This window comes from Hordeum vulgare, chromosome 5H (genome assembly GCF_904849725.1).
Source record: "Hordeum vulgare subsp. vulgare chromosome 5H, MorexV3_pseudomolecules_assembly, whole genome shotgun sequence".
Classification (NCBI taxonomy): domain Eukaryota; kingdom Viridiplantae; phylum Streptophyta; class Magnoliopsida; order Poales; family Poaceae; genus Hordeum; species Hordeum vulgare.
In genome coordinates this window covers 357556418-357628056 of record NC_058522.1, presented here as the reverse complement: position 1 = coordinate 357628056, position 71639 = coordinate 357556418, and the positions used below count along the sequence as shown (strand labels likewise).

General features: G+C 47.0%; 2 protein-coding genes across 5 annotated transcripts; one reads left to right on the top strand and one right to left on the bottom strand.

Annotated features, from left to right (window-relative positions):
* The first annotated feature begins 24855 nt into the window (after positions 1–24855).
* Positions 24856–54955, top strand: LOC123398083 (histone-lysine N-methyltransferase TRX1-like). 4 transcript variants are annotated; one of them, XR_006610068.1, is made up of 26 exons: positions 24856–25667; positions 25783–25834; positions 25929–26003; positions 26205–26418; positions 26983–27106; positions 27187–27291; positions 27437–27633; positions 28855–28947; positions 29044–29141; positions 29883–30041; positions 30971–31096; positions 31182–31229; positions 31314–31431; positions 31501–31566; positions 31658–31719; positions 31805–31861; positions 31938–32006; positions 32086–32275; positions 32627–32890; positions 33375–33436; positions 33990–34067; positions 35238–35333; positions 36023–36126; positions 36216–36356; positions 54211–54467; positions 54587–54955. XR_006610068.1 is itself a non-coding variant. In XM_045092591.1 (25 exons), exons 1-24 carry the CDS (start codon positions 24865–24867, stop codon positions 36352–36354), a joined length of 3399 nt encoding a protein of 1132 aa, XP_044948526.1. In that variant the 5' UTR covers positions 24856–24864; the 3' UTR covers positions 36355–36356; positions 54587–54955. The 4 variants fall into 4 exon arrangements, 2 of the variants coding, with proteins under 2 accessions (XP_044948526.1, XP_044948527.1); XR_006610067.1 differs by having other exon boundaries at positions 54211–54493; XM_045092591.1 differs by lacking the exon at positions 54211–54467.
* An 834-nt stretch (positions 54956–55789) lies between these two features.
* Positions 55790–58231, bottom strand: LOC123398085 (PRA1 family protein H). The gene is made up of 4 exons (XM_045092593.1): positions 57735–58231; positions 57460–57599; positions 56408–56479; positions 55790–56329 (listed from the first exon to the last, which is right to left on the bottom strand). The coding sequence occupies exons 1-4, from the start codon at positions 58160–58162 to the stop codon at positions 56235–56237; spliced, it is 735 nt and encodes a 244-aa protein (XP_044948528.1). The 5' UTR covers positions 58163–58231; the 3' UTR covers positions 55790–56234.
* Between the last annotated feature and the right edge of the window lie 13408 nt (positions 58232–71639).

Genomic DNA, 71639 nt, shown 5'->3' with positions numbered 1-71639 from the left:
GATGCATGTGCCGGCTCAGGAATTACGAATGATTCCAATTACATGGCCTTTTGTGGTCTGGGGGCTGGACATGGTTGGCCCCTTCAAGATGTCGTCCAATAAAAAGACTCACCTATTGGTGGCAGTTGACAAGTTTACCAAGTGGGTCGAAGCAGAGCCGGTTAGCAGCTGAGATGCAGACACGACTGTCAGTTCCTCAAGAAGTTGATTTTTTGCTTCGGGTATCCTCATAGTATTATTACTGATAATGGTACTAATTTATCCAAAGGCGCCATGCAAGAGTTTTGCACAAAGGAGCACATCCGGCTTGATGTTTCTGTAGTTGCACACCCTCAGTCTAATGGACACGCAGAAAGGGCGAATCAAGAAATGTTGCGAGGAATCAAGCCCCGACTTATGGTACCTCTGGAACGTACTCTGGGATGCTGGGTTGAAGAGTTGCCTTCAGTTTTATGGAGCATCAGAACCACCCCTAATCGGTCTACCGGTTACACGCCCTTTTTCCTGTTCTATGGAGCAGAGGCAATATTACCAAGTGGCATCACACATGACTCACCACGGGTCGCCGCCTATGTGGAACAAGACAACGAGCTAGCACGTCAAGATTTGCTGGACGCCCTGGAGGAAGAGCGTGATTTGGCCGCGTCACGATCGGCAATTTATCAAGAGGACTTACGCCGCTATCATAGCCGCCGAGTCAAGAGCCAAGCTTTTCAAGAGGGCGACTTAGTGCTCCGGTTGATTCAGGATCGTACTGGTATGCATAAGTTATCTCCCCCATGGGAATGACCTTTTGTCGTCAGCAAAACTCTTCACAACGGTTCATACTACCTGGTGGATCTTCGCCCAGATAGGCCAACAACAGAGGTTGAGACAACCCACCCATGGAACATCGCCCACTTGCGGCCATACTATACTTATAGCCACTCGCTCCTTATCTATGTCTACAATTTCGACTTTGTAATCTCTTCTTTTATATATAAAGCAATAAAGTCGGCGCCCACGAACTTTGTTTTTTTTGTCGTTTCAGCTTCTTGAAAGCATGAGTCTTTATTGTTCCATAAGTCATCCAAGCATGGACGCTATCAGCATCAAAGAGCATAAGTCGCCACGTTGCGCTTATTTCAAAACTGGATGTTGATAGGCCAAAGAGGACCAAAGTTGCCACGTTGCATGGTTCAAACATGGGCACCCTATATGGTTTTGAGAATTAAGCCGACTTACTTGGGGGCTACTAGCTCCCAAGTCGTTTTGCAGTAAGAGTGTATACGATTCTGCAATCCTATGTGTGGCTCTTCCCTAATCATAGGTCACTTGGGGCTTCCACTCACTGAGTTTAGCCTGAATACCCTCTTGGCTAGCGAAAAAATAACGCATTACTATGGTTATACTGGACTGTGTGTTTGGCGACTCGCCCTATGGTCCCGTGTACTCTTGGCGAGTCAATCCACTTTTTGGACCCTGAACTTGCCTTGGTTAAAACATGAAAGGAACTAGCAAGAGCCGGCACATGGAAAATAGACAAACCATGGGTTCACTGAACCTGCTTCATTGAAGCTTGACTCGCGCCTGATCAGCCGGTCTAAACAACTCGGGCTGTTGCAAAAGCCTTCTTGGGGTAGCACTAGAGTTTTGCAAACTCGTCCTATCCTGTCGCAACTCATTGAGCCGACGAACTTTATGACTATCTTTGTGGCACGACCCAAAGGTTTCATAAAAATTTATAACCCGCCACGACTCATTGAGCTGGCCTATTGTTTTTCTCTAATAAAAAAGGGAAAGATCTTTTTTTTCAAACATGACAAAGCATTGGGAAAAGCGATTCATATTATTGAAGGCTGAAACTTCCAAACACCATCGCAAGGTACGGTTATCATACCGTTTCCAAAAACCTAGACTATTACATGGCTCAGCAGGCCATACCAGGAATCATAGCCCGACCATGAAGGATCAGAATATACTTTGAGGATAAACTTCATGTCAGTTTGGTTCAAGCCGCCTCCGGGCTATCCTGCCTCGAGCTTTCGCCATCTTCAATCTGTAAGTCACCCAATTTCCAATTGCAATTGGTCAAGGCGAGGAACTCGTCTTCTTCAATCAAGACGGTGGACAGATCGACGTCAAAACCAAAAGGATTCTTACGGCGTCGCGGGGTCAGACTGGTGATTTCATACGAAGGAGGAGTCACCCTTTTGATGTGTTCATCATAAGCCGCTTGGTATTTGCCTAAATCGAGGTCGGCTGCTAGATGAGTCGCTGCAAAGCGAGACTCCTTGACGCAATGATGGTAGTCTTCCTCAGTGAAATCTGATGCATCATCCTTCAGCTCTGGAAATCCACGAGCTACCTCTTCCGGCTTAAGTTCTGGGGCATAGGCCAAACACCGGCTTAGGGTGGTTAGCGCTCCTTTACGGGCGGCTGACCTTTTTAGCTCCTCTATCTGGGGTGGTAGTGTTGACAAGCAACCCAACATATGCTTGATGGATTTTATGGGTTCCCTGTTGCCCATAACAGCCTTCATAGTCATCATCCCGCCAGTATATAGCTGCTTTGTCAAAGTATAGATTGCTTTCAGCTTCAGAACGCAGTCATTCTGCAGGGTGGCGGCTCGGGGACCTATAGGTGGCAAAACAAGATAATTAATGGTTGCAATATTGTACACAACACTTTCCAGAAGAAGGTAGTTGACCCTTACCAAATATGGCTTGGGTCATGTTGGAGATGTGACGCTTGAAGCCAAAAAGTTCTTGAATGGCGGCCTTCAGCTTTTCTTCGGCCTGTTCCGCCCGTTTCAAAATGGTGGCTTGCTCGGCATGGGCCTTATCTTCAAACCTTTTGTGCTCTGCTTTCATTTTTTCCATGTCAATAAGGGTAAGAAGAAACTTTTCTTCACACTTAGCTCGAGCGTACTACTGCTCAGCTAAGCTTTCCTTCAAACCGACCACGGTTGCGTCGACCCGAGTCAAGGATTCCTGCAACAAACATTGGGGAAGCAGGTTTCAGGACCTTTGCAAGCAACATCCTTGACACCTGGGGGCTAATGTAAGACTCAATTCTTCTAAGTTCATACCTTCAAACAAGACCCGACTCATCTTTCAAAAGATGACCCGACCCTTGGGGGATACAGGTTGAAGAAATTTTGTATTCAATTGCAAGTTCAAGACCCGATTCATCTTTCAAAAGATGACCCGACCCTTGGGGGCTACAGGTTGAAGAAATTTTGTATTCAATTACAAGTTCAAGACCCGGCTCATCTTTCAAAAGATGACCCGACCCTTGGGGGCTACAGGTTGAAGAAATTTTGTATTCAATTACAAGTTCAAGACCCGGCTCATCTTTCAAAAGATGACCCGGCCCTTTGGGGCTACATGTTGAAGATTTTTTTTATTCAATTACAAGTTAAAGACCTGGCTCATCTTTCAAAAGATGACCCGACCCTTGGGGGCTATAGGTTGAATCTGTCTTTCCAACTATAAGTTCAAGACCCGACTCATCTTTACAAAGATAACCCGACCCTTGGGGACTACAGGTTCAAGCTGTTTTTCCAACTATAAGTTCAAGACCCTGCTCATCTTTACAAATATGACCCGACCCTTGGGGGCTACAGGTTGAAGAATGATACAAATGCACGATTCGTCATGGATGACCCGTCCTTTGGAGGGCTAGTGGGAGGATATATCAATAGTAATAAAAGATGGCATACCTCATGTTTCATCTGCATCAGGTTGCCCAGGCATTTTTCCATCTCGTGGCTTGTCTCTAGGCGGCTCACAAAACCAGAATATAGTTCCTCAAACTCCAATTTTTCATAATGAGGAAGCTTGAGCTTGGTGATATCCTTCTCTGTAAATACTTGGGCATCTTTTTGCATGTGCTTGGTTAACACCGCGGTTGCAGGTTTAGAATAACCAGTACCGGTAACGATGACTGCGTCTGGATCTTCACGCGCCTTAGAAGGACTCGGTGGGTTGATGTTTTCAGTCACCTCCTTTTGAGGGCTTGAAGGGTTGACCCGGATATCAAGAACATCATCAAAAGTATCGTCGCGAACTTCAACTGGTTCTTCTGGAGCCTCTGGGACGAAGTTACCCATACCAGATGCTTCAACCGCTTTGGGAGCCGAGGATGAGTCACTAGTTTTCCTTTTCTTTGCTTGTGCTCTGAGAAATAACGACACCAATTTTGGGACGAATACATTGGTGTTTGAAAAGAACATGTTAGTAGGAACTTACCCCTGAAGATGAATCATTGGGGGGAGAGTTGACATTGCTGAATCGCCAGATGAAGGAGGTGAAACCTAATGGACAAGGATTCAAAGATTGGGTAAATCACGAGAATATCTTACACAAGAAGGAAAAGATGCTTGCGGTAAACATACCTCAGACTGCCATTTGCGACCAGTTGTTCTCTCGGGCAAGCCAGACACTAGGTCTCCGGAATGGCTTCGAGTGTGATGTTTAGGTGTATAACTCACCTTCTTCAAAAGGAAATTGGGATCCAGATGAGCATCCGGGTGAGACATGGGAACTTTTCTACAAATTCGCCTAGCCGACTTGGGGAGAGAAGAAGTTGAGTCGGAAGAAATGGAAATTACCTCGACATCTTCATCTTGGCTCTCAAAATCATCATCCTATAAACAAAGGCACTAAAGCATAAGTGCAAGTCAGAATGAAGCAATAACGACAAGATAAATTTTACCTCCGACTGTTCTTCGGCGGCCCGAGACTCGCCAAAAACGGATGACTCTTTTGCTGCAGCTTTGCCTTTGCCCTTCTTCTTCGTCTTGGGGGCGGGTTTGGTTGTTTTCTTGGCGGCTGTCTTGGGTCTTCGGGTCCAAAACACCGAATCCCTCTGATTAAAACATGATGAAATTAAGGCTCAAGATCAGAAACATGAGTGAGTATATGGAAAGGTTAAAAGGGCGACCCAGTTTGTTTACTTGTGGAGCTGGGTTGGTGATGCAAAAAGGTTTAAGCCCAATTTTGGAGCAATTTTCAATAGGCTCGCCACATAGCTTCTTTATAATATTAACAATGTCTTCTTCCAAAAGCCTCACATTGTAAAAGCATTGGGGGTGGTCCAAGTCACCATTATATTCACACGTCAAACCATCTCGGCGACTTAAGGGTAGAATTCTCCACTCTACCCAGTAGCGGATCAGATCAATCCCGGTAAGACCATTCGTGGTAAGGGCCCTCAGCTTTGCAAAGATAGGGACAAATGTGGCCTCCACTTCTTGAGTTATCTTTTCCGGCAGCTTGAAGTCCATGGGTAGGTGATGGGGTTATAGTCCCAGGGTAGGGTCATAGGCCTTCCCTATAGGTCCTACCCAAGGACTACCCTTCATAAGGGACAAGGCCCTTAGACAGTTCCGACTGAACTAAAGGACTTCCCATCATCCAGTCGATGACGATTCCCCCATCATCCAGTCGGGGACGAGCATTCGGAGCGTATTAAACTTACCCACTGGACTCCACTCTGTATATCGTAACCTCCCTGGAGGGCAACGGTCATACGTTTTCATGCACCATTATTAGCATTTAAGGCATACGTTACCTGGCATTTATTCGCCACTACTCCACCCCTGTGCACCGGACCGTTGTGAAGGGCAGCGCACTCTATATAAGCCACCCTTCCCCACTGGTGCAGGGGTTAGCATTTTACTGTACTCCATATTTCACTTGACATTAAGCTCCCAAGAGCACTGAGACATAGGGCTTTTACCTCCACCGTAGAGGGGCCTGAACTCATACAACCTTGCCGTAGCTAAGGCTCTGCCCATCCTTTCGTACCCTACACATCTACTGTCAGACTTATACCCACGACAGTTGGCGCCCACCGTGGGGCAGGCGTCTAAGCGACTTCCGGCAAGTTTGCGACTACATCTTTTCATCATGTCGTCCGGTGGAGATTTGTGCATGGGTCATGAGATCCTCTTCGGCACACTCTCCTTCATCGTCGACGATTCGGCATGGCTTCGGGATGCGCCTCTCAACGTCGAGGCGCTCCCCGGTCGCGGGGCTACGCACTTCCGTGCCGGCGCCCGCGGCGTCCTTCTTCTCCAGCGGTCAGCTCCGGTGTCGATCTTCGCCCCCGTCACGCGCCGCAACAAGCGGTCTCGCCGTCCGCGGCTCCAACATTGGGTGCGAGACGCCCAGGCGCGCCAGAACGCGTCCTCTCAAGTGGCGGTCCTCGAGTCGGTTGTGGTCGCGCCGCCGTCCCAGCGCTTGGACTCAGTTCCGACTGAGTTGCCTTCCGAGTACTTGGGTCGCGGGCGTGCAGCCGAAGTTCTCATGGCCAATTCCCATGAAAGTCCCCGCCAAACTGGTCGGAACGAGCACGAGGTCGGCGAGTCATCCGGTGCTCGCCGTCAGCCCCGCCGTTCTGCCAGTCGACGCACTCGTCAGAGCAACGTGGAGGTGTTCCGCACACCCGTCCTCAACCTAGCTGCCGCTGCCAAGATAGTCGATTCCCTCCAACCGACTGATTCAGAGGCTGGCAGAGGGATCGAGCAGATCTGTGCCCTGTTGCACACGGCGCAGCAGCAGAATTCGGCGGTCTCCCAGTCGCACAACAGGATCCACAACAGTTTTGTTCACGCGAACACGCATCGGTCGGTTTTAGCCCTGATTCTCATCAGCGACACAGAGGAGGCAGCCGTTCCATGAATCCCGAAGATCGTCGCCGTTCACGCACCCCTCCGCGGGGTGGGCCTTACGGGCCCCAACATCATGATGATCGGCGTTCAGTCGGTGACATATATGATCCAAGGCCCGACGCAAGAGGATACATCACCCAGAGGAAGGTCGACAGGAGTCGAGCCCACCGTGATGGTCACGATAGAGACCGTCTGAGTGGAAGCAGGACCATCGTCTCTGGCCTCGAGTGTTTCAGTCGGGCCATCCGTTCGGCTGACATCCCTCCCAACTTCCGATTGGCGACGGGGATCAACAAGTTTACAGGAGAATCCAAGCCAGAAACGTGGTTGGACGACTACGAGTGGCGGTCCAGATCGGTGGTGGAGATGACCAGGTCGCCATGAAACATCTCCCCCTGATGCTCGACGGCTCGGCACGAGCGTGGCTGAACCAGTTGGCTCCTTCAAGCATCTACAGCTGGGCAGATCTGGCCCGAGTCTTCATCAGGACCTTCGAGGGCACGTGCAAACGCCGTGCTGGTCTCGTGGAGCTCCAGCACTGTGTCCAGAAGCAGAATGAGCCCCTGCGCGATTTCATACAGCGTTGGACAACCCTCTACCACACGGTGGAGAACGTCACAGAGCACCAAGCAGTCTGCGCCTTCAAGGCAGGCGTGCGGTATAGAGATCTGTACCTGAAGTTCGGTCGGACAGGCGACATCTCCATGAGCAAGATGATGGAGATAGCGGCACGCTATGCAAATGGCGAAGAAGAGGACCGCATACGTAGCGGCAAGCATAAAGCAGTCGTCGATGGAGATGGGAACAACACTCGGAAGCAGAAGCAGAAAGCTCCGTCCACTCCGCAAGCAGAGGCCGCAGCCGTTACCAATGCCAAGTTCAAGGGCAAGGGGAAGGCACAGTTCACCCCCAAGAAGAAGCAGTTCGGAAACTCCATGCTGGATCAACCATGTCCAATCCACACGAAGATGGACGAAGAAGGCAACGCCATATTCCCGAAGCACACCACTCGGCAATGTCGCCTCCTGATCCAAGGGTTCGGCGAAGGGCAGCCGAGTGAAAAGGACAATGAACAAGATGATGAGGACAAGGAGGATCCGTTCCCCCAAGTCCATGCAACACTGATGATTTTTGCTGACGTGGAAAGCAAGAGTCGATTGAAGCTGGTGAACAGGGAGGTGAACATGGCCACCCCAACCAACCCCACGTTCCTCAAATGGTCTCAGACTGCGATCACCTTTGACCAGTCGGATCATCCAGCACACGTGCCCACCCCAGGGAGGCAGGCTCTGGTCGTTGACCCGGTGGTGGAAGGAGTCCGACTACGCAAAGTCCTCATGGACGGCGGCAGCAGCTTGAACATCATGTACGCCGACACTCTCAAGGGGATGGGCATTCCGATGCCCAAACTTAGCGAGAGCAGCATGTAGTTCCACGGAGTCGTCCCTGGACGAAAGGCCAAGTCACTCGACCAGATCGCATTGGACGTCGTTTTCGGCTCCGACAAGAACTTCCGCAAGGAAAAGCTGACATTCGAGGTGGTAGACTTCCACAGTGCATACCATGCGATTCTGGGCTGTCCGGCGTATGCGCGTTTCATGGCCCGTCCATGTTACGTGTATCTGAAGCTGAAGATGCCGGGTCCCAAAGGTGTGATTATTGTCACGGGCAATCGGCAGCGGGCCGAGGAGTGTTTGCAGCAGGGGTCGAGGATCGCCGATCAGCAGATGGCTATCCTCGAGCTGGACGAGTAAAAGAAGACAGCCGACCCCGCTGACTTGATGCGTTCGAAGAAGCCAGCTTCGGAGTCCGCATTCCGGTCGGTGGGAGACACGAAGAAGGTCAGCATCCACCCGACGGACGACACTGCTGCCCCGACGAACATCTCCACCACCCTCGATCCAAAATAGGAAGCCGAGCTCATCCAATTCCTCCGTGAGAACTGGGACATTTTCGCATGGAAGCCCGCTGACATGCCAGGTGTACCCAGGGAGTTGGCTGAGCACAGACTGCATGTGGATCCTGCTGCTCGGCCCGTCCGAGAACGCCTGCGTCGGTCCGCCGCGCACAAGAGGAAAGCAATCGGACAGGAGGTGGCTAAACTTTTGGCAGCCAACTTCATTCGCGAGGTACACCACTCCGAGTGGCTCGCCAATGTTGTCATGGTGCCCAAGAAGGACAAGTCTCTCCGAATGTGCATCGACTTCAAGCATCTCAATAAGGTATGCCCGAAAGACCATTTCCCGCTCCCCCGCATTGATCAAATTGTCGATTCGACTGCGGGTTGCGAGCGTTTGTCATTCCTTGATGCCTACTCGGGCTATCATCAGATCCGTGTGTATGGCCCCGATGAATTAAAAACAGCCTTCATCACCCCATTCGGGTGCTTCTGCTACATCACTATGCCATTTGGTTTGAAGAATGCAGGAGCAAATTTTATGCGCATGATCTAAAAATGCCTCCTTAACCAGATCGGTCGGAATGTGGAGGCGTATATGGATGATATCGTAGTCAAGTCACGCAAAGGTTCCGACCTGCTGACTGTCTTGGCAGAAACATTCGCCAACCTTCGTAGGTACGATATCAAGCTCAACCCTGCCAAGTGTTCATTCGGTGTTCCCAGCGGTAAGTTACTCGGTTTCTTCGTTTCCGAACGAGGGATCGATGTCAACCCCGAAAAGATCGGGACCATCGTCCGAATGGAGCGGTCGGTCAGAATACATGATGTTCAAAGGCTCACAGGTTGCCTAGCGGCTTTGAGCAGGTTTATCAGTCGACTCGGCGAGAAGGTGCTACCTCTGTACCGACTCATGAAGAAATCAGATACTTTCGGGTGGACAGACGAAGCCCAAATTGCATTCACGACCTCAAAGCCCTGCTTTCCACCCAGCCGGTTCTTACTGCCCCGCTCAGTAAAGAACCCCTTCTTCTGTACATCGCGGCTACAAATCAAGTCGTCAGCACTGTTCTCACGGTCGAACGCGAAGAAGAAGGCAAAGCATACAAGGTTCAGCGGCCAGTGTATTATGTCTCCGAAGTCCTGACTCCTTCCAAGCAGAGGTATCCCCATTCAAAAGCTTATTTATGGGATCTACATGACTGCGAAGAAGGTGGCTCATTATTTCCAAGACCACTCGGTGTCTGTTGTTTTTGATGCTCCGTTGTCGGAAATCCTCCACAATCGGGACACATCAGGTCGAGTGGCGAAGTGGGCAATGGAGATGTTATACTGCGACATCAAGTTCGAAGCCAAGAAGGCTATAAAGTCTCAAGCTCTCGCTGACTTCATAGCAGAATGGGTAGAACAACAGCAACCGACTCACATCTACTCGGCTCATTGGACAATGTTCTTCGATGGGTCCAAGATGTTGAATGGCTCCAGCGCTGGCGTAGTGATCATATCGCCAAAAGGTGATAAACTCAAGTATGTGTTGCAAATACATTTCGATTCCTCCAACAACGAGGCAGAGTATGAAGCTCTCCTTTATGGATTGCGCATGGCCATCACACTCGGCGTCCGTCGCCTGATGGTTTATGGCGATTCAGATTTGGTGGTTAATCAAGTGATGAAGGAGTGGGATGTAAGGAACCCCACCATGACTACATACTCTAACGTAGTGAGGAAGCTCGAGAAGAAGTTTGAAGGTCTGGAACTTCACCATGTTCCGCGACTGAAAAACCAAGCTGCTGATGAATTGGCAAAACTTGGATCCACTCGGAGACCAGTCCCGAGTGATGTGTGCCTCGAGCACCTACATCTCCCTTCGGTGAAAGAAGATCCCTTTACAGAGGAACCAGTACAACCGAAGAGCTCAACAGATTCGACTGAAGTTGAGGTCCCTGTTGTGGTTGATTTGATCATGGAGATTCTTGCTATCATCCCCGATTGGACTGTGTCGTTCATTGCGTACATCCTGAGGCAAGAATTACCAGAAGACGAAGTCCAAGCTAGGCAGATCATCCGCAGGTCGAAGTCCTTCACCGTCATTGATGGCCAGTTGTACAAGGAAAGTGTTTCAGGCGTCCTTCAGCGATGCATCTCCCCAGAGGAGGGACAGTTAATCCTGGAAGAAATTCACTCGGGAACCTGCGGCCATCATGCCTCCTCAAGAGCAATCGTCGCCAAAGCATTCAGAGTTGGTTTCTTCTGGTTGCAGGCGAATGAAATGGCGAAGGACATGGTCGACCGATGCGAAGGCTGTCAATTCTACTCGAACAAGTCCCACAAGCCAACATCTGCGCTGAAGACAATCCCTCTTGTTTGGTCGTTTGCAGTGTGGGGATTAGATACAGTCGGTCCATTCAGAACAGGCCAAGGGGGATTCACACATCTGTTGGTGGCAGTCGACAAGTTCACCAAGTGGATTGAAGCCAAGCCCATCAAGAAGCTCGACGCCCTTATGGAAATCAAGTTTGTCAGAGACATCATCTCCAGATTCGGGGTACCGCACAGCATAATCACTGACAATGGCACAAACTTTGACTCGGACAGATTTAAAGGTTTTTGCACAGGCCAAGGTATCCGAGTGGATTTTGCATCTGTGGCGCATCCCCAAACAAACGGGCAAGCAGAGCGGGCGAATGGACTTATTCTTCAAGGGTTAAAGCCTCGACTCCTGCGAGAAGTTGGACATGCTGCCGGCGCATGGGTCACCGAGTTGCCTTCGGTGTTGTGGGGCCTCCGCACAACTCCAAATAGATCTATAGGGCGATCCCCGTTCTTCCTCGTTTATGGAGCAGAGGCAGTCCTTCCGAGTGACTTGCTTCACAACTCTCCACGAGTCGAACTCTTCTCCGAAGCCGAAGCAGAGCAAGCCAGGCAAGACGGAGTGGATCTTCTAGAAGAGGAGCGCGAGATGGCACTCACTCGCTCAACCATTTATCAACAAGACCTGCGGCGTTTTCACGTGCGGCACGTCAGGAGTCGTACATTCCAAGCAGGCGACCTGGTGCTCCGAGTGGATCAGCAGAGACCTCACAAGTTGGCTCCCGCCTGGGAAGGACCCTTCATCATCTCCAAGGTGCTGAACAACGGAGCATATCGACTCTACAACCTCGATAGGGAAACGGACGAGCCGCGAGCATGGAACGGAGATCTCCTGAAGCGCTTCTACACGTGACCGCCGACTGAGGCAATGTAAAGAACAAGTATCATTGAAGTAATACAAAGCAGATTGATTTTTTGCAAATTCAAAATTCTTCCGCGTTGGCAGACTCCGGTCTAAAAAATAAAAAAATCGCTCCGAGTGCGCTCTAAACGTCACACTCGGGGACTTAGCTACGATCCAGAATCGCCTAAGTACAAACTTTCTCCGAGTGTGCACTAAACGTCACACTCGGGGACTTAGCTGCGATCCAGAATCACCTAAGTACAAACTCTCTTCGAGTGTGCACTAAACGTCGCACTCGGGGACTTAGCTGCGATCCAGAATCGCCTAAGTACAAACTCTCTCCGAGTGTGCGCTAAACTTCGCACTCGGGGACTTAGCTGCGATCCACAATCGCCTAAGTACAAACTCTCTCCGAGTGTGCCCTAAACGTCGCACTCGGGGACTTAGCTAGGGACTTAGCTGCGATCCAGAATCGCCTAAGTACAAACTCTCTCCGAGTGTGAGCTAAACGTCGCACTCGGGGACTTAGCTGCGATCCAGAATCGCCTAAGTACAAACTCTGTCCGAGTGTGCGCTAAACGTCGCACTCGGGGACTTAGCTGCGATCCAGAATCGCCTAAGTATAAACTCTCTCCAAGTGTGCACTAAACGTCGCACTCGAGTTCTGATCCGATCAAGTCACGGAAAATGTATATAAAGACAACTACCGGTGCAAGCACTCGACAGAAGTCTCGGGGACTACACCCACTGGGTTCACTCGGAGTGAACCCACTGCAAAATAATCCTACTGTATCCCAGTATATCACTTAAACCCCCAGTGGGTTACAAGAGGAAAGTAAATACTTACTAGCGCACTTACTCGGATATCGTCTCGGAGCTCCAAGCTTCTCTTGTACAAAGATGCAATGGAGTCGTACGCCCCCTTGGCATCACCCGCCATCAACTCCACCTGCACCATGGCCTCCTTGGCGGCTCCCACTTGGTCTTCCGGGAGGTGTCGGGCGTCGTACTGGACGGTCGACGGACCCGGCACGACAGGAGACTCCTTGGGCATCCCACGTCCCGCTCGAGTCGGTTCAGCCGCGAGGGGCACCGTCTCAGTCGACGGCATTGTCTCGGTCGGCGGCGCGTCCATGGTGGGAGCAGCAACAGATGGAACAGCCTCAAGGACAGGCGCCAAAGTTTGCCTTGACCTCTTCTGGTCGTCCTCCTCCAGATGAATCACCTCTGAAGGAAGCCCGACTGAACAACATGAGATTACAGAAAAAGGGCAAGATTAAAGATAGAACTCGCGGAACAATAATGCAAACTCTCGGAGTCAACGTACCTTGCTGGGATGTGGCAACGTTATCCGTATCCATGGGATCGTCTTCCTGGCGTGGCACAGAGGTGGCGGAGGTAGCAGCTGTGTCGAGTAAAATCCACTCGACCAATAAGCATGAGTTCAGTCAAATACTGAAAGAAGATAGGAGAACGAGACACTTACGCTGAGGCAATGGGAACAGCGATCCTCATCCGAGGCAAAGCTTTCCAAGGCTTGGACCCACTCGGTTTGGACACCTTGGAAGGTTGGTCCGTGGGCTCGGTAGCAGCGTCCCTGGTCCTCTTCACACTCCGAGCACTCGGAGCCACGGGAGGAGCTGGTGAGTCACTCGGGGCCGCTGGAGGAGCCGACGGAGTCGCATGTTCGTGACGGTGCTTGGTGCGAGGCTCTGATGGTGGAGGTGGCGAGCTCTGCTCCCCAACTTCCCCCTCCTCCTCTTCGATCTCCTCCTCCGTCTCCCCACTGCCGGAGACGTACTCGACGTTGTCCACGCTGCCCTCCTGGCTGCCCTCCTCTTCCTCAGCCGGATTCCCGTTCGAGACGGGAGAATACCAGTTGGTCCACGCCTGCACAAAATACAATCAATAACATCGGACGTCAAGCGGTGATGCAAGAAAAAACGATAAACCTAAGAGGATTGAAAGCACTCGACAAGATATGCTCACCTCATTCGGAGGAGGATTGTCAGCGCGGAAGGGCTTCACTCGTCGGGCTCCTCTGGGGTTATCGCAGGCGCCTGTGATGTTGCGGACCCACGCCGTCACAACCTCCCCGGTCACACATTCGGGATGAGTCCGAGTGGAGTCCCCAGGCCCCACGTAGTGCCACATGGCGTGGTGTCGAGCTTGCAGCGGCTGGATGTGCCGACCCAGAAAAGTCTCCAGCAAATCCGTGCCGGTTACTCCCTTGCGGACGACATCTATCAGCGCTTCGACTAGAGGTTGGATCTGGATCTTTTCCACCTTCGAGAGTGCAAGCTGCCTGGGAGGAGCTGGTCGGTCTAGGCTAAAAGGTGGCAGCCTAGTTGCAGCATTTGGACAAGCGACGTCCTGGCAATAGAACCAAGTCGACTGCCAGTTCCTAACGGACTCGGACAACTGAAGAGGGGGGTAGCTACTTTTGTTTTTCTTCTGGAAGCCTAAGCCTCCGCAGAGCTGGAGGATATGAGTTTTGTCGTCCGACTGGCTAAGTTTTTTGACAGTTTGGGATCTAGCGGAGAAGATGTACTTAAAGAGCGCCCAATGGGGAGGACAACCGATAAAGCACTCGCAAAGCACGACGAATGCAGCAAGATGAGCTATCGCGTTGGGGAGGAAAATGATGGAGCTGCGCCCTGAAGTGGTTCATGATACCTCTGAAGAAGGGGTGAGGAGGCAGAGAGAAGCCCCGGTACACGTGACTGAGCAGCAAGACGCGCTCTCCCTCCTGCGGCGCCGGCTCCGTCTCGCCCTCCGCCGGCAGCCTCCACGACTTGTTGGCAATCATGCCTTGCTCCACCAGCTCCATCAGGTCGTCCATCGTCACCGTGGAGGGGAGGAAATCCCCCTGGATCCAACCCGCCGGCAGTGCCCACTGTCGCCGCTGAGCAGGAGCCGCTGCCTTCTTCTTCTTCTTCTTCTTCTTCTTCTGCGACTCGAGCTTGCTCGTCTGCCCCTTCGTCATGGTGGAGGCAGCAGATCCGCAGAGGAGGAGAGGAAGGAGGAGGCTTGGAGTGCGCAGGAAGCTACGGGAGAAGCGGGGCGAGTGCGAGCAATCAGGGGAGCGCAACGAGAAACCCTTGCCGGGGAGGTTTAAATAAGCTTCCGACTGGGTCACTAACAGGTGGCCCCGAAATCTTATCCTCCGACCGGCTGCTGCGATATTAGTGGAGGAGATAAAGGCGTGGTAATCGAGGCGGCAGAAACTACTCGATGACGATGTCGTCATCCCTGCTGAGCGCGCGGCAACCGAAATTTGAGGATCCCAGAAAATCCGCCGCTGTCAGTTGACCGGTCACGTCGAAAGATTCCGCGGGAGCACTCAGTCTCTGACGGTTCATTTCACGGATATATTCACTCGGATCACTAGTCAAGAGGATAAAATGGATCGAGGCAAACAACGCCAAAGTCGCATCCATACCAGTCAGATCCGTACTCCAAGCATCACTTCGTGGTTCCAACCCCGATCCATTCGGGGACTAATGATGGGGTTATAGTCCCAGGGTAGGGTCATAGGCCTGCCCTATAGGTCCTACCCAAGGACTACCCTTCATAAGGGACAAGGCCCTTAGTCAGTTCCGACTGAACTAAAGGACTTCCCATCATCCAGTCGGTGATGATTCCCCCATCATCCAGTCGGGGACGAGCATTCGGAGCGTATTAAACTTACCGACTGGATTCCACTCTGTATATCATAACCTCCCTGGAGGGCAACGGTCATGCGTTTTCATGCACCATTATTAGCATTTATGGCATACGTTACCTGTAACGTAGGCATTTATTCGCCACTACTCCACCCCTGTGCACCGGACCGTTGTGAAGGGCAGTGCACTCTATATAAGCCGCCCTTCCCCACTGGTGCAGGGGTTAGCATTTTACTGTACTTCATATTTCACTCGACATTAAGCTCCCAAGAGCACTGAGACGTAGGGCTTTTACCCCCACCGTAGAGGGGCCTGAACTCATACAACCTCGCCGTAGCTAAGGCTCTGCCCATCCTTTCGTACCCTACACATCTACTGTCAGACTTATACCCACGACAGTAGGCGTTCTTCCCTGAAGCCTGGCAAAGGGTTCTCATTGGATGGAGAGGTGTCGTGGCAGTAGAACCAAGTCTTCGCCCAGCCTTTGGGATGACTAGGCAATGTAACGGCTGGAAACCCGCATTCATGACGGCGTTGAATATTGACTCCACCAAGCTCTAAGCTAGGCGTTGGCAAACTCCGTCTGACGGTTCAGATAGAAAAATTTCCATAACAACAATACAGTGGTCTCTATTTGCAGATAAGCCTGACAAAATACTTGGAACTGACAAAGGTTACTGATGGAATTTGGCCCCAAGTCTTGGGGATGAAGGTTGAAGAAGTGCAAGGCGTCTCTAAAAAACTTCGAGCCGGGCGGCTTGAAGCCTCGCTCTAGGTGATCAGCAAAGACGTCTACTTCCCCTTCGGCGGATTGAGGAATTATTTCCCCGAAGGCGGTCCGCCACCCAATGATTTCCTTGGGATCAAGGTTACCCGTTTTCACAAATTTATCAAGATAAGCATCGTTGACCTCTGTTGGCAGCCAGTTACATTTCGAGATGGTGCCCATAACTACAAAAATAAAGAGATGGACGGGTTGTCAGGATCTACGGGATGGTAACTCACCGGCTAACGATCGGGAACGTATTTGCAAGAATGTTGTAACTCGCCGTAGCAAAAGTAGGCGGGTTGTGGCTCTAAAAAGTTTCCTTAAGAATATTCTTAATTGGGGACAAACATGCTTCCAACAACGCGAGATAATTTACGGATCTACGGGTAGTTCCGATTGAGAAAATAATGCTGACCAAAAATTCAGGTGCTAAGAACACAAGAACACTACGAAAAACAGTGTGTGAATCTATGAGCAATGGAGGAGGAATACTACTTGCTCGGGAACACAATGGAACTACCGTGGTTATCACTACGTGGAAGGATCTACAATGCCGTACCCGGACGGATTAAAAGGTAAGGGGATATGACATTCATGGAGTACCGGTGCTGCCCTAAGAAATACAGGGGTTCGAGATCTATCCCTAATAGAGGAGGAGAACTTACCTGAAGAAGGAAGAAGATGCCGGAAGAAGGTTGCGGAGGTTCCGCAACGGCGACCGCACCCCCAATTGGCCTGGGAAATGGCTGGACCACGATGACCTACGACAGAGCTTCGGCGATGGCGAGGTGGTCGAGACGCGAGCTCGAGGAAGACGATGCGGCCGAAGAGATGGAATGGGGGTAGGTGGTGGTGCCCTCCCATTCCCGTGCATCTATTTAAAGGCCTAGGGCGAGGTCGAAACGGCAGGCGCGGGAATCGAGGAGACAAATTGAAAACCGAAAATGATGATGACTAGATTTTCGGGATGACAAGATAAAGACGAAAAAGATCCGTTGGAAAGTGATGTCACCAGAATCCCGGGGATAGTGGAGAGGGTGATGTCACCAAAAAATGACCTGGCGACTCAAGCAAATTGAGAATGTTGGCGGCTTGTCACTTGTTAAAGGAAGGACGAAGGTAATATGAGTCACCGAAGATAACTATAAAGGTTTGTTGGCGTGAATAAATTCAAGTCAAACCGGGCCTAATGTTGGGGATATTACCTGCGGTATGACCCGCCCTGCTGGGCCGGGTCAGGAAAGCGGCGACTCATATATACATGATTAGTAGAAGCCTTGGTTCGGGCCTGAGACGTGCACGGAGATCTTCATCGGTGGGCTGCCAGGGCCCATGAGCCAGATGAGGGTTAAAGATTAATGGAGAAGATGAGTCGCCGAGGAGGTTTCCTGGCTTGGCCAACACGACGACTTAGAGTTATGGAAGGCCACGATTTGTAAGTAAGTCCAGGACTTTGTAACCTCTAGGGCCTCAACCTGTATATAAAGGCGAGTCTCTAGGGCAGATAGGTTAAGTTAGAATCTATCGAGAGCTAGGTCACGCGAGTTACGCCCTCCTTATAACCGAATCCACCATCAATATACACAAAGCAGGACGTAGGCTTTTACCTCCACAGGAGGGGCCGAACCAGGGTAAACCTGAGTCTCACTTCCGCTCACCCCCTTTGAGTCGTTGCTACTTCTCAAACAACAGCGCCAGAAATTGACACGTTGACGGAGATTGGGCTTGCGTTGGTTTTTCCCTTGAAGAGGAAAGGGTGATGCAGCACAGGAGCAGTAAGTATTTCCCTCAGTTTGAGAACCAAGGTACCGATCCAGAAGGAGGGTCTCGTCAAGTCCAGAGTACCTGCGCAAACACAAACAAGCTTGCACCCAACGCTTCAAAGGGGTTGTCAATCCCTTCAAGATTGTTTGCAAAGTGAGATCTGAAGGCGGAAAGTGCAATGAAGTAAAAAGTGTAAGGCTGAAAATATGGTGTGGAGTAGACCCTGGGGGCCATAATGTTCACTAGAGGCTTCTCTCAAAATAGCAAGTATTACGGTGGGTGAACAAATTACTCTCGAGCAATTGATAGAACCGCGCAAAGTCAGGACGATATCTAAGGCAATGATCTAGCATATAGGAATCACGTCCGAGACAAGTAGACCGATACTTTCTGCATCTACTACTATTACTCCACACATCGACCGCTATCCAGCATGCATCTAGTATATTGAGTTCATGACAAACAGAGGAACGCTTTAAGCAAGATGATATGATGTAGAGGGATAATCTCAAACCAATGATGAAAACCCCATCTTTTTACCCTTGATGGCAACAACACGATGCGTGCCTCGCTACCCCTTCTGTCACTGGGTGAGGTCACCGCACGGTATGAACCCAAAACCAAGCACTTCTCCCATTGCAAGAATCATAGATCTAGTTGGCCAGACAAAACCCACAACTCGAAGAGAATTACAAGGATATGAAATCATGCATAAGAGAGATCAGAAGAAACTCAAATAAGATTCATAGATAATCTGATCATAAATCCATAATTCATCGGATATCAACAAACACACCGCAAAAGAAGATTACATCGGATAGATCTCCATGAAGATCATGGATAACTTTGTATTGAAGATCCAAGAGAGAGAATAAGCCATCTAGTTACTAGCTATGGACCCGTAGGTCTATGGTGAACTACTCACGCAACATCGGAGAGGTCATGGTGTTGATGGAGAAGCCTTTCGTGTCCGAATCCCCCCTCCGTCAGGGCACTAGGACGTGCCCCAGATGGGATCTTGCGGAGACAGAAGCTTGCGGCGGCGAAAAAGCGATTGCGATGATCTCTTGATTTTTTTGGGAATATTTGGGAATATAGGCGCAAGATCTAGGTCAGGGGACCTCCAGGGGCCCCACAAGCCTGGATGGCGCCCCCTGGCCGCGGGGTGGGGGCTTGTGGGGCCCCTGGGGATCTTCTGGCTTGGCTCCCAAGTTCTCCGATCTTCTTCCATTCCAGAAAAAATCTTTTCGGGAATTTTCTTCCGTTTGGACTCCGTTTCAAAATCTCCTTTGAAAGGGGTCAAAAACATGGAAAAAACAGGAACTGGCACTTGGCACTGAGTTAATAAGTTAGTCCCAAAAAATAAATAAAAGGCATGCAAAACATCCAAAGTTTGAGAAGATAATAGCATGAAACCATCAAAATTTATAGATACGTTGGAGACGTATCAGTCGCCACCAAGGTGTGATGGCTCCATCACTAAGTCCTTTCACAATGACATCTGCCGTGGCAAAACCACGACACGTACCGATAGACAAAGGGAACAATATACGACATTAACTGAATCCTTGACATAGAGGTTCAATCAATAAAGATCTTCGTAGAATATGTAGGAACCAATATGGGCATCCAGGTCCCGTTATTGGTTATTGACCGGGGAGTGTCTCGACCATGTCTACATAGTTCTGGAACCCACGGGGTGTGCACAATTAAGGTTCGGTGACCCTTTCGGTATTATTGAGTTATGTATGTTGGTGATCGAAGGTTGTTCAGAGTCTAGTATGAGATCCCAGACGCCACGAGGAGCTCCGGATTGGTCAGGAGGTAAAGATGTATATATAGGAAAGTGGTATTCGGGTTCCGGAATGGTTTTGGGGATTTCCAGTATTGTACCGGGAGTGCCAAAAGGGTTTCGTGGGTCCACCTGGAGGGGCCCACCCACCCTCGGGGGCACATGTGCCTAGGAGGTGGTGTACTAGCCCCTAGTGGCCTTGGGCAGTCGACCCCAAGAGGCCCATGCGCCAAACTTACGTGGAGGAGGTGGAGAGGAGTCCTCCCAAGGGTTTCCACCTCCCTTGTGGGAGGTAGCCTCAGCCCCCACTTCGTCCGAACTTCTTATCCTTGGAGGAGGGGCCAAGGTAGCCCACATACCCTTCCTCCTATATATAGTGGAGGTTTTGAGGGCAGCCAACACCTGAAAAGCCACGTCCTTCCCTATATATCCTCCATAGATCGCCTCCTTCATCTAAATTAGTTCGGTAGAGCTCAAGAAGCTCTGCCGGATTAGCTCACCACCACCGCCACCACATCGTTGTGCTGCCGGAGAACTCATCTACCTCTCCGCCCCTCTTGCTGAATCAAGAAGGCAGAGATCGACATCGAGCTATATGTGTGTTGAACGCGAAGGTGTCATCCGTTCGGCGCTAGATCATGATTGGATCACGGGGCGACTTGTGATTTGGATCGCGAAGACGTTTGACTACATCAACTGCGTATCTTAACGCTTCCCGCTTAGCGATCTACAAGGGTACGTGGATCCGATCTCTCCTCTCGTAGATGGTCATCACTATGGATAGATCTTATATGTTCATAGGGATTTTTTTGTTTCCCATGCAATGTTCCCCAACAAGAACACTTTACGGTGTACATTTCCTTGAAGGGAAGGCGTACCCGACAATGTGGACCAATGGTGGAGGAGGTTTGCTCACCGACAGGTGGGACCCACCTGTCGGGTTTGTCTCCTACCTCACGCGCGCATGGATGTGAACATAGAAAGGCTCCAACGGCAATACCAGGTGGCACACACCACCATTTGAGGTGCCACAACCACCGAAATGTTAAGGGAGGCACATCACTTATAGGGATGCCACTCACGCCCGCCGAAGAGCTCGAAGATGAGCAAGGCATCAACCATGGTGACGAACATTATGGTTTAAAGGGGGCTTCGCACTCAGTGGTTCTCGAGCAAAAATGGAAGCGGGGATGGGTTTTTGGGGTCAGAAAGAAGCTAATGGTGGCTCTAATGGGGAGGGGGATGCTCTGGTGTGGTCGGGATCGTTTGGATGACGACTACGGATGTCTCGGCCGGAGGCGAGGGAGACGAGCTCCCCTGGTGGTCTGGTTGCTTCGGAGGTTCACAGGGAAGTGCAGGGTGGCGGCTCTGGTGGAAAAAGGCTTGAGGGGGTCCTTTTATAGGCGGGGAGAGTCGGTTCCGAGACGGTCTTGGATAAGCACGGTGGCTCGCTGCTTCTGTTGCCGGAGGAGTGATGTGGCGGGGTTTGGGATGGCGGCACGAGCTAGCAGACGAGATGGGGCTGTTTCGGGGGCAGCTGGCGAGCGGAGGGAGCACTCACAGTGCCGACCATGGCAGTGACGATCGCAGACACCGGCGTGCCGCCAAGAAGCTACAACGGCGGGGCTGCAAGGTGTGGGGAGGCATTCGGGGCGACGCTAACGCTACAGATGGGACGCGATTCTGGCTCTGCGAGCGGGGAAGGGCTAGGGACGCGGGGTAGATGGACGCGGCGACTCGTCGCGTGCAATACACATGCTCTAGCCACGCCCACAGCACGCACATCAGGTGTTCGACGAAAAGCCAGGACACGCCAAGGGGCTCAGATGCAATTGAGGCTTGTCTGGGATAGGTTTATATGCAAGGGGAAGGTTGTTGGACATGCTGGTTAGGCGAGGGAAACAAGTCTCTAATGCAAGTTTAGGAGCATGCCAATTCTCGCCATGCACTCCAGCTGTTTGACAAAATGCCAGGGGCATCTAGAAAACTTTTCTTGCAACCAAGTTCTCCAAAGCGAGGTCTCTTCAGATGCTAATGATGATGGTCTAGTTGGTTTGGCAAAATAGAAAACTCTATAATGCAAGTTTTGTGAAAATCATTTATGGAAAAAAAACCGCACTCGATAATTACATGGGCTTAAATATTCCAATGGGGCTAAACTCCTAGACTTAAGGGTTTGATAGGGTGTACTACAAGCATGAAAAATCTCATGGTCATTAGAGCAAAATAAAATAGGGTTGCAATTCAAACTACTAAATTGGATCATAATAGAAATGAGGATGGTTTGCTCAAAATTTTCAAAATACCAAGTTGTGTTTTTGCATAAAAGTGATCCATAGGCATCACATGACATCCCCAAAAATTCGTGGAATTTTTAAATGAATATTTAAAATGTTTTCAGTGCAATAGAGGTCCTTTAAATAATGAAAAAGGCCATTAAAAAAATTAAATTTGGCAAGCTTTATTATAAAAATGTTTCTCGCTGAATTATGAAATGAGAATAAATGCTTTTTAACCAAACATTCAAGTCCCACAATATTTTTCAAAAGTTTCTACTTGGAGAAAAAAAATAGAATCTAAAGAAAAAAAATGGTTTTGAAACCAACACAGGATCTAGAAAATAAAAATTAATATTCCTGGAAAAAAATAATTAGTAAAAATATGGAATTTTTTGGGGTGTTACACTGCTCCAGTGCCAAACCTGAAGGGATAGCCCCTCGGGCGGTAGTTGGCCCGGTACATGGGCCGACAATACCGCACCATGGAAGGTAGTGGTATAACCGCCCATGTGCCCGATACAATCGCATGACATATCCTATCATGTCCACAAGAAAGCGTACAACCGCTATCCACCGCGGTACAACCATTCGAGTGTTTTTTCCTGACTCGTTAGAAATTTGTTCTCTCCTCGTAATGGAAGGAAGATCTGGGTGTTGTATGTATGTGCGCGTTATAGATTACATCCAAACCTTCCGATGCAGAGTCCCTCTTAATAGTACGGAATTCCTAAGGCGAAAGAAAAACATGTAGGAAATGTCTTCTCCACCCTTTTCCTTTAGATGAGTGCCCAACCGTGTTGTGCCATACAAATATGCACATGTAGCTTAAGCACACGTTTAGTCTGCAAATTATGTTTTCATCAACTCCAAAACACTTAAGGCAGGAAATGCCTTTTCAATCACACGACGTCATTTATGAATGCACTTTCACGGAGGTACATGACCCCGAAGACCTAAGCCATACAAAGGGACTTGCCGCTAAGGGGTTAGGGGCTCCAGGTTCCTAGAGGTCCGCGAGTTTGGGGACCCGTGGTGTCCAAAAGTAGAATGGCAAGGACTCCACTGACCCGACCCGTGGTCCCCGGGGACATAGGGGCCCCATCACAACTTATATTTGCTTGTGGGTTTTACCCATTGAATGATTTGGCATAGTAGAGAGAATGTATGTGTATGGTAGGTATGTCTCCCAACTTCCTTAAACACCTTGGCCCCTCTTAATAGTGTGGTTGTCCTATGACTCAAATAGAACAGAAAAACCAATGCCCTTTTTCTGTTTGAGATACGAGGTCAATAATCTGTGTGGACAATCACTGAGTCCAGACACCTTGTTATCATCAATCCTCACTAACCGTGTTATCATCAACACCAAAGTAACATCACGAGTCCACACACCTTAAGGGCTGGATGAGTTTGTAATCGTAATTGATCACACATAATTTTTTTTATAAACATGATAGACACTACACTATACATAAATTTCCAATAGGATTGTGCAAGTTGGACGCCTAAGTTGGCTATATGGCCCTATTTTGCATGAGTAACATGTTTAGAGATATGATGTACACACTCAATCTATATTAATTTCCAATATCCGGACATTACTAAACTAGAAGGTTAGCTTGATATTGGCGTGTTCCATAGAATCCATGCATGCACGAAGATATGTCTTGCAAGGTGTGTAGAAGGTCAAAATACATCTCTCCATGCCCTTTCATTGCCGCTGCACGCAGTTGTTCGTCTTTCTCACATTCTTTTCGTTTTCGCCGACAAATTTGAAATTGCATGTTTCCACCGCATGCTTTCGACACTGTCACCGTTCTTTCTTTTGGAGGCAACAATAAGGATCGAAAATGTTTTTGACTGAGCAACGACCCTGTAGAGCTTCAATTCTCGGTGATAGAGGCGAGAAATTAGCGTGTGCGATTATATCTTCATTGTGAACATAAGAACAAATCTGGATGAAGACGAATACAACAAACTGTCAAAAGAGCGATGCACATGCACTTTGACTCAGCCCACAATGAAGATGAATTTCTCTATCCGTTGACCTTTCATAGGCAAGGAAAGAAAGGATTTTTTTCTTGGCATGAACTCAAGTACTCTTACCAATTTGATATATTTGTTTCTCAGTTCAAATGCTAAACACTAAAGAATTAGCTATTTTGCTATTCAACAATTGTGTGGGGACCCTAATCGCGTTAGTCTGTTCTTGTAGGAAGGAGAGGCAACATCTGAGGGCGAGCCAGGGATGACGCAACCGCTCAAGGCGTCCCCGTCGAAGCCTCCATAGGAGTGAGCCCCCGCCGTCGCCGTCGTGGTTGTCCATGCGTTGCAAGCGGAGGCGAGCCGGAGGTTAGACATGTGCATGTGAAGGCCTTTTAGCTCCGTCCACCGCTCGAATTGTACCAAGCATGAGTCGGCTTAGACGGGAACCCAAGACGAGGAAAAGGGCGGGAGGGGGTGCGAAGCAAAGAAATCTTTGTAGGAGATGAAGAAGATGAGGAGCGCGGGAAAAAAACGGTTGGAGGAAGAAGATGATGATCTAGCCGCTCGTTGTAGATTCAGCAGGCCGAGCCGTTCGTTTCAAATCGACCGATTTGCTATTTTTTTTCTTCCATATTTGAATGTTCTATATAAGCCGGTTACCATGAACTTTGATATAAACCCCAATGCAAGTATAAAATCCGTTTAGAAATCTTATTGTATCGGGATTCATATTCTTATCACCACATGTATGTATGTACTAACTTGAAGCCGAATTGGAACTCTGAGGGGGAAGAAAAGAAGACCCCATGGTATGATGGCGAGAAGACCAGCAAACGGGCAATGCCACACTGGCAGTGGCAACGGGAGACGACAGCAGCGCAGGCGCAGCAGCCAGCCAGCGGAGCGGAGGAGGGAGGGAGGCCGTGGAGAAAAGAAATCGGGAAATCCTCATCCAGCTCCGCGGTGAGAGAGGGGGAGAGAGGCGCGGAGGCGATGCTTGCTCCCGCGCTGAGCCCCCCCAAAAGATTTCGCGACCCCCCAAACGGGAGCCTCCCTCCCTCACTGAACCCCCCTGCAATCCCCAAATCCCCGAAAGCCCTAGGGCTCGCAGCGCTGGATGAGCGGCACCCGAAACCCTACCCGCCGGCCATGGTGATCGCCGTGGAGGGGAGCTTCGTGCACCAGGACGAGGGGGAGGACGGGGACCACCCCATGCGCTACCTCCCCCTCGGCCGCGTCTACTCATCCACCGCCCCCTGCCCGCCCCCCAAGAAGCCCCGCAGCTCCGCCTCCGCTGCCGCGGGCGGCAAGCCGCCCGTGATCGTCTACTACCGCCGTCGCCGCAAGAAGCCGCGGCTCGAGGAGCCACGCCCGTCCTCGCCCGCGACGGCGCCGCGGCAGCCGGAGGAGGGGGCGCTGGGCAGGGGCTCGCGGCGGAAGCGCCCGCTCAAGCACGAGCTGCTCAGCCTCGGGTCCGCCCCGCCTGCATTGGGCTCGGATGGAGACGGGGAGGAGCTGCTGCGGCGACGGCAGCCGAGGCGCAGAGGGGGACTGGAGAAGGAGAGCACTTCGGCGCCCCGGAGGCGACGGCGCCGCAGCAGCCAGCTGGAGGCCGCCTCTCCGTCCGAGAGGAGATGGGTAGAGTAAGTTGGATCTGTGCTTGCTTCACAATGAAATTCTCCTCACGGCTTCAGCAACAAGGAACGGACAGCGAGGGTACTTGTTTTCTGTGTAATTTTGACGCTGGCTTTGTCGCAGGTTGGAAATTCAGGGTGTGGATCCCCAGGCGTTCGTCGGATTAGTGTGCAAGGTAAGCTCTCGACCACGTCTTTTTGGAGCATCTGGTTATTCCATTACTATGGAATGCAGCAAAACCAGGGCGTGAATTTTGATGGTGAATGCAGGTTTTCTGGCCCCTAGATGATGATTGGTACAAGGGTTCCATCACGGCCTACACAGAACTAACCAAGAAGCATTCTGTATGCTTTCTACATCCCTTGTTCTTATTTTTCTTATTCATGAAAAATTGATGTGCCTGAGTGGATTATCCACAGTTGAATTTGATAATCTTTTCTGCATTTTCCTCATTAAAAGACTTGTTATGTACCATTCAGTCTGCACTATGAAGAGTGCCATGTGAAATGTCGTGTAGTTGATATCTAAAGCTAAACGAACTGCAGGTGAAGTATGATGATGGTGAAGCAGAAGACCTTACCCTAGCTAATGAAAGGATACAATTTTCCATTTCATCTGAGGAAATGAAGTGTCTGAACCTGAAATTTGGAACATCTAACCTGGATAAGCAGGGATACGATGAGCTGCTTGCACTTGCTGTCAGCTTTCATGACTACCAAGGTCTTGATCCAGATGATCTAGTGTGGGCTAAAATAACAGGTACTCTTATGTCTTTTTCTTTTGATTGCCAATGCTTCCAGCCATTAACTGCGATTAGGTGCCAGTGGCCCTTTCTGTTTATTCTGTCAATCATCACAAGTTTTATTGCATTGTTTGAAGTCTCATGGTCCAGATTACTTTGAACTTTTACCGTGTGACACTTTATTTATTCTAGTGTTTATGGTAGTTTTGCATGAACTTACAAGTTCATTTGATTTCTCGTGCTCATCACATGTGTTAGATGGTTAACCGTCTCTTTTTCAGAAAATGCTTTCTAATGTTAACTCCAGTATTGATTTATTATTTGACATTTTCATTATCATCTGCTCAGTTACCAGGCATTAACTTGTTATTTGATAATTGAGTCCTATTTTCCTCTGCATTCCTATACATTCCTAAAGTAAACAAGTGACATGGATTTCCCTTTCTGTTAAATGGTTTCATTCAGTTATGTGGTTGATTTGCCATCTTTCACTGCTTCCTTTTACCTGTAGGCTTCTCACTTTTTTCAGTGACTTGAAATTTGTTTTTATGTAATGAGCCTGGTGTGCTTGGCCTCAACAGGTCATGCAATGTGGCCAGCTGTTATAGTGGACGAGTCAAATGTTCCTTCTAGCCGGGCCCTGAAGCCAATTCGGTTAGATCAATCAATACTTGTTCAATTCTTTGGCACCCATGATTTTGCAAGGTTTGGTTCTGTGAAAAGATTATAGCATATTTTTTCTTTTTCTTTCAAAGCAGTACACTAAAGTTGTGTTCCTACCTCAGGATTAAGTCGAAGCAGGCGGTGCCCTTTCTGAGTGGCCTTCTTTCTTCCTTGCATCTCAAATGCAAGCAAACACGCTTCTCCCGAGGCTTAGAAGAAGCCAAGGAGTATGAGTCCAGAACCTCTTTTATATTTTTATAAGCAATAATTGTTTTTATTTTCTGAATACACATTGTAGAGATTTTTTTTCTGTTATCTTGCATGACACCTTATTGGTATGATACTGAAACTATCGATTGTATTATTGTATAGGTTTCTTCTCACACAACAGCTTCCAGAAAATATGTTGCAACTCCGGAAATCCATTGAAAATGATGGTTCTGATGTTAATGGCCAAGATGACGTCATAGGCTCTTGTGATAATTTATCAGAAGAAAGAGCAGAAGATAATGGAGAGGATGCTGAAATGACTCAAATAGAACTAGGAAATCTTCGTGTGAGCAACCTAGGTATGTTCGAGCAAATAGTATGAATGCAGTAGCTTTTTCCCACCCTAAGTAGAGTGACCAGCTAAGTTTAATGATGCTAAAATGCTCCGGAAACATGTCCATCCTACCCATTTCAAGGATGCCCTGTTTCTCACTTGAATCTTGGACTGCCTTTTTGAGCTATGATGCTGCCGCTTTATGCAAGTTTTTTTTTTGATGGGAGACACAAGCAGAATCGGCACTTTTGGATAGTGGAATTATATCTGTTCCAGAGATATGGACATATGTTTTATGTTCAAGGATGATGCAGTTCAGATTGCACTAGCTCCAATAATACAAAACACTGATCTGTTTTAGTTTGTTCTTCCTACCCATAACCCTTTAAAAGAAATCAGATTTCCATTTACTCCCTCCATCCCAATTTATGTTGTGTCTTCATATTTTGTCAGTTAACTTTATGTGTAATAAAAATTATACCATTGAAACTCTCTTCAAATACAAAATCAGTGGCAATATTTTTTTTGGCACATAACCCATGTTTAATTGATCAAATTGGTGGTCAAATTTAAACCTCGAAATACCTGGGTGCCACCTAAAGTAGAAATTAGTTTATTTTGACGAGCAACATTTTGTTTACTTCTTGTTGCTAATATCTGTATGAACTTTTCAGAGGTTGGAAGATTTACTTGCAGCTCTGGATTGAAATAATCTAACTTTTGTTACCACCCTTTTCCTTTCCAAAAAGGTTTTACTGCTAAAATAACTGCGATCCACTTTGTACCCTGTTATTCCTTAAATATATACTCGTATAAATCATTGGCAATTTCCATTTTTGGGGTTACAAAATGACCAGCAACATTCACTTTGATTGTGTTTAATGTAGGCATAGAAGGTTTCTGTCAGAGACATCATTCTGAATATTAATTAAGATTAACACTCTATTGCCTTAGAGCATATATGGAGCTCTTATTTGTCATATACTCCCTCCGTCCCATAAGACCATAATATATAAGTGTTATTACAACCAATACCAATATATTGGTTGTAATAACATCTCATATTGTGGGACGGAGGGAGTAGTTTCTTTTTTCTGTTCTTGCTGTTGTACATCTTCTGCTGACCCCCCTTTCTTGGTGCTGTCTTAGCTTTGCATGTTTATATTTTTATTTATCCGTCTGCATTTCCTCCTTTGTCCGTTCTTCTTAGTGTACAACAAACCTGATTGTGTGAGTTTCTTTCCAGGCAGGATAGTATCTGATTCAGACCATTTCCATAACAAAATGCACATATGGCCTGAAGGGTATACTGCTTTCAGGAAGTTCACATCAGTAAATGGTAGTTGTTCAGCTCCAGTCTGTCATCAAGCTTGCATGAAATTTGGTGTTCCATTTTGGAACAGTTCACTCTCATGACATTCTAATACTTTCACAGATCCACACTTAGTAACATCTTACAAAATGGAAGTACTGAGGAATTCAGATATAAAAGCACGACCATTGTTTAGGGTGATCTCTGAAGATGGATTGCAGGTAAGCCAATTGAACTTTTTGTAGTACTGATCCTGTTTCTGTTGATACTTCATTTTGCAGAATCTTTCATTTTAAGCGTAAGCGTAAAACATATCATGATGTTGTGTTGCATTGCGATGTAGGAAGGGATATCCTAAGGACAGTGCAGATGATAGTTTCTTAGCAATATCATTGTGTTGTCACAATAAAGATTGCTGTCTGTATCACTTGCTAAACTTTAGTTTACTATTATGAAGAAATACACATATATAACCTAGTGTCCTTGTCTCATTGTGCATGCTGCATGATGCTGTGATGGAATGTTTGCTTTACTAGTCGATGATGCTCTAATAATACGTCTATCAAGCTCGCTTAGGTGGCATTGTGATTAAATGTACCTTGAACTGCAGTAAATAGCTGCCTTCACATATTCCCGATGATGTCCTATTATTCCTGGCCGTGTTGCATCATTTTCTCATTAGATTATTTCGGTATTTCCTAGTTTCATTTGCTAAGTTTCTGCAACAGATTTTAAAATAAGTTCAGTACAACACAGCACAGTAACCACAAACTGAGTCTCTTCTCAAATCATTCAATTTACTTACTGCTCTGAATGATCACTGCATAGTTCATTAAAAAGAGCGTATTTTGGGGATTATCAGCGAAACCCTCTTGATATGCCTTCAGATATAGCAGCTTTTTGACAAAATTCAGCAGTTCAAAATCTGTACATTTCCTAACATGATGCCTTTTGTTGATCAGATTGATGGCTCTACGCCTAATGCATGCTGGAAGGAGATATACTGCAGGATAAAAGCAAAACAGTGCAATGTTGCATCGGAACTGGAAGGAAATGTTTGTCAGAGATCTGGTTCCGACATGTTTGGTTTTTCAAACCCACAAATTAGGCAGCTTATTCAGGTTTTTAAACAAATACCTTTCATGGTTTTCACGCTTCATTTTATATCAGTATTACTTCTGTCAGGCAGTGCATTGGTGCTAGACAATTAATTCATCTTTGAGAAAGGTCTTTTGTTTATTTTATAAATGCACATTTGTTTTGATAATCATTTCTGTAAGTAAGTTTTGTCTAAGGCCTTTTGTTATTAGTATTTCAGTTAAGTATTATTGGTTATTTTATTTTGTACCCACCCATGTATCTGGTACTGCACTTTTGTGGATTGTTCTTTTTTTTTTTGCGGGATGGATTGGAAGTTTTGTGGATTGGAAGTTTTGTTGTTTCTGTGAATATGTGACAGGCTGATGCCATACACTGCCATACACTTCAGCCATCAACCTAGTATTTCAAATTAGTCAACATTGTTTTCTACTTAGTTTGGTGACGCTTCCCATTGCTTCAGACAGCCCTTTTTTGTTGGATAAGGAGCCATTTCCATTTATTGCAACATATTTTGTTCATTCATACTATTACATTATGATTAGGAAAGAGCCAATGCGTTCTTTAATGCCTGCATTCTTCCTCATGGACAAAAAGAAGAATACATTTTTTGTTTATCTTGTTCATCCTGAGGTTGGGATTGAATAAATCATTAATGTTGGTGAATTTACTTTTATGCTTTGATACTATCTTACTTTGCTGGCCTTACCAGCATTTTATACCATTTTCCACAAAAAATGAGTTCTCTTTAGTGAGAACATTGATGCACATTGTGTGGATGCGTGTTTACAAGTTTCATTGAAAAATGAAAATCATTCTTGCCATGTAGTGATGTCATTCTCTGTCAGGGCTTTTGCCTTCTTCCTTGTATTGACTTCATATTGGTATGCTTTAGATAACGCATACCATTATTTTTCTTTATTAACTTCAAAGTTACTTGTGTATTTGTTAGGAGTTGCCCAATGCAAGGTCGTGTTTGAAATATTTTGAAAATGGTGGGGAAACCCTCCGTGGTTACAGAGCTGTTCATGTTAATTGGAAAGATCTGGACTTTTGCAGTGTTTGTGATATGGATGAGGTAAATGATCCTAATCCTGTTCCATGCTATTCAAAATGCAAGTAATCAAACTAAAAAGTAACTGATATTCTCTTTTGCCTTCCAGGAGTATGAAGACAATTTGTTCTTGCAATGTGACAAGTGCCGTATGATGGTATACACTTACAGGATCATTCAGCTCCATGAATATTGTCAAATATAAGTATTAACAAATCCTGACAGCCTTAACATGATTCAGGTGCATGCTCGGTGCTATGGCGAGCTAGAACCATTGAATGGAGTACTTTGGTTATGCAACCTGTGCCGACCTGGGGCACCTCGCGTGTCCCCACGATGCTGTCTATGTCCTGTCACAGGTATACAATTGTGTTGGACTTCTTGCAAAGCAAGGCTATGTACTTATGAGATGCAATCTCTTTTTGTAGGGGGTGCAATGAAACCTACAACAGATGGCCGTTGGGCTCATCTAGCATGTGCAATATGGATTCCTGGTATATTAACTTAACCACTCCATATTTTTCTCTTGGTGGTATCATATCATGACATACTTTAATTTTCTTATTAATCTTAAATTGGTTGCAGAAACTTGCTTAAAAGATGTAAAGAGAATGGAACCCATTGATGGATTGAGCAAAATCAACAAGGTTTTCACCCCCTTCCTCTCTTGGTTTTGTTGAGAGTTTTTGGAGCATTTTTGTAGAAACATTTTCAGTTTTAAGTTATCTCCAGGACCGCTGGAAACTTCTATGCAGCATTTGTACAGTTGCTTATGGAGTTTGCATACAGGTACTTCAGGAACTATTTAAGCTTATGTTGTGACACCTATAATATATTATGAACCTTTTTCTATGCATCAATGTAGTGCTCACATCCTACTTGTCGAGTGGCATATCACCCGCTCTGCGCACGCGCTGCTGATCTATGTGTTGAGGTACATTACTTACTTCTATGTGTTGACACTACTTTCTTGGGGACTAATTTAATCTTAATTAGTATTATGTTAATTTTAGCTTGAAGATGATGACAAAATCCACCTCATATTACTTGAGGAGGATGAGGACCCATGTATTCGTCTACTTTCGTATTGCAAGAAGCACAGACAACCATCTACTGAGCGTCCATCTCTTGAAAGTGATCTTGGTAACCCTGCTCAGTTAGTTCAGACAGACGCGGCTTCATCATCTGGTTGTGCAAGGACTGGTAATAGCAATGTTTATTTGACTAGCATCTTTCCTAAAGTTCTGCACATATTAATTTTGGTTGTGTATTAAGATAGTCACTTCTAACTATCCTCACAAAAGAAACACCTTAAACAATATGCCCTGCGGAATTTTGCTCTCCTGTTCAGATTTTTTTATATAGATTTCTCACTCAGATTTTATTATTATTGTTTGGGTTTTACAGTGAATCTTGAAGTCTTATGGGATGGGGCTACCTAGTTCTTGAAAGGCTATATTTGTTTATTAGTAGACGATCTCCTATTCTTAGGATTACCTATTATTCTGTTCTCGCTCCTTGCTGACATCTCTGTTTACTCATTCCTTTGTTCAGAGCCCTATAATTTTCACCGGAGAAGAGGCCAACAACAACCTCAAGTTACAGCTACTGCTTCTGTAAAGCGTTTGTATGTGGAGAACATGCCTTATATTGTTAGTGGCTACTGCCAAAATAAAGTAGGCTGTGATACTAGCTGTGAACCAATTCAATCTGTTGCCTTGTTGGATGCTGCGTCACAAGAAGCTTCTGTCAATGTGTCTTCTATGGCTGAAAAATATAAAAGCATGAAGGCCACATTCAGGAAGAGACTAGCTTTTGGTGAGTTTCACTAATCTTTGAACCAATGACTGAATGACATCTCCATAGCATAATATCTGAAGATGATTAGTTTCTTTCTTATTATCTTGTTGAAGAAAAAAAAGTATGTTCAAAAAATACAAGACATTATTGTTTTGTGGTCTTATTTATTTGCAAAGTACTTTTTTTTGCTTTAACTTGAATATTTGGTTACTTAACATACTGTATCATATACTCCAACTGCTGCTTCATCGTTTATGCTGTTATGTTAACTCTTTTATGGATGCTAAATGAATCATTTTCCGCAATAATAGTCGAACCTATAGGAAGTGTATACAATCTTGGTATAAATCTGTCCGGTGAAAACATGTGCATATATTACCATGAGCTCTATAAAGAGACATGCCAGTGGGTGGATTATAACTGAAACTTAGTACAGTATTAGTTTGGGATTCTGATTTATGCTTCTATGAATTGTGTTTTATGTTATGGTTTTTCTTGGCAGGAAAATCAAGAATTCATGGGTTTGGTGTTTTTGCAAAGGTTGGACACAAGGCAGGAGACATGGTATGTTTCTGTAACTTCCCCGTATAGAATGTGGTTGCTTCTGGAAAGGAGATGGGTTTCTGTTAGAGAAGATTTCATAACTGCCTGATAGCACTGCAAACAGTAAAAGATGTATCCTACTTCTGCTCTTAGTCCTTCTGTTATCGTAATGGATGCCAGCACTTGGTGAGAATAATTTTAAGATAAAACAGAAATGCCACAGCCACTACTGTAAATAAGACAAGGCAGATGCAGTGGATAACGCCAACTACGTTATAGGCTGCTGGTGGTTGACTGCTGTGCTTGTCTGTGGCAACAGTTAGATGACACCTGAGGTTGCCCCTTGGTGTAGATTAGGTAGATGATCCAACTGACAACAAGTAAGGGCTATGAACTTCTGCTGGTTGTAGTGTCACTTGGTAGTCGAAAACAACTTATTTCACAAAATTGCGCGTTCATGATACTGCTGAACTTTTTTCCAGTCTATTTGTTCAGATATAGATTATTTGAAGATGACTGTGATGCTATTTGTGCTAATGATCTGAAATTCTCTATTTTGTATCTATTTATTCAGATGATCGAATACATAGGGGAGCTTGTTAGGCCACCGATATCAGACCTTAGAGAGCGTCGTATATACAATTCTTTGGTGGTAAGTTTCTGGTTGGAATTTATATCTTTTGGGTGTTCAGAATTGTTGATATGTCAATATGCACAACAAAATTTGGCAGGTTTTAATAAAGTTGCTTGTACAATGATCTTATGGTGAACGGGTGGCAGCTATTATTACATAGCATGGGTGTGGAGACCTGTCTACACATCCTCTGACCCAGTGTGCTCTCATCATTATCCATGACACCACTAGCATCCACGTCATGCCCCTTTCACTCTTGCTACCTCCCCCTCTGCCTCTCCTTTGTCTGGCGATGGTTTTGTTGCTGGCAAGCGGCACAGTGGAGACAAGGATGAACACAGAAACAATTCCAACCTTTAGCTTGTTGAATAGCAACTTTCAATCCCTCAAAAGTAAACATTTTCAGTTTCAACTGGTACCAACTTCCCATTGGAGTAATATATTTATGACATCTGGAATTACAGACTTTCAACTAATAAAACCAGCTGTCGATTTTGATAAATATATGAAATTCACCCCCCCCCCCCCCCCCAAACTCACAGCTGATACTCCCTCCGCCCCTATTTACATGTTGCCCTTGTTGTTTGTGATAAAATTTCGACCATTAAATTCACTGATAATATATTAATTAGATGTTAAAAAAAAGTACAATTAGATGGTATACTTTTTGTGACACACAACCCACATTTTGTTGGTCAAAGTTGAACCTCGAATAACGTGTGTGTCGTGTAAATAGCGACAGAGGAAGTAGCTTTAAATCGAAGTATTGCTGAAAAGAATTTGAGGGACGTAAATGTCAGGAGAGAACCATGAATTTGGTCAAACAAAGAAAACAAAAGGGATTGAATGAAGGGCCATTAGAGGACCAAAAATTCCAACAGCACTGTACATAAATTAGAAGATTAGACCATACATATATTTTCTCACTGCCAGTCATAAATAGACATCTCTTGTATCTAGTAGCTTCTGCTTGCATGCTCCTCAGTATAACACTAGTCAATGTATGTTAGAATTGACATTCTTTGTATTTGGTAAGCATGGTCCAGTTTGGTACCCACTGTTTCAAAACGGTAGCTCAGTACATGCCTCTATGATACTCGTAGAAAGCACCTGTTATCTAAGTATCTAACTATGCTCTACTTGGATATTAACTACAATCTGTTAACTATTCAAAGTAACTCCATGCAGGGTGCTGGGACATACATGTTCAGGATAGATGATGAGCGTGTTATTGATGCTACACGAGCAGGAAGCATAGCCCATTTGATCAATCACTCATGTGAGGTAAGAAAAATCCGGGTCTACTATACATGTGCTTTCCACTTTGTTAGCAGCTCAGACCCCTTTAGTATCTTTTATGTGCTGAGGAGTATGGATTATATTCTCATTAATTATTGTACTGATTAATTGTTGTATACCTTGGCATAGTATTTCTTTGAATTCTGGGCCACTTATACTGTACATATGGGTATTTGGACAGTGGGACATATTTTGAGGGAACACATATTAAACATTACCCGTGCCTATTCTGGCCATATTTATCAATTTTTATTACCAAAATGAGAAATCAGCATGAAAAAGGAATCTAGTACAATTGGCCCGAGGATGTCTCTTTTGAAGCAAATAATTATCCACAACGAGTTATGAAAAAGAAAAAATTATACTGGTCGAAGATAAGGGAATAATCAGCTTTACCAATATATTTTGTATGTTGGCCTTATGTTGTGTCAGCTTACCAGAGATCAGATTGTTTGTTCTAGCAGTTCAGATGCATTACTATTTAACACACTCATGTATTTTGTTACTGCAATAGTACATACATGAGTGGTCAGGTTGATGGGAATGGTTTCGTCATATAGCTGTCTGCTGACATACTCTATAGTCTAATCTTTACCATTTTTAGTTCTTGATCTTACATTTGCTTTTATGGTATTTTGGTAGGCAATTTTCATAACATCTCTTCATCATTGCAGCCTAATTGTTATTCGCGTGTCATAAGTGTTCTTGGGGATGAGCATATCATCATTTTTGCAAAGCGGGATATAGACCCATGGGAAGAGTTGACATATGATTATAGGTCAGATCTGAATATCACGTTGTAGTTTTACCAATAATTTGGTCTCTCTCACGTTGTAGTTTTACCAATAATTTATATGCTTTATTCAGGTTTGTTTCGAATGAACAACGGCTTCCTTGTTATTGTGGATTTCCAAAATGCCGGGGAGTTGTTAATGATGTCGAAGCAGAGGTTCAATCAACCAAAATAAGAGTCACCAGAAGTGAATTATTTCAGCAAAAAGACTAATGGTCAGTCCTTCCTATGCAAGTGTTAGTGGGAAGTCCTACTGACAATTTTTATCATTTTAGCTATTTCTCCAGTTCAATAATAAATGGTGGCACATTGGTTATGGCATCTGATGCCCTATCGACGTTTCTTTGATGCAAGCTCTAATAGATACACATGATGTGGAGGAAGTCCTCCAGAAATCGTGGAATTTACATGTTATATGTATGAAAATTACAACTGGTCAACACTAATTAAACATGGCCTGTATTGCAATGTAAAGGGCGTTAGCAACTATTTGTCATAGGTCTCATGATAAATGCCCATGAGTTGGGCCCCCCACCACCAGGATTGTATGGACAAGGATTGATGTTAATTATTTCTGAACATGGTTTAGTTTAGCGTATGAGTATATTACAATTGAATGGTTTTTATTAGTGAGTTGATTAAAATTTTCATAACACACTCTTAACTTATGTTGGTTCTTGTTGAATCGTGAGAGGGGAGTACCTGCAGACTGTGTGTATGTGTGTGGCGGCTGAGCTAGGAACGGGATGGCTTGAAGCTGTTAGAGTTATAATATAAGTCATGTACCCTTTTGTATTTATCCCAATATATAAGGGGTTTCCTGTATATAGTCCACCACCTGTACATGTATATATACCGGCCTATGGCCTCACGGGAATACAAGTTGCTTATTCCTAACATGGTATTAGAGCTAGGTTAACTTTTGCACGTCGCAACTCGTGCCGTTGATCTGCTCCGCGCAGCTGCTCTCCTCGTTCCCGTCTCCGCGCAGCTGCTCTCCTCGTTCAGCCGCGTCTCCCAGATCGGTCTCCAGAAGCTGCTCGATCCTTGCAAGCTGCGTCCGCGCACCAGATCGATCTGTCCTGGCGCCTCAATCCCGATCCGACGCGAGTCTGGACGTATATATGCCGAGTCCTTGGGCGACGCGAACTCGGCTGATCGATCGAGTTCCTGGCGCCTCAATCCCGATCCGGACTCCTGCAGGTCTTCATCAAGCGGCGGATCCTCCCCTGATTCTTCCTGCTGTCCCGATCCGGACTCCTGCTTTCCTGGCGCATCACGTGGCGGATCGAACCAGCTGGCTGCTCAATATATTGCTGCCTGCTGGATCCGTTTTGACCAGCAGCCAGCCTTTGCGCCCGATTCGATCCCAGATTTCCGCCGGCTCAATCCATTGCTGCCTTCTGATCTCGTCGCCACCAGCTTCTGATCTCATCGCTGTCTCGACGTGATCTCAAAAAAAAACATGTCTGCTGCATCCGGCTACGTTTCTGTTCCTCGTTGTCCGGTGATCTTCGATGGTACTAACTACACCGAGTTCACTGGCTTCATGCGCATTCACATGCGTGGCATCCGTCTCTGGGGAGTTCTCTCTGGCGAGGTCTGTTGTCCGCCACGTCCGGTTCCTCCTGTGGCTCCCACTCCTCCGACTCCACCGATTCTTCCCGCGGATGCTCCTCAGGCTTCGAAGGATGCAACTAAGGTTGCTGATGAGGCTGCTATTCGTGCTTATGATGAGAAGGTTTTGACTTATGAGGAGGCTCTTCAGGTGTATCGTGGTGCTCTGTCTGTTTACACCCAGTGGCTTGATGATGATGCTCGTGCTGCAGCTGTTCTCACTGCCAGTGTTCTGCCTCAGTTTGCCTCTGAGTTTCTGGGCCTTCCTACTGTCTTTGAGATGTGGACTCGCCTTCGTCAGCGCTATGAGCCCTCTAGTGATGCCTTATACCTCTGATGACTTTTTTTATATCCCAGGAAAAGTATATCCAGGATCTTCTTGCTCGTGCTGCTCTTAGTGATGAGCGCGTTGTTGAGACTCCTATGGAGCTCAATGTTCACCTTTGTGCTACTGATGGTGATCTGCTGCCTGACCCGACACGTTATCGTCATCTTGTTGGCAGTCTTGTTTACTAGCTGTCACTCGTCCGGATATCTCTTATCCGGTTCATATTCTAAGTTAGTTCGTCTGAGCTCCCACATCGGTTCACTATAGTCATCTCCTCCGTGTTCTTCGATATCTTCGGGGCACGATCTCTCACCGTCTATTCTTTCCTTGCTCCAGTTCTTTACAGCTTCAGGCCTATTCGGATGCTACGTGGGCTAGTGATCCTTCAGATCGCCGTTCACTTTCTGCTTACTGTGTTTTTCTTGGTGGTTCTCTCATTGCTTGGAAGACGAAGAAACAGATTGCAGTTTCCCGTTCGAGTGCAGAGGCTGAGTTGCGAGCGATGGCTCTTTTGATGGGAGAGGTGACTTGGTTACGGTGGTTACTTCAGGATTTTGGTGTTTCTGTTACTACACCGACTCTGCTCTTATCTGACAGTACAGGTGCTATTAGCATTGCGCGTGACCCTGTGAAGCATGAGCTCACCAAGCATATTGGCGTTGATGCTTTCTATGTGCGCGCTGCTGTGCAGGATCAGGTTATTGCTCTTCAGTATGTGCCTTGCGAGTTACAGTTGGCGGATTTCCTGACGAAGGCCCAGACTAGAGCACAACATGGCTTTTATCTCTCCAAACTCAGTGTTGTTCATCCACCATGAGTTTGAGGGGGGTGTTAGAGTTATAATATAAGTCATGTACCCTTTTGTATTTATCCCAATATATAAGGGGTTTCCTGCATATAGTCCACCACCTGTACATGTATATATACCGGCCTATGGCCTTATGGGAATACAAGTTGCTTATTCCTAACAGAAGCCTCCTTCTAGGCCAGTCCCTTTACATGGGCTTGGGCCCTAAGAGATAAGTGGATGGGCTGGGCCCATACCGGTTCAACACTCCCCCTCAAGATGGATGGTAGATATCTATCATTCCCATCTTGTCACATGCTAAGTTATAGTCCTTTATTCCCAACCCCTTTGTCTAACAATGTGCAAACTGTTGCCCATAGCTGACATGAGTAAGGTTGATGATCCCGGCATCAAGTTTCTCCTTAATGAAGAAGCGACCAGTTTCCACATGCTTTGTCCAATTGTCCTATCATGTTGAACTGGGTTATTAGCAATGGCTATAGCTGATTGATTGTCACACCACACCTTCAAGGGTCCCTTCCTCAAAAGTTTCAACTCGTTCAGTAGGTACTTCACCCAGGGCAACTCACACAACCCTTGGGATAATGCTCTATACTCAGCTTCTGCTGTTGATCTAGACACAACCGGCTGTTTCTTGCTTCTCAATGACACCAAATTTCCTCCCACAAACACACAATAGCCAGAAGTTGATCTTCTATCACCTTGACAACTGGCCCAGTCAGAGTCACCATAGCCATCCACCTCAAGATGTCCACTCTTCCCGAGCCACAACCCTTTACCCGGAGTCCCCTTCAAGTATCTCATGATTCTGTGCACAATATCAAGATGCCCACTCCTTGGTTCATGCATGCATCTGCTCACCACCCCCATAGCATATGTAATGTCAGGCCTCGTATGACACAAGTACAACCACTTCCCAACCAATTTCTGATAATCTTCCTTATTCACTAGCTCTCCTGATTGTGCTGTCACTTGGTGATTTTGTTCAGTCGGAGTAGGGGCAGTACGACATCCCATCATGCCCACGTCACTCAAGAGATCCAAGGTGTATTTTTGTTGGCACAAAGAGATTCCCTTCTCTGTCCGAGCCACTTCAGTGCCAAGAAAGTATTTTAGGTTACCCAAATCCTTTACCTCAAACTCCTTGCTCAAACAACCCTTCAGTCTCTCTATTTCCTCCTTATCATCTCCATTGATGATAATGCCATCCACATAAACAACAAGAAGGGTGACCTTCCAACCAGAGTGCTTGTAAAACACCGTGTGCTCACCGTTACATTGACCATACCCCATTACCACTAACGACATGTCTGAACCTATCAAACCATGCCCTTAGTGATTGCTTCAGTTCATACAAGGATTTCTTCAGCATGCATACCTTCCCCGTAGTCTTTGAAGTTCCAAAACCTGGTGGTATCTCCATGTACACTTCTTCCTGCAACTCACCATGCAAGAAGGCATTCTTGAAATCTAATTGATGCAACTTCCACCCGAAGTTTGCAGCACCGGAGACCAATATCCTTACTGTGTTCATCTTTGCCACGGGAGCAAACGTCTCATCGTAGTCAATTCCATAAGTTTGACTATATCCTCTGGCGACCAATCCGGCCTTATACCGTTCCACCTTCCCTTCAGGATTCTGCTTCATTGTATAGATCGACTTACAACTCACTGCTTTCTTTTCAGCTAGCAATGTGTTTAGCACACATGTCATGTTTTTCCTTAGTGCTTCCAATTCTTCTATCATCTCTTCATGCCACTTCGGATCTTGCTTTGCAGCCTTCCAATCCTTCGGAATTGACACAGTTTGAAGGGAGGCAACAAACGTGAGGGTGACAAAGCCTTATAAGACACAAAATTGCCAATATCAAGATCATCACAAGCATCATCCTTCGGTAGAGCCTTCCTTGCCATTTCACCCTTTCTTGCCGCTTCACGTGTAGCCTTTCGCAATGCAATGGGCAGCTCCACTGTGTCAGATGAGCTTGTCTCACTGTCTTGCTGCTCCCCCTGCACTCTTGCCTCATTGCCTTGCTGCTCCCCTTGCACGTGTGGTTGTCGTCGAGAGTACACCAGGGTGTTCGTCTGCCATCGATCCCGAATAGGAAGCTGGAGATTACCAATCTAAATGGAACCCATTGTTGGCTGAACTGGACCTGCACATCGCCATAAGTGAGAGTACCAACCGGAATTGTACCCACAATTGGCTGGACTTGAACATGTACATCCTCGTCAGTGTTAGTGCCCACAGAATCATCCTGAGAATGAGATACAACCTTCTCCCCCTCTTGATCATCCTGCACAGAGTGCAAGTGGTCAAGCTCTGCAAACAACAGACTTAGGTCTATCAGCCCACCATAGAATGGCTTAGACTCCCTGAAAGTCACATCCATACTTATAAATCGGCGTTTCTCAAAGGGACACCTACATATGTATCCCTGTTGACTCGAAGCATAGCCCAGAAAAACGCACTTCACTGCCCGTGGATCTTGCTTTCCAATAGAAGGTCGATGGTCACGAACAAAGCAGATACTGCCAAATAACTTTGGGGGAACAAGAAACATTGTCATTCAATCTTTGAACTTGTAAACGGTTCCTTTTCTTTGTGTGGATCTACAAATAGCAAATAGTGTATAAAGAGAAAGAAGTTAACCACGAACAAAGCAGATACTGCCAAATAACTTTTGGGGAACAAGAAACATTGTCATTCAATCTTTGAACTTGTAAACGGTTCCTTTTCTTTGTGTGGATCTACAAATAGCAAATAGTGTATAAAGAGAAAGAAGTTAACTTGCTCTTGCTGAAATAAAGAGAAAGAAGCTACTCACAAATTCGAATGCGCTCCAATTCCTCTCACAACCGGATGATGAAGCACAAAGACTAACAATATGCTTTGCAAACCTTTGTAGCTCAATTGCTTGACCACCATATGAACGCCACCAATCAACTTAAATGGTAAAAACCCAAATGCATTAGGAGTTTGCATAAAAAATAACTTGCTGAAATTAAATAGCTTTTCTTGCTGAAATTAACTTGAGTTGACCTACGAGTTTTTTTTTCTGAAATGTTTTGGATTGCCATCACATTAGCAAAGGTTCCTCGCTGGTCCTCATAGAGAACATATTGTGTATCAATCTTCTTGCGAGTTTCGACATCAAGTACCATTTTTGCAAGGACATCATTAAAGCAACTTAGCTCCCCAACTAGGGCATCATCACCTCTTGACAATAGAAAAGAACTTTCCAGGGTTCAAAAACAAAGCAGCCCCATACAATGGATGATCCATTTGAGTCTCCCAACGTTTATCAATAATGTCGATGATCTTCTTGAGCAAAGCTTGCTTGTTTTGATGCGGGAAACCCAATTTCATCCTCTCTTTTGCATAGCGCATTACTGCTGTCATTTCTGGCATGGCAGGAACCTCATCATCGTCCGCTATCATAAGAGCTGGAAGAAGAGGAGTTGAAGCTCTAAGGCAGTTCTCAACTGAATGCCACCATTCTGCAAAAAGTATAATTTCTTGCACATACAAACCAGCCTCTGTTTTTGCCAATTTGTTTCCAACCCATGCTTGACATGTAAACAGAGACCTCAAAGCTTGCTTGTGGGTGACCAAACTCTTGAGAGCAAGATAGGATGTGGCAAAACGAGTGGCTACGGGTCTCACAAGATCCAGCCCACCCGTGGCCTTCCTCATTAGACTAAGAATTCTGCCATGCCTATAGATGCAAGTAGTGACTCGTCTACCCCTATAGTGGAGCATTGAACTGTTGGTGTCATGGTTGTTGAATCTACCTCCACTACATCATCATCATCATCATCTGGCTGTCTTATGTTTCTCCTGTTGTTTTCCAAATATTCTAACATCTCCCTCCTAAGTTGTGTGGTAGCATTTGGACAGCCTGTTGCATCCCCACCGGTGGCTGCAAGATGCTCTTTGTGTCTCTTGATCCCTCCTTTAGTTATCTTGCCACAAAGATTGCATACAACAATATTGACATCGGTAGGTTTCCACCAATACCCATAATTCCATCCAGGATCATTTGACCTCCATGGCCTGTGTGCTGGATATTTCATTGGATCATAAGCACCCTCATGAGCATCACCATCCCCATCTGCCATTGTGTGACTAACAGCCAACAATATATTAAAGAAACATCCACTAAGCTACTATTCTAATAAGCTAGACAACTAGTATAAAGAAGATCCACTAACAATATACTAATGATTCACTAACAATACACTAATGATCTATTCAACTAACAAGGACAAGCATCAATTATTGTAACCACAGGTGGCTCCAATAACAAGCGGGCAGGCAAGCAGCTCAGCACAGCAGCACCACATGCACAACAGTGAGGGGCGGAGAGGAAAGAGACAATGGGGGAGAGAGGGCAGTCGTACCTTGTTGCCCTGCTGGGGGAGGGATGCGCCAGGGGAGGAGAGGAAGCTTGGCCGGCGATGGGAGGAAGCTGGACAAGGGAGGAAGTTTGGCCGGCGCACGAGATCTGGTGGAGGAGGGGCTGGCCGCCTGAGAGGAGAGAGCTCTTCTCTCTCTCTCTCTCTCTCTCAGATCGATTCCTTGCACCGGTGTGTTCCCCACTCTCTCTCCCATCTATTTCACCTCAGATTGCCCCCAATTTCTATCCAATCCTGCCCAATTTCTGTTTCCCGCCCCGCCCCTCACCAGTTTCCCTCTCGAGGAGGGGCTGGCCGCCTGAGAGGAGAGAGCTCTTCTCTCTCTCTCGATTCCTTGCACCGGTGTGTTCCCCACTCTCTCTCCCATCTATTTCACCTCAGATTGCCCTCAAATTCTATCCAATCCCGCCCAATTTCTGTTTCCCGCCCCGCCCCTCACCAGTTTCCCTCTCGACCTGGACCAGGGCGTCCAAATTGGACCAGGGCGACGCCTCCCTTGTGTAGGCGACGACCTTGATGCCTCAATAGGCGAATCTGGACGCCTTGGGCGATGGCCTAAGGCAGGCCCGACGCCCTGCCGTCTCCGGGCGCTCTGACGCCTAGGCGTTGCCTAGGCGACGCTTTGTGGACGCCTTAAAAACCATGAGTGGCGTCCAAATTGGACCAGGGCGACGCCTCCCTTGCGTAGGCGACGACCTTGATGCCTCAATAGGCGAATCTGGACGCCTTGGGCGATGGCCTAAGACAAGCCCGACGCCCTGCCGTCTCCGGGCGCTCTGACGCCTAGGCGTTGCCTAGGCGACGCTTTGTGGACGCCTTAAAAACCATGAGTATAGCAGTCAATAAAGGTAACAAAGTACTTCATTCTATTCACTGACACAATTGGGCTCTTCCATACATCCGAATGAATGAGCATAAAAGGAGATATGCTCCGAAGCCCCTTACTCACATATGTAGCTCTTGTGTGTTTTGCATATTCGCAAGCATCACATGTCAGCTTGCCCTTGCCTATTCCACACATAACATCCGGAAATATTCTACTTATCTTATCAAACGAGACATGTCCCCTCCTACAGTGATGGATCATCGCCTGCTTCTCCTTGTCCTCCATGGTCGCAGCACAAATCAAGTCTGGCTGCACCCCCTGGTCCATATACGAGAGCCCCCTACGTCTGGTGCCAGTCCCAACCGCCTGCCTCGTTTGTCGCTCCTGAATCTCGTGACCGAATTTGTCAAGGATCACACGACAGTCTATTTGATCAATGAGAACACAGAAAGAGACTAAATTGACGGGAAAAGCTGGCACATGTAAAACTGAGAATAGGAAGATGGTTGGAGTGCGCTTTACCGTGCCAACTCCAATGACATGCTGTTTTGTGCCATCAACAGTTTGTATAGTGCCCGTGTGAGAAGGAGGATGCTTATTGTAAGATTCGAACATGCAGGATTTGCCCGCAACATGCCTAGATGAACCCACTCTACACCATTCTCATTAGCAGCAAGAGATGCCTTTTCCGGACTATCTTCATTAGTGGAGGTCCAGTGAGCACAATCTCCATAGCGATTCAAGCCTGCAGTTTGGTGCTTTGATATGAAAGCATGAAGCTCCTCCAACTCAGCCCTCAACTTAACGGTCTGAGCATCCTTCTCACGTGTCTCCCCCTCGGCTGTTTCCTTGCCAGCCTGGATTTCCCCCACCTTCCTCTTGAGGCTTTCCAGTTCCTCGCTGAGCCTCTCAACCTCTGCTACAGTAATGTTGTATTCCTTCTCTGACCCTGCACTGTCCTTTTCTGCACTGTCCTCACCACTCTTCTCTGGCTCCACATCACCCCTTCTCATGTCATCATTCCCTAGAGACTCCTTGACTGCATAGTGAGCACCAGCCGCAGCTATAGTATCACCCATCTCCTTCAGAACAACAGCATTCTTGGTGCTGCCAGCAGCACCATTGGCCCCTGCAAAATGCGCCTCGATGGTCACAAGACGGCACTCCCTGCCGACCTCCTGCTCCATCAGAAAGAGCCTCTCCTTGAGCGTGAGGCTCTCCCCCTCAAGCCCTTCTCCTCTACAAACAGCAGCAGCAGCTCCCAACACACACCACCTCGTCCACCTACAGCAGCAGCAAACACAGCTTCAGGCAGCTACAGCCTCCTCTGCAGCAGCTCTTCTCTTCCCTTCCCATTCAGCAACAGGTCCACAGCCAGCAGCTCCAGCCGTACCAGTCACACTTATTCTGCACAGCAGCAAAAACAGCAAGCACCAGCGCACAGCAGCAGCCCACAACTCCAGCAGATGCAGCCGTACAGCAGCCCTCAAGCAGGTTCCTGGCGTCTGATACCATGTTGAATCGTGAGAGGGGAGTACCTGCAGACTGTGTGTATGTGTGTGGCGGCTGAGCTGGGAACGGGATGGCTTGAAGCCTCCTTCTAGGTCAGTTCCTTTATATGGGCTTGGGCCCTAAGAGATAAGTCGATGGGCTGGGCCCATACCGGTTCAACAGTTCTCTAGATTGAATCAGTTAGGATTGGCTAAAAGCATCCATAAAGTTAGTGCATCTCAGCGCTAGTACTTGTATATCCCCTCTGGTTAATGCTGCAAAGACTTGATCGAGCAAAAAAGAACGGATGTCCCTGGGCATGTACCATGTCTCAATAATTTTAGAGACTGCTGCAAAATTTAGCAGTTTGCTGCTTGACATCTGGGTTGGTAATTTGGTATATCATTGTATAAGCACGAGTCGTTTTGACTTAGTGTGGGTGTCCCTGGGCATGTACCATGTCTCAATAATTTGATCTATAGAATAGTGAATCGTTATCAGGAATTAGGTGGCTATCAGCTTGCTGTTAGGAGCCGGCTATACTGGTCATGTAAAGTATGGCCACTTTCAGCGCATCTCCATGGGTACTCCGACAACAAGGCTTTTCAGTCTCAAACAAATAGGGGCAGGCTAGAGCTGAAACCCATAAGATCTCGTAATGGTTATAAGATCTCGTAACCTAGTCATGGTTCTGGCACATGGGTAGCTAACTTCCACACATCCTTGTTTATGACTAGTTCTTTGATGATATATTCCAATCCTTTAGGTCTCTTTGCGGATTCCTCCCATGCCGAGTTTGATCTATCCCGACATGTCTTGACATTATCAACACACTTTAATCTTCCGCTATGCACCAACTCCTCTGGATGCCCGCGTTGTATATGCCTAAACCATCTCAGACGATGTTGGACAAGCTTCTCTTCAATTGGTGGTACCTCAACTCTATCACGTCTATCATCATTTGCTCTGATCCTTTCTTGTGTGGCCACATATCCATTTTAGCATGCACATCCCTCTTCACCTAATTGTTGGATATGGTGCCTTTTAGTTGGCCAACATTTTGCGACATACAACATCGTATGTTGAATCGTCGTCCTATAGAACCTTTTAGGTTTTGTGGCACTCTTGTCACATAGGACTCCGGAGACTTGGTGCCACTTCGTCCATTTGCTTTGATACGATGGATCACATCTTCGTCAATATCACCATCTTTGTGCAAACCCCTAACACCACCACCATTGCCAAAACCACCATCACCTCCAAAACCCCCTCCAATACCCCCCACCACCAACATTGTTGAAACCACCACCATCGGCCATAAGATTTTGAAGCACCATCCTCCTATGGCACATGATCTCCATTCTTCTCATCTCCCAAAATTCTCTTGTCATCGAATCCATGCCCTTTGGATTCAATCATCATGAACCGGTCCTCCTGAGCGGTCTTCTCATCCCTCCTCTTTTGCTCCTTAAGAACGATCTTGCGCTCCTCGAAGACACACCTAGTTTCTTGATGCGGCCTCTTTGTGTTTGTAAAGGTGTGTCACTTGATGCGGCTTCTTTGTGTTTGTCTTCTTGGCCAAGACCACCTTGGTATCCAAATGTGTGGCCAACATAGTTTCTTTGACCTTCACCATGTCACTAATTTGCTCCCTCAAAATTAGATGCCTTGGTCGACCTCTTCACCCTCTCCTTGTCCTTCTTGGTTCCATCAGGCTTGCCCTTGTTTCTTCCTCCTTTTGGTGCATCATCACTATCATCATCGTCTTTCAAGTTAACAAATGCACCATTCTTTGGAGGAGCTTCGTTACCCCTTAGCCTCCATCTCTCTCTAACTTTAAGCAAGAGCCAACAATGTTGAAGCACGAATGGCTTGCCTTTGAAACCTGGGCTTTGCTTGAATCTTTCATGGGCATTGCGATCCTACATTTGCAAAGGAGGCACCATTGAGCTCAACTTGTCATCAACGTAAACAAGATCATAATCGTGCACAACTCGAAGGCGAGCTCAACTTACATAATCATCAATTGTGCATCCACTTGGGGGTGCGTTCCGCACTTGCTCCAAACAACCACTCCAACTACTACATGTTTTCTTGATCACATCCCAATGGCCTTGGATTCATTTGAGTGAACGGCCAGACGAGAATGACAAGAGCTTGTGATATTTGTCCTCGATGCGTTCCCGATACTTCCTCCCTCTTTGATCTTTACCGGTCACTGCATCAAGTGACACACTCTCCCATGCTCAAATCAAGCAAGCATCCTTGGTCTTCGTGTAATTGCTAAGGTATGGTGGACTCGCATGACATGAGAAAACACAAAATATCAACGGATTTGGTGGACGCAGCGGAATAGAAAGCTAGATGTGATAGCAGCGAAAGAAAATCAGAAAATTTATGGCGGTGAAAAAGAAAACACAGCAGAGTGGCAAGAGGCCAAGTGCCCACGTACACAGCAAGATCATGTGTACAAAATCAGAAGCAAATGGAAATAGCACGAGCTTGCGTCAGTAGGCAGAGGAACACGCAAGCAGCAGCAGAAGCATGCAACACGCTAGCACCACACACGTGCACAGGGAAGAGCAACCCGTGAGCAGCCCGGGACGCCCAATTCAGGCAAGAGAACAGTCGGGCGGGACGAGGCCGATGGATTGACGTGAAGTTGACCAGCGGTTCACCGATCTTGGACGGGATGCACGAGCGGAGAGGCCACCCACCAAGCTGCAGCTGGACTGATTTGGAGTACGCGTGAGCACGCAGGATTGCGTCTGCGCCGGCCTTCTGGATCACGCGCGCGAACGTTGTAGATGGCCCAACCGCCATAGTGGGCAATGACAGCAAGAGCATGAGATCGATCCAGAAGAGGTCGATCGAAGATGGATGACCGAAAAAAAAATCGATCATGAAGCGAGTTGCAGTGCCAGCGGATCGGCAGCCTCGTGCTGCGAGAGCCAGCAAGGGCGGCTGGAGCACGACGACGACAGCAGCGCGAGCAGCAGGAAAACCACCCACGTTCTCGGCTGGATCGCCAGGTCGGGAAAGACGCGGTGCGACGCCTCGGCGATGGGCCACGAACGGGATCCAGACGGCACACCAGCAACAGGAGGAGATCGGGAGTTGGGTCCCTGCTTCGAGTGGGTCCAGCGGATCTCGCGAGCTCGAGCAGGAGCTAGCGATCAGCGATCAGATCAGGTCGGCTGGGGAGCGAGGGAATATATTGGATCGGGAGGGCGAGTTGCGGCACCCCAAAAAAAAACCTAAGCTCTAATACCATGTTAGGAAAGCAACTTATCTATATTGAAGGCCCAAGGGGCATATATATATTACACATGACTTGAGGTGCAAGGAAAGTAAACATAGACTAATAAGGACTCCTAGACTAATACTAATACTAATAAGGACTCCTAGAGTAATACTAATACTTCCTAGCAACTTCCTCCCTCTTTGATCTTTACCGGTCACTGCATCAAGTGACACACTCTCCCATGCTCAAATCAAGCAAGCATCCTTGGTCTTCGTGTAATTGCTGGTTCTTCTAAATTTTGCTTGGCTAGCATCAAACTCCTCAAGTTCTTCTACTTCATCATAGTCGACACCCTTCTCGTCCTCCTCGGTTTCGACTTCTAGTTGTATGTCAAATGCATCAAGTGGACCAACCAAGTCCATTTTGTTCTCCTCCAACAAGTCGGCATATGATGTATGGACGTTGTAGCTACAAAATCCGATAGCCAAAACACTAAGGTATCGAAGCAAAGTTGACGAAGCAATGATTTTTTACCTCTCCGGCGTTTGGTCGAACATGTTGTGGGCATCGATGAGATTGCAGGGCACATGGTTAGCCGGTGGGGTTGGAGGAGGCGCCCGTCCTTGCACCACGATCACCTTCTTCCTCATGCCCTTCGCTTGCGACTTGGCCGTTCGCCGGAGGGGTTGGAGGAGGCGGCCGTCCTTGAGCCGGCAACCCCGATGGGAGGAAGCACAACCGCAGCTGAAGAAGATGGTGCGGTTGTGGGTACAACTCCATGAACGACGTGTCTCCCTTGCCGCTTCCGCTTCATTCCGACGGTGGAAGGAGTTGGCGGGGCGGTGGGAAACACGGTCGCCATAGGCGTGGGAGGACGAGGTGGCGCCAATGGGGCCGGTGGCTGCGGGAGATCCATGACAGAGATTGGAGGCGCAACGAGGCGAGATGGCACGGGGCTGGACAGATTGATGGTGGTGGTAGTGTGGGGTCGCAGCGTGGAAGGGCCAGAAGTTTCCCTCCCGCCAAATCGTGCGCGGGATAGAGGGAACGACATATTGGCGCGTGGGATAGATTTGTTGGATGCGGGGCAAAATATGCAAGTCCTCGCAATTTTTTTATGGGACCTGGTCGGGACGATATTTTGACCCGGTCCCGTAAAATTGTGGTTATTTTGCGGGATGAGGCGATATAGCGGATCTGCTAGAGTTGGTCTTATGCGGTGGTCAGTGATTCCCATACTTCATTTTTGGGCTTATTTGCTTGATCCCACGATAATTAGTACTCCCTCCGTTCCTAAATATAAGTCTTTTTAGAGGTTCCACTAGAAGACTACGTACGGATGTATATAGACACAATTTAGAGTGTAGATTCCCTCATTTTGCTCCGCATGTAGTCCCCTAGTGAAATCTTTAAAAATACGTATATTTAGGAATGGAGGAAGTACAATTTTGAATAGTCCCTTATTCTTAGAGTTGGTACATTCTTTGGGCATTTTGTTTGATTGAAAAATGAGGTTGAACAACTTAGTTAGTTAGCCACATTATCAGTTATTTCTCCAAGGCATCTCCATACTCAATGGGGATACAATCGAGACTCATCACCTTGCCTGCTTTCTTTCGTTTTTAAAGCCTCTTGATTGGTTGCACGAAATGTTTGTTGGTATCATCAAAGGAGTCGTCCAACTCAATGGATGAGGTGACATTCTATCCGTTGAACAGTTTGTGGAAGTATTCTTGATCTATCGTCCTTCACGAGAAGTTGATATGTTCCATCCTTGATGCATTTGATTTGGTTGACATTCCTCGTCTTCCTTTTCTTTGATCTTGGGCCATCTTATAGATGTCCTTTTCACCGTCCCTCATGATTAAACGCTGATAGAGGTCCTCATACGCCTGGCCCATTGCTTTACTCGCAACTCGCTTTGTGGTCCTCTTTGTCACCTTGTACTTCTCTACGTTGTCTGCACTCCTATCGAGGTGTAGGCGTTTGAAACATCCTTTCTTCTCCTTAATAGCCTTTTGAACATCATTGTTCCACCACTAGGTATCCTTCGCTTCGCTTCTACTCCCCATCTACACCTTAAACTCTTGTGAAGCCACCTTTTGAACGCAGGTTGCCATCTTCACCTCCTTCCTCCCAAGAGCCCTCCTTAATAACCCTATCCTTGAAAGCCTAAGTTGCCTCCCCTGGAGCTTCCACACTTCATTCTAGCGACTTTGGCGCACTTATCCCGCCAGACACGTATGTGAAAGTGGAAGTACGCCACCACAAGCTTATGTTGAGGGACAACACTCGCTAGGTATCACCTTGCAATCTAAGCAATCTAAGCAATCTAGCAAGAGTGTGACCACTTCTAGAAATCACTAGATGGGATTCTCTCTTTCTAAAGCTAGCTACAATCATGTTGTAGGCTAAAGCAAAGCTTAAGATATCCTCCTTGATTCGTGTTGCCGTAACCAAAGCCCACATGCAACCCTTCAAAACCCGTGTTAGAACTACCCACGTGGACATTGAGGTCTCCTCCCGTGAAGGGCTTTTGGCAATAGGTACACTCCTAACCATGCCCCCAGGCCTTCCTAGAACTATCTTGGTGCTCTCATGGTGGCCTACTTGAGAGGCATACACTCTGATAACATCGAGAACTAAGTCCCCAATGACCAGCTTGACCATACTAATCTGGTCCTCTTGCTGCTTGAGTGCTTGACTAAGCTTGAAGCTGGTGCCCTCCACTTCCTTTACCTTCCCTCCCTTCCATTTGGTTTCTTGGATGCATAGGATATCAACACCTTCCTCACTTTTGTATCAAGTAACTCTCGTAACTCATCCGCTGGGTATCGTACATTCTGGCTACCTATGCAGATCCTACTTGGCCCGGCTAGCTTCCCCAAAAGGGTTAAGAGCAACTCCAATGGGGCGACCCATTTCATCCGCCGTCGTCCGTTTGGGTCGGCGCGGACACAAGGTGGCCCAACGCGCCGACCCAAACGGACGCACGTTTGGTTTTCATCCGCAGGCGACCCATTGCCGGCCCATTTTTGAGCCGGATTTGCGTCGGCGTGGACACGCGACGGACGCGCGCACGCTCGCCTTCTCCTCCCCCGGGCCCGCTGGTCGGTGGCACATTGGCCTCCCCCATCCAACCCTCGCCCGCCACCTTCGTCGCTGACGCCGCCGTCCATTTTTGCCGGCGACTCTGCCAGCTGTCGGCGCCTTCACATCCGCCCAACAACGCCGCCCACTCCCACGTCGCTCGCCGCCGCCGGGGAGCTGACTGCTCCCTCCCTCGGCGCCCCCACCACACAACCCGCCCTCGACCAAGAAGCCGCCTCGCCACCCGGCCAGATCCTCACCGGCACGCTCGTCGGACGCCGGCAGGGCAGCTAGCTGGTCCGTGCGTGCCGCGACTCCCTTCGCCGTCCGTCTCCTTTGTCGACGCCCGCAAGCTGTTCGACAGTTTGCCAAGGTACAAAATGGACTCCGCCGACGAGTTCTTTTCTCACAATTTCCTTTGCGACTCCGACGATTCGTCGTCCGATGACGAGGAGGAGATATTGGCTGCCGTGTTGGTCCATCACCACCTCAACAGCCAGCGGCAATTGTTTCGTGGCTCCATTCCAGGCCACCTTCCGGCGTTGAATCGCAACCGAGAGAGCGGGCATTTCCTTCTTTGGAAGGACTACTTTGATACAACAAACCCCTTGTTCAAACATCATAAATTCCGCCGCCATTTCCGTATGAGTAGGCATCTTTTCAACCGTATTAGAGAGGGGGTGGTCGACTATGATGACTATTTCGAGTGCAAAGAGGATGCCGTTGGCAAGATAGGTTTTTCCTCTTACCAGAAATGCATTGCTGCCCGGTGATCTCATTGATGAGTATGTCTGTATGAGCGAGTCTACTTGCCTAGAGTCCCTGTATAAGTTCTGCAAGGCTGTTATTGCTGTGTTTGGCCCTGAGTACTTGAGAGAGCCGACTGCTGAAGATACAACCCGTTTGTTGGCGATGAATACCAGTAGGGGCTTTCCTGGGATGCTTGGTAGCATAGACTGCATGCACTGGGAGTGGAAGAACTGCCATTCTGCTTGGCAAGGGCAGTATAAGGGTCATGTCAGGGCTTGCACTGTCATACTAGAGGCCGTGGCGTCTGAAGATCTCTGGATCTGGCACTCTTTCTTTGGCATATGGTCGGATCACACAATTGATATCAACGTGCTTCAGCGCTCGCCGGTGTTTGCTAGGCTTGCCGAAGGCAACAACCCACTGGTGAACTTTACTGTCAACGGCCGCAACTACGACAATGGATACTACCTGGGTGAAGGTATCTATCTTCAATGGACCACTACTGTCAAGACAATACCCAACCCTGTCGGAGAGAAGAGGAAAAGATTTGCCCAAGAGCAAGCGAGTGCTGGGAAGGATGTCGAGCGTGCCTTTGGTGTTTTGCAATCTCGATGGGGCATCCTTCGGTATCCTGCTAATATTTGGAGCACGTAGATATTGTGGGAGGTGATGACTGCTTGTGTGATCATGCATAATATGATCGTAGAAGACGAGCGTCCGAAACGTCTGTACGATCAAGGGTTTCAGTTTCAGGATGAGAATGTTGTGCCTTAGCATGGAGGAGCGGCAACGTTTGAACAGTTCATCCAATTTCATCAAGACATGCGTGATTGGGAAGCTTAATTGCAACTGCAAAATGATTTAATTGAGCATATGTGAGCTCATGTTGGCAACCAATAGATTTATCTTCTTTTATTCGTTTGCAAAACTATGTGAGAACTATGTAAGACATTTTTATTTTTATTCGGCTTGTAATAACTATGCTATTTTATACGGACCAAATTATGTTATTTGATTCAAACTATGCAAATTTATGCAAAATAGGGCGGCCAGCCGGCCACGCCGGCACATATGGGTCGGCGCGTTGGACGCACTGCCGACCCATATCTAAAACAGGACGGACGCTGGGCGGGCGGCCGACCCAAACGGGCAAAAACGGATGAAATCGCCGTCCGTTTGGGTCGCCCCATTGGAGTTGCTCTAAGCCCCAACGGGCAGTCGGAGACAAAATATACCAGTCCTACGGTCCTCCCCAAACTGGCCCATTTGGTCGGACATGTCCGCCCAAAACCCAGCTCAAATCTGTGTCAGATATGGGCTGTCCAGAAATGTCCGTCACGTCGGAACTGACAAGCCAGCCCCTCCCCAAACCGACTAAATCGATATCTTTAAATTTGAACTATGTACTCTGGATAATATTTATGTTTGAATTATGTATTTTTAAATTTGAACTATTTATTCCTATGTTCTATCTAAACCTTTCTAGTATTCAACAGTTTTGTTTGAAAAAGATGAAAAGGGCAAAAAATGGGGCCAACAAATAGGGAGGGGTGAAATGGGCCCCACTGTTGTAGGGGCAGACAAATGGGGCCCGATCCCTGCTGTCCGTGGACATATGGGGCTCAAATTTGCCACTTGCCCTTGGAGATGCTGAGCCGGATATCATTCGAAGCATTGATATTTTACTGGAGTCAATGCTATGTGTAGCCCTACTAATCGAGGCATCTAGCAAATACTCCCTACGTCCCAAATTGTAAGACCATTTTGACACTATGAAATGTAAGACCACTTTGGGACGGAGGGAGTATATTTTAACAAAAATGCTATTGTGATTACATAATTGCAGCCATTCTAACACTTCAATTTTCGCAGAGTGAGTACCTGGAAATGCCCAAGGCTTGGATTTATTGAATTGAGGAACTGCGGTGCTGCCAGTGCTTGCTGTGATAGTCAAATTGACCGACTTTATGATTCTAGGAATGCTAACGATTCATTCTCACATTGTTTTTGGTGGAATGTCAGTGTAGTTGTATAGATACTCAGAGATAGGTTGGGCAATCCAACCATAACTGAAATTGATGATCATGTAGGGCATCAAACATAATCAGAGATTACATGTAATTCGGCCATTCACTATTTCCAGTGTTCCTTGCTACAGGCACAGCCCATTTGATGTTTAGAAGTCATTATGTTAAGTGGTGACTGAAAGACTTGCTAATGCTAATTGTTACCAGTTGTAAACCATGTGCATCTCTTCGTATTTTTTTTTTTGCTAATGTGCCTATCGTAAAAAGATGCTGTTACTGATTTGTTGGTTGCTGCTTGGTTTCCTGGTTTGAACTTGATTTTCAGGCTCTGTGTAACGTTTCCTAAAAGAAAGCACACGCCTTTAGCGGCAATACCCAATGATGGCACGAGCATAATGACACACACAAATCAATGCTGGTTCCGTTAAAAAAAAGTACAAATCGAGGATGGTAACATGCATCATGACTATCACGGCAACAAAAGAGCATCAGGGTCTCAGGCTCAGTTTTGAAATTGTCGTCCGAGCCGTTGAGACGCAAGGAAAACTCAGCATGATGCTGTATTCAGAAAGGAAGGGTTGCGTCATTACTCATTAAACATACTAGCTAATTGCTGATGCGTTGTAACATGGGCATATATTCTAGCGGTATAGTATTAGCTTGACATATCCTAAATTATGGTAAGATTTGGTTTGATTTGAGTATGGGTAGACATGCACCAAAAGTTTTGATTTGGTTAAGGTTTTGGTAAGATTTGATCCGAGTATGGGTAAAGAAATGGATGAAAAGTTTTGATTTAGTTGAGATTTTGATGAGATTTGATTTGATTGAATTAATGTAGGGCATAATTTTGATAAGATTTGATTGTGTTAATGCAGGGCATAATTTTGATAAGATTTGATTGTGTTAATGCAGGGCATGGCATTCAAGTAGGACAAGGTAAGAAAAGTTTTTAATTTGAAACCAAAGGAGGGCTTGGAGAGGAAAAAACCAACGCCCTCTGAGGAAACCCTAAGGAAAAAACCAACGCCTTCTGAAAAGATCCAAGTGAATGCACCAACTCCCCTCTAATACTTCCTCGGATCCATACTTAAGAGTTAAGAACATAAAGATGCACAACACATCATTAATAAAAACACTAAAATTTCTTTTCAATTTTCTTAACCAGGCTCCCATTAGCTCCCAGCAGCGTTATTAGGAACCTCCGAAATTCCATCCCAAAATTCTTTAATCAGCGTGGGTGCCAAAACTGATTTTACAGTCCTAGGATTGTGAGCACACATGGTTCCCACATTCTGCTGTGCTTACAGTTTCACTCTTGCAGTGGTCTTCCCTGTCTCCGCACTCATGGTGCAGCCAATTTCTTTTGGCATAACCATGTGGACGGATTGAATGGCGTGGAGAGTCGGAGCACACAATCTTTAGGTGTAGAATTGCTTTATGGGCAGTTACTCCAAAGTACAACGACATCTGCAGCCTACCTCCAATGGCAATTAGCTTCGCCTTGGCTGTGCCCTCCTATTCTTATTTGCTGGAACAGATAGGCTTGAGGGAGTCAACTTTCGAAGAGAAGCATGCAGCATCATGACTGCAAAACATAGCACACTGAGTTATAAGAATAATCAGAAAGAAACGAAAATGAAGGGGAGAGGTAAGAGTCATTCACCTGCATAACTCAACCCAACGGCATACACAAGAGCAAACTGCAGGTTGCATACATATAGTAGTATAGCAGTGGCTGTTCAGGAACAAAACCAATTGATAGTTAAGAGATGAGAGCATCAGACTACAGGTACACCATTCGAAATAAAAGAAAGTTTAACAGGATAGCACCAAACCACAGGTATGATATTCGAAATGAAAAGAAAGATGAACATGACCCATGTGTCTTAAGATGATCATTTGTGCAGGTCAGGTGGGGTGAAGGTGTGCAAGAAAATTGGTAACTTGGCACTGTCCTAAGAATGTAGGCCTTAAGGTTTGTGTTTCACGCATCGTAAACCAGGTTGCTGCACTTGCGCCATTGCATCTGAGATTTCAAGTTACGCAACGAGCAACGAACAACTCCCATCCATGTTTGCACTGGACACATGGATTAAACTTTTACAGTTTGTACAAATATTTTCCAATTGATTGAGAAATGAATAATTGAGAAAACAAATGAGGAATTATTCTTAATGTGTGCCGTGTGACAGTTCCTCATGATATATATAGCGAATAAGAAACATGCTGCATGGAATAATCAGTAAACTACATAAATAAATATACACTATGACCAAGTAGAACAACTTGAACAAGTCATGTGTTTTGTCATATTCAAGCATATCAATAATTTCTTGAAGAAAATAGAACTTTGTGACATTTTTCTTGCTCGAAGCATTTACAAAGTTGCTGATCAATGAGCGAAACAAACTAGTCAGAATCATCATAAAGGAAAAAAAAGGCTTCCAAAACATGTACGGTGTTCTGTTCAAGATATCCTTTCAAGAATATTAAGAAACGAATTCCGTATATATCCACTGCCAATCTTATCTACTCCCTCCATGTAAGAGCGTTTTTGACACCACACTGTCAACGCTCTTATATTATGGGACGGAGGGAGACCCATGCCTATACACTGTCAGTGATACTGTTGCAAATGAAATCCACATAGCTGTTCCTTTCATCATTGCACTAGCAACATTTGGGCAGAAACAATATCTGAAACCCAACACTCACCAATCTGTGCGCAGTGCAGAAGAGCCTGCCCAATTCCGGGCGCTCGTTCAGCGAGCCCCCACCGGTCCCGGCAGTACCGCACAGCCTCCCACACGGCGAGGCTGGCCAGCAACCCCAGTAGCGACACAGGCATCCGGTACCTGCACACATGCCGCCACAGACAGCAGCAGCAGCAGCTTTAATACTCCACCCGCACACACGGACATGCAAAGACAGGACAGATAACGAAACGAAGGCAGGGATGAAGGAAAAGAGGGTAGATGACAGCGGCGTACAGGCAGCAGGCGAAGACGAGGATGGATAGCGCGGCGTAGTTGCGGGCGTAGCGGCGGACGTTCTCCTGGACGCGGAGTCTGGCCTGGGTGGGGGTCGGGGGCCAGGAGTAGGAGGCGGCGCCGGGGGGGCCGATGAAGGCGAGGGACCAGGAGGGGGTGGGCGCGGCGAGGTCAGCGGCGGAGAGGCACGCAAAGGGGTTGAGCGAGAGGAGAGAGGCTAGGGTGCGCGCGAAGGCGAGGACCTCGGCGGCGGCGCCGGGCCCCGAGGAGGTGGATGCGGGGCTGGCGCGTGTGGGGGCGGCGGCGGCGGGTGCGGGGGCGGAGGAGTCGAGGAGGTCGAGGTAGCCGGAGTCGCGGAGCCAGCGGTCGAGAGCGGGGTCCGGTACGCTCAGCGAGAGGGGGTTGGGCTTGAACGACGACGACGACATGGCGCCGCTGGGCCGTACACGGTTAGCAGGACAGGGGCGGTGGTTGCTTTGCAGTGCGTTTCTCTTCTTCTTTTTATCAATCAACTTATATAAAGATCAGGAGCGAGTACGCCTGCGCCGTGGGGGACAAATTCGCTGCTTTGATTTACCACGACTTGATCCTATGTAGGGGTGAGCATATTAACCGATAGCTGATGTACGGAACCGAAAGAACCAGGACCAAAACCGAATAAACCGAAGCCGAAAAGTCAGGGTCCTAGGCTGACTCGGCCGGCTGGCCATGGAGGCCGAGCGCTCTGTCTCTCTACTTCCTCCGTTCCCAAATATAAGTCTTTGTAGAGATTTTACTAGTGCATTACATATGAATGTATATATACATACTTTAAAGTATAGATTCAATTATTTTGCTTCGTATATAGACCCTTAGTGAAATCGTTTAAAAGACTTATATTTAGGAACGGAGGGAGTATAATCCTAGCAATCACCCTATACAAAATAGGTTAATTGCACTACCACAGTTTGTGGTTTAGTACCATCTCGGACAACCACTAGGAAAGGTACCGCAGGGAAGACAATAAAAGATAGTAGTGGTACGAGCTAGCCATTCATTTCATCTACCGCTTCTACTGACACGTACAGGCTGGCTAGAAAGGAAAATAACATCTTGCGCCTAAACTTTCGGGTTGTTCGGTCAGAACCGATCATAGAACCGAGTTTTCGGTTTAAAAAATGTCGGTTACCTACTTCTGTTCGAACCAATCTGTCTGCATTTTCAGAAAACCGGAAAGTTTGTTAACACGGAAAACCGAACCGAAAGCTTCGGTTAAACCGAATGCCCAGTCCTGATCCTATGTACCCATCAGCTATTTAAAACTGGGGAGCACCTGTTTGGTCGTTCCAACATTTTGTATTGCATCTCCGTCCGTTCTAAAAGCGAAGCCGTGCGAAGGGGAACCTAACGAACACTTAGGCCTTGTTTGGCATAAGTGGTTTTCAAGCCCTAAGGAGGTGGGGATTCTAGGGGATTTGGTGAATCCCTCTCTTTCACCCAATCCTCTTGAATCCCCATTGCACGAGTTCCCCTAGCCCCCCCTCGATGCTTCAAAACCACATGGTTTGAGGTGGATTTCAGTGGATTGAAGGGGTTTGCTCACCACAAACCCTGTCCGTCAAATGGACATACAGGGAATCGTGAGGTTTCTGGCCCCCTCGAGGATATATAATCCCCTAGAAACCTCCCCAAACCATGCGCACGAAACAAGGCCGTAAGAGCATCTTCAGCCCTCCCCCTCCCCCTCAACGACCTGAAATAGCGTCGCTGGGAGGCGAACCGACGTTAAATTTGTGGGGCTGGGTCGTCTCCCAGCCGACGCTTTCGACCCTATTTTGACGCAAATCCGGTCCAAGTTTGACCTAAATTTGACTCACTTTCGACATAAATTCAACAAAAACAATTTTTTTATGACAAAGTTTATAACATAAATCAATACAAATTAAATAGTTCAACGAAGGAAGCTCATAATTCAAACACAAATTAAAATAAATCGAACTAGGCGTTGCCCTTGAGCCTTCATAGGTGCTCCACGAGATCGTCCTGCAGTTCTTGATGCACTCGTGGGTCTCAGATCTCCTTGCACATATTAAGGAAGGCAACCCATGTTGCCGGTACCTGGTGATCAACAACCGCAAGAGGACCCGCCTGAAATATGGTTCAGCGTCAAACACTCGCTCTTCCTGCTCGCTCTCAATGATCATGTTGTGCAAGATGACACAACAATTCATCACCTCCCACATATGAGATTTTGACCATGTTAGAGCGGGGTACTAGACAACAGCAAATTGAGATTAAAGCACACCAAATGCTTGCTCGACATCCTTCCTACAAGCCTCCTAGCACTTAGCAAAGTGTGACTTCTTGCCTCCTACGAGAGGGTTCGAGATAGTCTTCACAAATGTGGACCATCTCGGATAGATACCATCTGCTAGATAGTATCCCTTGTTGTAGTGGCACCCATTGACCTCGAAGTTCGCCGGAGGAGCACGACCTTCAACAAGCTTCGCAAAGACATTCGAGCACTGCAGTACATTGATGTCATTGTGAGTTCCTGGCATGCCAAAGAAGGAGTGCCAAATCCATAGGTCATGTGCGGCCACTGCCTCAAGTACCACACTACAACCTCCTTTGGCGCCTTTGTACATCCCTGCCAAGCAAATGGGCAGTTTTTCCATGCCTAATGCATGCAGTCGATGCTTACAAGCATCCCAGGAAATCCTCTTCCTGCATTCTGTGCTAGGATCCGAGTAGTGTCTTCAGCACTGGGTGATCGCAAGTATTGTGGTCCAAACACTGTCACACTGCCCTACAGAACTTTTACAAACACTCAATGGTGGTGGACTCGGCCATGCGTCCATAGTCTTCCTGTATATCACTAGGAGCTCCATATGCAAGCATCCCCATAGTTGTGGTGCACTTATGGAGTGAGGAGAATAATTCAACCGTGCCGGTGCATTCCTTCTTGCAAATGAAATAGTTGTCGAACTCCCGGATGACATTCACAATCCCGAGGAAGAGCTTCTGGCCCATCCAACAACGGTGCCGAAATACTTTCTTGCCGTGCAGAGGAGCGTCGACGAAGTAGTCGGCGTAGAGCATGCAATAACCCTCCATTCGATGTCTTTGTTTGCTCTTGCAGCAATCCAACGCCGAGCCACCTCGTCGTGGCTTTTCATTGTTTGCAAACAGGCCGGCCAGCGCAGCGAGGATCATGAGGTGCTCTTCGTCAGCGGTGTCCTTCTCAGCTTCCTCCTCCATCAGAGCCGTGAACACGTCCTCATCGTCCGAGTCCATGGCTAAACATGCAAATCGTCGAACACTTGTATGGCGTGATGGACGGGAAGTCGCCGATCCCCGTCCGCATGTCCAGGAAAGCTTGCCTAGGAGAGCGGGATGGAGGCTACCGCGAAACCGGCAGGAAATGGCCTTTTCTAGCGGCGGCTGTATGTTGTATCTCGCCTATGGGCAGGTGGGCGGCGCCGGTATCGGCATGGTGGTGCGTGAGGGCGAATTTGGCGGGGGAAAGGCGTTTCTCGCCGCTTTTTCTTCCGCCGGAGCCCCCAAGTGCCCCCAGCATGCTCGGTTCGGCCTGGGATCGTCGACGCAAAAAATGGGCCCAACCGGCAAAAAACGAAGTCCCAGGGGCACGACTGGGCGGATTTTTTATCGCCGGTGACAAAAAGGGGCCTCGGGGGGCCTATTGGGGGCGCGACTGGAGATGCTCTAAAGATCAAGAGCGAGCACGCGTGCGTCGTGGGGGCCAAATTCGCTGTTTTGACCCTTTGTCGTTAGTTTAGCAGAATTTGATCCCATGTACAAAACTGTTTCGGATTTGACCATTTCCCTACCGTTATTGTCTTTGGCGGTAGGATAACACATCCTACCACCAAGGCCTTTGACGGTAGAACTTACCGACGTCGTCACGTTCGTTCGGTGCGAAAAAACCCCATCGCCATAGTATTTGGCGACAGGATGTGTTACCCTACCTTTGCCATAGTCTTTAGCGATAGGATGTGTTACCTTACCTTCATAAGTCTATGTAGTGGAAAATCTAGTGGAGGGGGTGGGGGGGGGCATGAGGCCCAACTCCTTTGTATACCGTAGCACAATATTGTAGCAATTGCTACAATATACAAAAGGGCCCGGGCGGCCTGCTCGGCTAGATCCAACCCTGAGTCTATGGTGGTAATGACATGCATACAATTATAATTTTTATTATAATTGCATGCAGGTCCCTACCGCCATAGACTATGGCGGTAGGGTCTTTTTTCCCACCGAATGGGTGTGACAATGTAAGTAAGTCTTACCGCCAAAGGCCTTGGCGGTATGATGTGTTACCCTACCGCCAAAGATAATGGCGGTAGGAAAAGGATTAGATTTGAAAAACTTTTACAAAAAGGGTTAAACCGTGCTAAGCTAACGACAAAGGGTCAAAATAGTGAATTTGTCCGCCGTGGGGTGGGGAACGGAACATGTGATATTTTGCCCCAATTTTATATGTGTTCTAGACGCACCAGTTCGTTTTTTTCGAGTGTGGGTCTAAATCGTACCATATTTTCATATAAGGCATAAATAAGTTATACACTCCACTTCATACCAAGGCAAGTCTGAAGACAAGCCAACACACATGAGGGCATTCAAATGACAAACCACTATACCCATTACAACTGCAACACAAGGGGCCTATTGTGACAGCCCGAGACCGATGTTCCAGAAGATTCCCCTTTTATTCCGTTATCGCCGTGTGATTATTTTATTTGTCGCATCATCATCGCATCATCCGCATTGCATCGACACTCCGTTGCCGCCAGTTTTCAAATCGTGTATCCGTTATTAGTTGTCGGTTCTCTCTGTTCTCGTCGTTTCCCGTTCTAAGCCCGACCGCACACGCACGCGCGTGCGGCATCGTCAAAACCTTGTTTTTAAAAGTGTGTATAAAACTTTCTCTGATTGGGTTGAAACTTGGCATGCGGTCTTATTTAGATATGGGTAGGCCGCCTGCCATTTTTAGTCGCAATCGGAGTCCGTCTGGTACCCGAACGGCCGACCGTAGCGGCACCGTCTTCGGTTATTCGTGGGACGTGTTTCGGTATTTTAAATCGCGTTGCCTTGCCGCTCCATTTCCCTCTCGTCTCCAGCTAGCCACTCTACACAGCCACTTAGCCCATCCCGTGTTCGAGTCCGTTCGATTCCTATCGCGCGGTTGAAACCGGGGCGAAAAACTGCTAAACCTAGCCCCCCTTCCCTATTTAAACAGCCCCACCTACCTAATCCGGCCTTCTCCCACCTCTACCTCGAAATCCGCGCCATCCCTAAAACCCTAGCGTAGCCCCCACCTCCTCTCTCCTTCCTCAGCCGACGGGGCCCGCCCGAGCCCGCCGCCGCCCCTCCCGGCCTGGATTCGCCGCCAGCTCGTGGGGAGGAGCCCCCGAGCCAGCCCCTGCCCGAGCAGCGGTCGCCGCCCCACCGGATCCCGACCGTCCTCGCCGCGTGCCGCCGCCGCCTGCCGGCGCGTGCCCCTGCTCCCCGTCGGCCGCAGCCCCTTCGCCAGCGCCCGGGTGGCCAGGCGCCGCCCCCCTCGCGAGAGATCTGGATCGGGATCCAGATCCGTCGCCACGCCAGCGCCAGCTCCGAGGCGGCCCAGCCGCCACTTGGGCCCACCTCGCTCGGCCTCCCTCCGCCGGCCCAATCCCCGCACCGACCTGGCCCAGGCCACAAGGTGAGCAACCCGTCTATTCCCCGCCCGACGTGTTTTAGTTAGGTTGCACCAGTTTAGGCCTGGTAGCATTTTCTAGGATTTTCGAATTTATTTTGGTTGAGAATAATGCTAGATTTTCAAATGCCCGTAGATATTTAACCGTGTATCGGATCGCATCGAATTATATATGTAAAACGTGTAGAATTTCGCGTAGGTTATGATTTTGCATCTTGCATGCATATTTGAAGTAGTTTGACTCGCCGTATGCCTAGATTTGCGTGTTGTCCTAATAGAGAATTATCCCGTAATTGTTTTTGTGCGTGTCCGGATTGCTCAAATCCCGTAGTTTAAATGCTCATGTTATTGGGGACCTTTTGCCATGTATTTTAGAGTATTTGTTTGCATTTTTTCATGTAGGTTCCGTTGCTAGTTTGTTATATCGTGTTTAGGAGATATTCTCGCATATATGTGTGGCGATATTTTTATTTTGCAGCCCCTCATACCATATATGTTTCTGGGGTAGAAAAATCCATAGAATTTAATTGTGCATTTAGTTTTAGCTTTTGATAAAGTTAGTGCGTAAGATATTTTGCTATGTTGCCCTTTTTTATTTTGTGGAATTTAATCCGTGCATGATATGAATGAGTTGTCAACTAGATATATGCCCTTAGATGTGTAGGCTAGCCTCTGGTAATTTTGGTTGCAATAGAAATCCATGTTTAGGTGTTATTTGTTTGTTGTCAACGTGCTAGAAAATAGTGCTTATTTGGAGATGCTGAAATATTTCGAAGTCTGAAATCTGTTATATTTTGTTGCTGTCTTACCATGAATTTATCTGGTGATCTGTAGCTCTTTTGAGGTTGGTGCAATGGAGTTAGTTGTAGTCCTTATGATTCTCTAAGATGCTGTGAATTTTCATGCCATTTGGTGCCCTGGAGCATATAGTTTTGTTGCTGTCAATATGCCTTCAGATCGAAAATTGCACTGTCATAAACTGATATTTTCACTAAGTCTGAAACTGTGAGCGAGATGCCATTTTGTGAGTTCTTTTTCTAGTGATCCATGCTGCCATGCTAGATGTTATTGGTAGTATGTTGTAGAGAATCTTGACCACTATTGCCTCATGCCTTGTTTGAGCATTTTGGAATTATGTAGCATGTTGTTTTAGGGTGTAGAATATGCCATGTTGCTGTTTTTGACAGATTATGACTATTTCTTGTTTAGCTTGTAGTTGTTGAACCGTTGCTCCGTTTTGATCGTGTCCTATATGAAACTTGCTTAGAATCTTGTGTAGTTTCATATTTTGTTGCTCCCTTCTTGGTTTGGGATGCTTGTGACTGTCGTCGCACACATATCGCATTCATGCCATCATATCTTGCGGTGTTCGTATCTTTTGAATCGTAGCTCAGTTGATGATGTTCTCCATGTGTAAATTGATTGGAACGACACGTAGAATCACGTGAACCTATTTATTTTTCTGTTTAACAATTATTAAAACATGTTAGTTCAGATCTGGACAGAATTATGAATTAATGTATGAGGTCAGTTCGGAGATGCTATAAGTCGTTTCCGACCTCATTTAAAATGCCTAGATAGGTAGATTAATCACGCTTCACCGCTTGCCATGTTTAACCACATTTAATATTTCCGTGTACCTAATCGAGATAGAACTAAATAATTCGTATGTGGAGTTTCGTTAATATGCAAGTCGTTGCATATTAAACTTCACTTAATGTGTAGTGTTTGATTGTTGTGAATTGACATGCCATGTCTTGCATATATTCAACTGATCATGCATCATATGTGGATTGCATCTTGTCGTGCATGTGCCGTGGTGAATATCTGTGTTGATGCTTGTTTCCGGTTTCTTTCGTCTCGATAGAGTTCCGCAAGCGTGTCGGAAAGTGAGGACCCGTTCGACTACGTCGGTTCGTCTGCTTCACGGAGTCGTTCTTCTTCCAAGCGGGATCTCAGGCAAGATGACCATTTCCCCAGATACCATTACTATCATTGCCATGTTAGTATTATCGTTTCTGTCTCTATGTCTCGTTACCCACCACCGGTTAAATATCAACCTCTCAACATTACTATGAAAACCTTCAACCTGTTCATAACCTAGCAAACCACCGATTGGCTATGTTACCGCTTGCTTAACCATGTGTTAGCGTTGCTAGTTGCAGGTGCAGTTGCTTCCATGTGATAACATGGGTTCCTTGTTATATCACCATATTAATGCTATTTAATTAACGCACCTATATACTTGGTAAAAGGTGGAAGGCTCGACCTTTCTAGCCTGGTGTTTTGTTCCACCTTTGCCCCCTTAGTTTCGGCTACCGGTGTTATATTCCATAATTGAGCGCTCCTAACACGATTGGGGTTGTTATGGGGACCCCCTTGATAATTCGTCTTAGATTAAAACTGGTCTGGCAAGGCCCAACTTTGGTTTTACATTTGCCTAATAACTAATGATAATGCATAGGGACCCGCCGGCACCCGCGGAGTAATTAATCAACCCCCGGGCCAGTGCTCCTCATGAGTGTTGGTCCCACCTGAGCGATGTCCGGCGCCCCTGGTCACCCAGGGTTTAGCCAACCCGACGTCTAGCTCATCCGTCGTGTCCTGAGAACAAGATACGCGGATCCTATCGGGTTCGTCGACATGTCGGGCGGCATTGCTGGATTAGTTTTACCTTTTACGAAATATCTTGTGCATCGGGATTCTGGTGATGCTTTGGGTAATCTCAGAGTTGAGGTTTTCCACTAAGGAGTCCGATGAGATCGCGAGTTTCGTGATCGAGGATTTCTATGCGGCTTGTGGTAATTTGTGATGGACTAGTTGGAGCACCCCTGCAGAGTTAAATCTTTCGGGAAGCCGTGCCCGCGGTTATGTGGCAACGTGAAAACTTTGTTTAACACTGGTTCTAGATAACTTGAAGTTAACTTAATTAAAACATGCCAACTTGGTGCGTAACCGTGACTGTCTCTTTCGCGAGTTCCTTCTCCGATCGAGGACACGTTGGGGTTATGTTTGACGTAAGTAGGTGTTCAGGATCATTCTTTTGATCATCAGTAGTTCACGTCCGCTATGCGTAGATCATCCCCCTCTTTATTCTTGTACTCGTAAGTTAGCCACCTCATATATTGCTTAGTCGCTTGCTGCAGCCTCACCACTTAACCATACCTCACCTATTAAGCTTTGCTAGTCTTGATACCTTTGGAAATGAGATTGCTGAGTCCTGTGTGGCTCATAGATTACTACAACACCAGTTGCAGGCACATGTAAAGGATATTAAGACGCGAGCGCGTTGATTGTTCATTTGGAGTTTCTTCTTCTTCCTCTTCGTCGATCTAGGATGGGTTTCAGGCCGGCAGCCTGGGATAGCAAGGATGGACATCGTTCTTTTCTCATTTGTTTTCATCCGTAGTCAGAGCCTGTCCTTCTTCGTGATGTTTACGTAATGTACTGATGATACTCTGATGTAGCTTGTGGTGAGTGTAAGCCAATTCCATATATCTCATCTTTTCAGTACATGTACTTGTAACGATATCCATTCTTGCGAAACGACGGGATGTGCTTCTATCCCTGATGAGCCCCTCGTGCAAAATTAAGGATAGGGTCGCATATTGGGCGTTACAAGTTGGTATCAGAGCAGTACCGACCTAGGAGCCCCCTTGATTGATCGAACTTGGCCGAGTCGAGTCTAGTGAAAAGCTGCTTTGAGTCTAGTTATATATCGGAGAGTAGGTTTCTTTTTTATCCTCTTCTATGCTCTCGTGAGGTTCACGACTTAGGAATTTTAATTCTTCTCCTCTTCTCACTCAATTTCTTTAGGGTCACGCGGATATTTTTGGAATCTATATGATGTCGATGTGACGGAGTTCTGTCTTGGTGCCTCCTGTCTGACTTGATTTCTTCCGAGGAGTTGAGCTCCAGGTTATTCCTGAGCGCATCGTTATCATTCAGATTTCTTAGTATCTCAGGATGAAGGATGTTCGAAATTGCTTCAATACTAGTAGTGGCGAGAGGAGTCCAGCTTCCCCAATAGTGGTGCAGAGAGTTCTGAATGTATCACCATACTTAGTATCGTTGTGGTTATGAGTGTCTGAGATAGATGAGGTTCTGAGATTCTGGTTATGTGTTGACAGATGTGATACACTGGATGGGTTAGTATAGGAGTTGAGTGATATATTACTCCTTTTATCCGTGGACCAGATTGCATGACCAGAAATTTCGGGAGTTCTTAGGTGGGAATTCAAGTAGTTACTTATAGGACAATCTTCCAACAAATGCATGATGTTAGGTTGGGGTTCGACATCTAGTGGATTCATTTTTTCATGGTCGAGTTACAACGGTTCTCATTGTGTCTTAAAGAGTCCTTGTAGCTTGCTACGACTCGGGGACGCTTCATATGTTGTGTGCACTGCCTTGTACGTGATGGCTACTGTAAGGTTGAGCCCGTGCGATCCTGTCCACGAAAATATCGGATGAAATCTTTGTCATGAATTTGTTCTGGCTTGTTTCGTAAGCCTCACCCCTTGTTTTGTTTGAATGTGGTAATTCAAGTTGCTTCGATGTCGAATGGTGATTTCATATCTTTCCAAAAGGTGTTCTCATATATTTATGAGAATGCTAAACCTTTTGCTCAAATCTAGTTGCCTTATCAATTCTTGTCAACCGGAGTCGTGATATCAATTTTTTTCCAACTAGAGTGCTTCTCTTCAAGTGAATTCTATTCCCTCCATATTTGCAAGATCAATCTCTCATTTGTTTCCGGAGTTTTCCTCATCTGTCCCAAGTTGTCTTTGTTTTCCCCCACCCTCCCGCCCTTTTTCTTAAGTGATTGGATTTCATCCAAGTGCATTTCATTTCATTGTTTCTTCCGCTATCTTTTCTTCACTGTCCTCTCCGGTGATTCATTGGGAAGAATCTCAGGAGCTTCGTGTTCATCTTTATTCAATCTTGTTATCTTTTCCGGTGAATTCAATTAAGTTATCCGTGTCATCTTATCCTTTTCATCTTTTAAATTCTTTCCCATGTTGGAAATTCTTGTTCAGCCTATCTTGTTTATTAATTTATCTCTTTCCGATCCGGAGTGTTGAAGATATCTCATAAGTTCTTGTTTTCAATTCTTTCTATTATTTCAAGGGTCTCACCTCATCTAGTTTTCTTTATACCGGTGCAATATCTCTCTTTCTAAGCAATCTTTTCAACGGTGGGTTTTTGAGTGGCCCCATAACCCACATGTTCTTTCCCAGGATCTTTTCTGGCTCTTGAAATCTTTTCGGAGATCTCTAATTCTTTCAACTATGACGTAAGTATGAATTTCTTCAGTCATATTCCTTCTTCAAGATCAATTTGAATTGTTTCTCATCTTTGGCTCAACCTTTCAATTTTCTTTATTCCGGAGTGTCTCAGTAATTCTTGGCGGCGTTCTCCTCATCATTTTCAGCTTGAAGACCGAAGGAGTGTTTCTGTCAAATTTTGGTCCATTCTCTTGGAGATTCATCATTTCAGCTTTGTGGCATCATCTTGAATTGTTCCAATCATGAGTAATCCCTTTCTTGCTATCCGATGCATTTCTGAGTTGTTTTCATTCTTGATCCTCCGAAGGCCATCATTCAGAAGATTTCTTCGTTCTCAGCTTTCAGCTTTCGTTCTCAAATTCTTCTCAATTGTTGTCTCTTCATTCGTCTCTCTTTTATTCCGGTGCCTTGTTCAATTTTCTGTTAGGCGGCTCAAGATCTCTTCATTCTCAAGGTGTCTTCAACATTCTTGTGGTAGTAGTCCTCATTTTTTCTTCTTCCTTCTTGTCTTGCCAAGATCTGTTTCTATTCTTTCTAACGGAGGTTTTGTGATGGTGCTCTCTTCAATCTACCATCTTGTTCATTCCAGATCATATTGTTCCCTTGTTCAATTCAGTTAGTTTGTTGTGAATCTTGTCAAGATTTTTTTTCCTTTGTATCGAATTTTTGTCCCCTTGTCCTACCGAGGTGCTGCCGAAATTTTGATTGAATTCTTGCGTGTTTCTCATATCATTCCTCATCTCTTTGCAACCTTCAAGGATTGTTGGTTTCACTCGTTGTCAAAGAAGCAACTAAGTTTACCTATTTCTCTTGCTGTTCCTCTCCCCCTTTCATTCTTGGATCTCGGGTCGAGATCCTCTTGTAGTGTAGGAGAGTTGTGACAGCCCGAGACCGACGTTCCAGAAGATTCCCCTTTTATTCCGTTGTCGCCGTGTGATTATTTTATTTGTCGCATCATCATCGCATCATGCGCATCATCCGCTTTGCATCGGCACTCCGTTGCTGCCAATTTTCAAAACGTGCATCCGTTATTAGTTGCCGGTTCTCTCCGTTCTCGTTGTTTCCCGTTCTGAGTCCGACCACACACGCACGTGCCCGCGACATCGTGAAAACCTTGTTTTGAAAAGTGTGTATAAAAATTTCTCTGATTGGGTTGAAACTTGGCGTGCGGTCTTATTTAGATATGGGTAGGCCGCCTGCCAGTCTTCGTCGCAATCGGAGTCCGTCTGGTACCCGAACGGTCGACCGTAGCGGCATCGTCTTCGGTTATTCGTCGGACGTGATTCGGTGTTTTAAATCGCGTTGCCGCGCTGCTCCATTTCCCTCTCGTCTCTGGCTAGCCACTCTACACAACCACTTAGCCCGTCCCGCGTTCGAGTCCGTTCGATTCCGATCGTGCGGTTGAAACCGGGTTGAAAAACTGCTAAACCTAGCTCCCCTTCCCTATTTAAACAGCTCCACCTACCTAATCACATGTCAAACCGTGCAAAAACAAGTTAGACGTCCTCTAATTGTTGTTGCAAGTTTTACGTGGCTGATTTGGGTTTCTAGCAAGAACGCCTTCTTACCTACGTGACAGCCACAACGATGATATGCCAAAGCTATTTATCCTTCATAAGGACCATTTTCATCAAATCCAATCCGAATAGAGTGGGAGAGACAAACACCCGCTAGCCACCTTATGCACCTAGTGCATGTTAGCCGGTGGAACCTGTCTCACGTAAGTGTACGTGTAAGGTCGGTCCGGACCGCTTCATCCCACAATACCGACGGAAAATAATAAGACTAGTAGCGGCAAGCAATTGACAAAATCAGCGCCCACAACCTTTTGTGTTCTACTCGTGCAAATAATCCACGCATAGAAAACCTGGCTCTGATACAACTGTTGGGTAACGTAGCAAAATTCAAATTTTTTCCTATGCCATATTTAGATCTTCCTATGGAGAAACTAGCAACTAGAGAGGGATGAGAGCATCTTCATACCTTTGAAGATCGCTAAGCCAAAGCGTTGCTAAAACATGGTTGATGGAGTCATACTCACTACGATTCAGATCGCTGTGTGATTCCGATCTAGTGCCGAACAACGGCACCTCCGCGTTCAACACACATGCAGCCCGGTGAAGTATCCCGCACCTTGATCCAGCAAGGAGGAGGGAGAGGTTGGGGAAGAGCTCCGGCAGCACGACGGTGTGGTGGCGATGGAGTGACGAGGTCTGCCGGCAGGGCTTCGCCAAGCACCGTGGGAGACAAGGAAGAAGAGAAGCAGGGTGCGCCGAGAGAGAGATGAAATTACGTATCTCCAATGGCCAAAACCCCCACTATATATAGGGGGAAGGGGAGGATGGCACCCCATTTAGGGTTCCCACCCCTAAGGGGTGCGACAGCCCTAGATGGGAGGCCAGGGCGGCGGCCAGGAGGCGAGGAGGGGGTGGCGCACCCCCTGGTGGGCCTAAGGCCCACCTGACTAAGGGTTTTCCCCATTCCCTCTCTTGGCACCTTGGGCTGGGTGTGGGGGGCGCACCAGCCCACCCAAGGCCTGGTTCCCTCTCATACTTGGCCCATGTAGCCTTCCGGGGCTGGTGGCCCCTCCCGGTGGGCCTCCGGAACCCTTCCGGTGGTGCCCGAAACATTTCCGGCGTCCAAACCCATCCATCCTATATATCAATCTTTACCTCCGGACCATTCCGGAGCTCCTCGTGACGTCCGGGATCTCATTTGGGACTCCTAACAACCTTCGGTAACCTCGTATAACAATTCCCTATAACCCTAGCGTCCTCGAACCTTAAGTGTGTAGACCCTACGGGTTCGGGAGGCATGCAGACATGACCGAGACACCTCTCTAGCCAATAACCATCAGCGGGTCCTGGATACCCATGGTGGCTCCCACATGTTCCACGATGATCTCATCGGACGAACCACGAT

Bases quoted from the DNA above. Each gene is read 5' to 3' on its own strand.
- LOC123398083 (XM_045092591.1), top strand. From the start codon at position 24,865: ATGCCACACTGGCAGTGGCAACGGGAGACGACAGCAGCGCAGGCGCAG. The intron at 30,042-30,970 runs GTTTTTAAACAA...TGTATTTGTTAG, and splicing joins AAATTAGGCAGCTTATTCAG to GAGTTGCCCAATGCAAGGTC. The intron at 31,862-31,937 runs GTACTTCAGGAA...GCATCAATGTAG, and splicing joins CTTATGGAGTTTGCATACAG to TGCTCACATCCTACTTGTCG.
- LOC123398085 (XM_045092593.1), bottom strand. From the start codon at position 58,162: ATGTCGTCGTCGTCGTTCAAGCCCAACCCCCTCTCGCTGAGCGTACCG. The intron at 56,480-57,459 runs GTGAGTGTTGGG...GTTCCTGAACAG, and splicing joins TCTGCACTGCGCACAGATTG to CCACTGCTATACTACTATAT. The intron at 56,330-56,407 runs GTGAATGACTCT...TATGTTTTGCAG, and splicing joins CGTTGGGTTGAGTTATGCAG to TCATGATGCTGCATGCTTCT.